The sequence below is a fragment of the Bufo bufo genome, chromosome 1 (genome assembly GCF_905171765.1).
Source record: "Bufo bufo chromosome 1, aBufBuf1.1, whole genome shotgun sequence".
Classification (NCBI taxonomy): Eukaryota; Metazoa; Chordata; class Amphibia; order Anura; family Bufonidae; genus Bufo; species Bufo bufo.
Window position 1 is genome coordinate 69,232,321 of NC_053389.1, and position 72,089 is coordinate 69,304,409.

Here is a 72,089-nt window from a genome sequence, read left to right on the forward strand (position 1 = left end):
ATCATGTGCACTGATTTCTGCTCCTGACACAGACCTCTCCATGTTGTAGCATTCGGCTCTTGTTTGCTGTTTATCCTGATTTATGAGCATCTTTGCTGGGTACCTTGCTGATCTCATGCTGCTCTCCAGAGGACGTAGATGCTCTTCCTTTTCAGAATTCGGTTGTGCATTAACCCCTTCTTCCCCATGCAGACCCTTGACGTCACCCAATCTCTGCATACTTTAAGGTATTTCATAACCAGAACTCCAGTGTGACTGGCCATCTTCTATTAATGTAATACAGTGAGGTTCATAATTGCACTGCTTGCGGACTGACTTTTTAAAGTGAGACTCGATAATGTCCCTTTAAACCTTTTGTTTAAAGGGCATCTGTCAGCAGATTTGTACCTATGACACCGTCTGACCTGTTACATGTGCACTTGGCAGCTGAAGACATCTGTGTTGGTCCCATGTTCATATGTGCCCTCATCATTCATGGGGTGCGGATAATTTATAATTCATTATAATCACAACATCCAGTTTATGGGTGAAGGGTCAAAGGTTTATAGCAGTTATAGAGTGATTATATGGCAAATAATAATAATTTATATCTGAATTAATATATCATGATTAATCAGTTGAGAGATGATAATTTATATTAACCATGATAAGAATTTATGGCATATATATAGCAGAAGGACCCGGCTTTGCACGGGTATATTTCATCTATTTCATTTTATGTTTCCGTGTGTCATAAAAAGATATTGAGTTTCCCCCATAACAGTGACCTCTACAGTACCCGCCCCTTTAACAATGACCTCCACAGTGCCCACCCCTTTAACATTGACTTCCACAGTGGCCGCCCCTTTAACATTGACCTCCACAGTGCCTTCCCTTTTAACAATGAACTTCACAGTGCCCGCCTCTTTAATAGTGCCTGCCCCTTTAACAGTGACTTCCACAGTGCCTGCCCCTTTAACAGAGACCTCCACAGTGCCCGCCCCTTTAAAAATGACTTTCACAGTGACCGCCCCTTTAACAGTGACTTTCCCAGTGACTGCCCCTTTACCAGTGACTTTCACTGTTACCGCTCCTTTAACAGTGACTTTCACAGTAACCGCTTCTTTAACAGTGACTTTAACAGTGACCGTCCCTTTAACAGTGACCGCCTCTTTAACAGTGACTTTCACAGTGACCGCCCCTTTAATAGTGACTTTCACTGTTACCGCTCCTTTAACAGTGACTTTCACAGTGACCACCCCTTTAACAGTGACTTTAACAGTGACCGCCCCTTTAACAGAGACTTTCACAGTGACCGCCCCATTAAGAGTGACTTTAACAGTGACTTTCACTGTTACCGCACCTTTAACAGTTACTTTCACAGTGACCGCCCCTTTAACCGCCCCTTTAACAGTGACGGCCCCTTTAACAGTGACGGCCCCTTTAACAGTGTCGGCCCCTTTAACAGTGACGGCCCCTTCAACAGTGACCGCCCCTTCAACAGTGACTTTCACAGTGGCTGCCCCTTTAACAGTGCCTTTCACAGTGACCGCCCCTTTAACAGTGACTTTCATAGTGACCGCCCCTTTAACAGTGACTTTCACAGTCACTGCCCCTTTAGCAGTGACTTTCAGTGACCGCCCCTTTAACAGTGACTTTCACAGTGGCCGCCCCTTTAACAGTGATTTTCACAGTGACCGTCCCTTTAACAGTGACTTTCGCATTGACCGCCCCTTTAACAGTGACTTTCACAGTGGCCGCCCCTTTAACAGTGACTTTCACAGTGACCGTCCCTTTAACAGTGACTTTCACAGTGACCGCCCCTTTAACAGGGACCTTCATAGAGCTCGCCCCTTTAATAACAGTGACCTTCACAGTGCCCGCCCATTTAATAATTTAATAACAGTGACCTCCAGTGTGCCGCCCCTTTAATAACCGTGACCTCCACTGTGCCCGCCCCTTTAAAAACAGTGACCCTCACTGCGCCCGCCCCTTTAAAAACAGTGACCTCCACAGTACCCTCCCCTTTAAGCAGTAAAGAAAAATGGCTGGGTTGTTATGGAAACCTGGAATAAAACTGTGTTTATGGCAGTTGGGATTTGAAGAGAAAGACTTGCAGGCTTGTATTTGGGGGGGGGGGGGGGGGGGGCTCATTTTTTGGGAATATCTCAGGAACGGTGCGTCCTAGAGAGCTGAGACCCGGTCTAAAAACTTCCCGGACACCTGATGTGCCTGTGTGCCAAATTTGGTGAAGATCGGTCCAGTCATTTGGTCGCGCATAAAGAACATCCAGACAGACGTCTAGCCAGACAGAAACTCATTTTTATATATATATGTCTCAATTAATTATAATACTGGCTTAATTGATTAACCAGTATATTAATTAGAGATGAGTGAAGTTTTCAAAAATTTGATTTGGGTACTTCACCTAATTAAAAAAAAAATATTTGCTTAGTTACGAATTAATTCATCACGAAGCGTGTTAAATCAGCTATATCTCAGCCTGCAAGGAGATTGTATCTCGGTGTACATCACTGTGCATCGCAGCAACATGTATAGCTAGTTCTTTCTGGTAGTGAAACGGTTACTGTCAGTAGGACAGGCAGGTCTCATACAGTATAAGGACGTGCGCATCGTCGGCCTAATAGAATTGCTTATGTATTGAACAAGGTGGATACCCCAATAAATTTAGAAGTTAGTCACCCCAATTTGAGAATCAAGGCGTAATAGAATTGCTTATCTATTTAACAAAGAGGACACTAATTAGATAGCTCTGTGCCCTCCACAGGGATTGATGCAAACTGCACTGTCTACTGTGGATCCCTTCAGCTTCAGATTACTGTCCTTGCGCTGTCCCTGCAGTCTCCCTATGCTCACCCTATAATCTCCCTACACTGTCCCTGCAGTCTCCCTATCCAATATTCCAAAATGAAAAACTTTTATCAACACTGTCCCTAGCGCTTGTCACGTCTCTCCCTATGCTCAGCTCACAGTGAAATAGCGGAGACCGCACGGGATGAGGCTTGACATCACAGGGGCTGGATAGATGCTAATTGGCTGTCTGCACGGCATTATGGGTGATCTTGCGTTCCCAGGCTTCTTACTTTCAATTTGTAACATGTGTAGCCGCCATTTTAGGAAAAACTGATTCGTTACCAAAAAGTGCGAGGAAATTCGGATTCACTGCCAATCGAATTTTTCCTAAACTCCGGAACGAATTCCACTTCGGATGCTTCGATTCGCTCAACACTAAGAACAGTAAATAAATAATGAATTATAATTAGTATTTATAGTGCAAAAATCTCTTAAATAATAAATTATAATTGATATCTATAGTAAAAAATCTTTTTGCATTAGAAATAATTACCGGCAATATCCATAGAGCAATAAAATCTCTGGGAGCAATTAATATGTTTGAAATACTCAAATTGGACACAGATTTTTTTTTGTTCAGAATAATAATAATAATAATAGATTTCCTATTTGAGTGATATGTATACACTGCGTGCAGAATTATTAGGCAAATAAGTATTTTGACCACATCATCCTCTTTATGCATGTTGTCTTATTCCAAGCTGTATAGGCTTGAAAGCCTACTACCAATTAAGCATATTAGGTGATGTGCATCTCTGTAATGAGAAGGGGTGTGGTCTAATGACATCAACACCCTATAATAGGTGTGCATAATTATTAGGCAACTTCCTTTCCTTTGGCAAAATTGGTCAAAAGAAGGACTTGACAGGCTCAGAAAAGTCAAAAATAGTGAGATATCTTGCAGAGGGATGCAGCACTCTTAAAATTGCAAAGCTTCTGAAGCGTGATCATCGAACAATCAAGCGTTTCATTCAAAATAGTCAACAGGGTCGCAAGAAGCGTGTGGAAAAACCAAGGCGCAAAATAACCGCCCATGAACTGAGAAAAGTCAAGCGTGCAGCTGCCAAGATGCCACTTGCCACCAGTTTGGCCATATTTCAGAGCTGCAACATCACTGGAGTGCCCAAAAGCACAAGGTGTGCAATACTCAGAGACATGGCCAAGGTAAGAAAGGCTGAAAGACGACCACCACTGAACAAGACACACAAGCTGAAACGTCAAGACTGGGCCAATAAATATCTCAAGACTGATTTTTCTAAGGTTTTATGGACTGATGAAATGAGAGTGAGTCTTGATGGGCCAGATGGATGGGCCCGTGGCTGGATTGGTAAAGGGCAGAGAGCTCCAGTCCGACTCAGATGCCAGCAAGGTGGAGGTGGAGTACTGGTTTGGACTGGTATCATCAAAGATGAGCTTGTGGGGCCTTTTCGGGTTGAGGATGGAGACAAGCTCAACTCCTAGTCCTACTGCCAGTTTCTGGAAGACACCTTCTTCAAGCAGTGGTACAGGAAGAAGTCTGCATCCTTCAAGAAAAACATGATTTTCATGCAGGACAATGCTCCATCACACGCGTCTAAGTACTCCACAGCGTGGCTGGCAAGAAAGGGTATAAAAGAAGAAAATCTAATGACATGGCCTCCTTGTTCACCTGATCTGAACCACATTGAGATTCTGTGGTCCATCATCAAATGTGAGATTTACAAGGAGGGAAAACAGTACACCTCTCTGAACAGTGTCTGGGAGGCTGTGGTTGCTGCTGCACGTAATGTTGATGGTGAACAGATCAAAACACTGACAGAATCCATGGATGGCAGGCTTTTGAGTGTCCTTGCAAAGAAAAGTGGCTATATTGGTCACTGATTTGTTTTTGTTTTGTTTTTGAATGTCAGAAATGTATATTTGTGAATGTTGAGATGTTATATCGGTTTCACTGGTAAAAATAAATAATTGAAATGGGTATATATTTGTTTTTTGTTAAGTTGCCTAATAATTATGCACAGTAATAGTCACCTGCACACACAGATATCCCCCTAAAATAGCTAAAACTAAAAACAAACTAAAAACTACTTCCAAAAATATTCAGCTTTGATATTAATGAGTTTTTTGGGTTCATTGAGAACATGGTTGTTGTTCAATAATAAAATTAATCCTCAAAAATACAACTTGCCTAATAATTCTGCACTCCCTGTAATTATCTCATTATTCATTTAATGGGATACTGGTGGGATATCAATGAAATGCAGAGTCTATTCATTTATTTTTTGCTTTAGGCAGCATTCACATTGCCATGGTGCCGCCGTGCCAGTGTCGCAAACCTTCTGTGGCCTTCCGGGTTCCAGTTGGAGACCCCTGAGGAATCTGGTTATTCCAGCGATACCAGTGGGGCTAGACTTGTCTGCTCAGTAGGACCTGGACGCCTATTTTTCACATCATGGGTATTGTTGTTTTATCATTTTGCATTGGCTGTCATGTTTTAGTATAGTTTGCATCTGTTTATTGGGCATTCAGGATTGTCCTTATTTGTGGACCGGTTTGCACACATTTATGTAAGGACATATCTAGTCCTACATAAGGTTTCTATTATATACAATATTTTAGTGTTGTGGTGCTAAATAAAGATTGATATATTTTAGATTTTATATATTGGATGTGTGGTCTTTTGTATAGTCCTTCTGGCTGCAGTCCTCCAGTACGCCAGTCCGAGTCGGTAAAGAATACAACTGACAGCAGTCAGTGGAATTAATTGAACAGCATGGACATATGTGACACTTGTACTTTTAATGCACTTTTTCATTTCACACCCAGATATATTTTAAAGGAGATATGAAATAAAGCAATATTCTTAATTCATAGTATGATTTGTCCTTCCCCCATCCCACTGAAAAGTAATATAATACATTTAGCTGCATTTCCCCCTGGGAGACGTAGCTTCCTATATATTGATTTATTCTCATTGCAATTACTCCTAGAGTCTCTGCTCTTTCTGCAACTGCCGAGCCCTCTCCACTTTGATTGACAGGGCCAGGCATTATCACATTTTTCACTGTCTGGCCCTGTCAATCAAAGTGGAGAGGGCGTGGCAGTTGCAGAAAGAGCAGAGCCTCTAGGTGTAACGGCAACGCCCCCGTTGCTCCTAGAGGCTCATTTGCATATATTACAACATCATTTTTCTCCGTAATGCGGGCACATATGGACATGGGACCAGCACAGATGTCTTCAGCTGCCAAGTGCACATGCAGCAACCACCATGGGGTGGTTTTATGATATGTTATTTTTAACTGTCCTTCTGTAAGTATAATAAAAGCGTGTGAGAAGCCTGTTGCCACTGCCGTGCTTCACTATTTTGGATGCCTCGCCGTTTTTCCTAATATAGCGATAGTGGACCAGAAGGAAGGAGAAGCAGATGAGTCAACCGTGGATGGATTTAGCAGTGGAGAGTCTTGTTCACATTGAGAGTATACCAATGGAGGTTAATTCAATCAGAAAGTGAGACATTTTATCCATTTCCAGTGTGGTTTAAATGCATTTTTATGGAGTTGTATGGTCCTACTTATATATATGAAGTACTGGACATACCTTCCACATTAGGGACAGGGATGCAAATTCAAATTGCTCCTATCCTGATTACAACCAGTGGCGTAGCGTGGGGGTGGGGGGCGCGTTGCCCCAGGCGAAAAACTGCAGCGGGCGCCAGCAGGGGCAAGGTGAGGTGAGGTGCGGAGCGGTCCTGGTGACAAGTGGAGGGTGGCAGCAGGGCACAGGGAGATGAGTGCTTCATCTCCATAGTCATCTGTATCACCGTCCTCAGGACAGCGATACAGATGGAAGTTCTGCGGCGGGGCAGGGGAGGGAGAGGCGTCTCCCCTTCCCGTTCCTCTGATAGGCTGCACGCACTAGGCCTGCAGCCTATCAGAGGCCGGTGCAGGTGGCGCGATTTGCGCCGCCTGAGCCGTACAGTGCAGGACACAGGCCGGAAGAGGCCTGCATCGAATCGCTGCCATCCTGATGGAGGTAAGTATATGTGTTTATTTTTTTATATGGTACAATACAGAGAGGGGCGCTATGGGGGCACTTTTTACTGGCACATGATTGGGGGGCATCTATGGGGGGCACTTCTTACTGGCACATGATTGGGGGGAGCATCTATGGGGGGCACTTCTTACTGGCACATTATTGGGGGGCACTGTGGAGGCATCTATGGGGGCACATTTTACTGGCACATTATTGGGGGCACTGTTGGGGCATCTATGGGGCAATTCTTACTGGCACATTATTGGTGGCGCTTTTTACTGGCACATTATTGGGTGGCATCTATGAGGGGTCTTATTGGCACATTACTGGGGGCACTGTGGGGGCATCTATGGGGCACTTCTTACTGGCACATTATTGGAGGGAACTTTTTATGGGCACATTATTGGGTGGCACTATGGGGGCACTTCTTACTGGCACATTATTGGGTGGCACTATGGGGGCATCTACTGAGGCCACAAAGAAGGGGTATTTTATATGGGGGCACTATGGGGGAAGGGCGGAGAGGGACACTATGGGGGCCACAAAAGTATATGGGAGGCTCTGTATAGGGGCATTTTATACTGGGACACATTATGGTGGGTACTATGGGGAAGGGGGGAGAGGAGTACTATGCGGTCATCTACGAGAGCACTAAGAAGGGGTATTTTATACTTGTGGGGGACACTGAGGGCATCTACTGGGGCACTATATATGGGGCATTTTATACTGGTACATTATGGGGCACTAGGAGGAAGGGGGGAATGGAGAACTATGGGGGCATTTACTGGGGCCACTATATAGGGGTATTTTATACTGGCACATGATGTGGGCACTATGGGGACATTAGCTCAAGTGGGGGCATTAAAAGGGGGTATTTTTTGCACTAGCACACATTATAAGGAAGCATTTTTTGTACTGTCACATTATAGGGAGAGTTATTACTACTGGGGGGGACATTATGGTGGGCTTTATTATTACTGGGGGTCTATGGGGAACATGATTACTAGTATGGGCACTATGGGAGCATTATTACTTCTGGGGCACAGTGGGGACATGTTGGGTGCACTGTAGGAGCACTATTACTACCATCTGTGCTCTAGCAGAGAATTATTACTATTGGTGGGACTTTTGGGAGCACTATTACTGTGGGGGCACCTTGGCACAGTATCAGCTTACCACAATTATTTTTGGGGGACGTTATGTTTACACTGTTAGTGTCAGGGGCACTATTTGCTGGGCGCAGTTATTTTAGGGCAGTGTGTGCCAATTATTATTGAAGAGGGCATTATCTGTGTGGTACTAATACTGTCAGGGGGTTTATCCGTTTCTGCAGTATACAGTAGTATTGGGGAGCACAGCGGCACAGTATTGGGGGTGGTAGGATGATTTGTCCAGAAAATGGGAGGATGATGGAAAAGTAGTAAACTAAGATTTTTTTTTGTCAAACTTCAGAGATGAGAAATGGCTGAAAAATGGTGGTCTGGTCTGAAGGTCTGAGAGGAGAAGATAAGGAAAGAGAACATCTACATCAAAGAGACGTCACTGGATGTAAGAGGTATGCGGCGCTGTATTACCCTATATGTTCTGTAGTGATGGGAGGGTGGATATAGAATTTGGCCCACCCTGCCTCAGCCTGGCCCCAGACTTCAGGTCACACTGTGCGTGTTCTGAATTCTGGGAGCTCACACCCATCTACTACATTATCTGTACGCGTTATCTGTGGTGTTACGTATGACTGCAAGTGATATCTACTACATTATCTGTAAAAAGGGGCGTGGTCACAGGGTGGGTGGGGGGGCGCAATACTTGGCTTGCCCCAGATGCTGCAACCCATGCTACGCCACTGGTTAAAACTTCCAACTTGGTGCCTTGCCATCCTCCATCCTGGCAAACATTGTATGTATTTACAGTACACACTAATCAAGCAAATATGTAAGCTCTTAGCTTCCAGATCTCAGACTCAGGGGAATACCATGCCATTGATAAGAAGCTTTAGAACTGGTCATTGCTGCCATGAGTAAGGATGCCGTCTGAAACCTACTTTTAATTCTTTAAATTTGTTTCAGGTCATATTCCACTGAATCAGTCAACAAAATTTGAATTGGGGCCGAATTGATCAGAATCACAAATGCTCCAATTGGCTTGAAATTTGGTATGTGACACTCTGAGATTTCTTAGGACTTGTTTTTTTCAATAAATTGTGAAATTATAAATGGTAGCAAAATTGCAACTGTTTTTTAGAAAGAAAAAAGGTGCAATTGCACAGTGTATGCTTTGAAGTTTATGCAGCTGGTGGTGCTGGAAATATGCCTGTAAACACTTAGGACCTATAGAAGCTATGTAACAGGTTTTTGGGAAAAAACGCTGTCTCATGCACAAAAAAGTACTGTCTCTTTAAATGATATTTGTGCAGGATATTTCTTAGTGCAAGACATGAACGGCTCTACCCAGTCACAGTACACTAACTGATCCTATGCTCTCCCTTGTGATAAAACCTGACTTTCTACCTAGTAATTCAAACTACCTACTAATTATATCTATAGACTGTCCCTGCAAGACCCTAAGGTGGCTGACTTGTTTCTGTAATTGGTGTCATGGCAGACTCGTCCTCTCACTCGTCCTCTCACATCACTGGCTGAGCTCACAATGGCGTCTGTGCTTCACAGCTAGCACAGAGTCTAATAGACCAGCCAATATCCCCCCTTCTGATTGGCTGTCAGGCTGTCTGCAAGGAATTGTGGGCAATCCAGTCTACTGGACCCCCACATGGTGTGATGTGATCACCATCTTCATCCTCCGTGCCCTGGTTCCCTCGCTATTGTACTGAATTTTAAAAGTAAAATGGCACCAAAACTTTGGATTGGTTTGGCAGAAGAATTTTTTTGTTAAATTTGTGACCAATAATTTGCTACGTACAAATCTCCAATAAGTCCATGAACGGTCGCATGACTTATGACCTCTGTATCCTCGCAGTTTAGGTGATGCCTGCAAAAGTCACATAATGTACGAAGTGGCTGTGCCACAATCTCCATAGATGGAAGTAGAAACCACCATACAGTGCTAAACTAATACCAACATACTTAACCAAATAACCACTCCACGCATAGTCTAGTTACAAGCCAAGGTCTCCAGGCCCCCTTTAGCAAAGACAGTCCCAGATCCAGCGCTGCCCGATCCAGTCACTGTTCACTGCTCTGGGTGGGTGGCTGCTAAGCACCCTGCGGAGCCTGCCACCACTCCTGTCCGGGAGCTCTTCCCGCTCTTAGAGGTATCAGGTTGCCATGGCATGCCGTGATTTCGTCATGGGTTTGTCCTACGAAACATATTCTACATTCTTCAAACCAGCACCTGAATACTTTTGTAATTGAATGTAATTAAACATTTTGTATAGCCACTGAGTTATTCAACAAAATGTATCTGTATAGCGCCACCTGCTGTTTGTTTTTTCTTATTTCTCTGTCCACCTCACTGAGGTGGACATACATGCTCAGTTCCATTCTTGAGCTTTGATAAGAAGAGAAGTGCAACAGAAATGACATGTCCCTGAGCTGTGGCAGGGATCGCGCTGCCGCAGAAAGGACATGTCCCCCTGAGCTCCCAGCTTGCTATAAGTCTAGAAGACGACTGGAGCAATGAATGGGGAGATCTCTGGACCCAGGTGAGGTACGGGGCTGGTTCTAGCTTTGTAAGACGGAGATGAATAACTCCTTCTAAATGCAGACTCTGCTACTTACTATTTTACCTTGATTCTGTCATCTGCTCTGGTTTCCGGCCTGGATTTGCCTCTGACTACCCGTCTTACCCCTTGGACTTCTGCCTGCTACATGCATTGCTATGGTTTTTTACTCCTGCTCGGTCTGGACTCTGCTTCTCTCATTGCACCTGGTTATCCTTCTGTCTACCTGTTGCTGACCTCTGCCTAGTTCTGGACAACGCCTCTGACTCTGCTACATTAGCCTGCTGCTAATCTGAAACTACTTCGGCGGAGCATAGGGGAAAGGCCATCCCTCCATGCCGGGGTGCTAGGGTGAAGAATGCACAATCCCTTAGACTCTGGTTCAACCCGTGTTAATCAGATAATGGCTTAGAGCGGGGGTTGGCCAGGTGTTGTGAAACTACAACTCCCAGCATGCATTCTTCCTCTGAATACTTCTCAGAACTTGCATAGAAATGAATGGAGCATGCTGGGAATTGTAGTTTCTCTGGCTTTGAGGACTCACTGCTGCCCCCCTAAGGCTCGGGACGGTATAGCGCCGTATCTTTCACATTTGACTTTATGCATCAGTGAAGTCCGCCCACGGCCTAAATCATTCTCAGCTATATTGGTGATGTTTCACTGCAAACGTATTTCATTCTTGCGACACGTGGGTCAAAGACCTCTTAATGAAATGTACCCGCTGAGCCGCCAAAAAACCTCTCGGCGCCTACCTCACCGTGAAAGAATTTACGATTTAACCCTTCATTGTTTGCCCAGAAATTCCTCTTCCCCAGATACGTGCATGGAACCTGCACAAAGGACTTCGACATAAATCAGCTGCCTTTGTAAGTACTTTCTTGGCCACGGACGAGGTGCTGTCTGTTGTCAGATCAGACGCTCACGTTGCGGCGCTTATTTCCACTGAACTATAATTCCTCCCGGCCGCTTTGTTCCGTGATTTACTCTCCCACAGGCTGCACCTGTTGAAATTCAGCACTAGAGGGTGGACAGCTCCCGGCTTTTCCTATTGGGAAAGCATTAAAGGCTCGGTAAATCTGACAATCCTGACGTGGAAGCTTTGTCAGAACAAATGCTTTTAAATATGTTTTCTAAAAATAGGGGATAGAGGATGGAGCGCGAGCGTATGTTTTACTACAGCATGGGTTTTATTGCCGTATATTACTTTCTGATATTTCGGGATTATACAGTGGATTTTTCTCTTTATTGCAGGATATCAAAAGTTGCTGGTTATTCGTGACCTAGTTTGGCTTTCAGGACTTTTCAGCAATTTCTTTTTGTTCATCCCTGCCGTAACTTTTTTTATTTTTCCTACCATGCAGTTTTTGGTTTTTTTGCAAGGTGGGTTGTATTTCTTTAAAGGGGGAAGAGAAAAATAGTTGTCAGTGGGGTTATTCATGCTACAAATGCCTATAAAGAGTTAAAGAGTTTTTTTTTTGGGGGGGGCTATAGCTATTCATCTGATACTTGATGGCCTACAATGAGGATAGGTCATCAATATCTGATGCTGGAAAATCCCTTTAATCCCTTAAAGGGATTCTGTCACCTAGTTTTATCCTATAGAGCTGCGGACATGCACGGAGAGATCTCCGCTAGCATGTCCGCAATATACCTGTCCCATAGCTCTGTGTGGTTTTATTTTGTAAAAAAAAAAGATTTTATAGATATGTAAATTATCCCAGTAAGGTACCCAAGGCGTGGTTACTTACGGTTAAGGAGCCCAGCACCGCCGGCATCCAGGAATCTCCTCCTTGCTCACAAAGTTACTGTGCCGTAATCTCGCAGTGTGCGAGCCAACGCATGCACAGTGCCGGCAAAGTGTTAGTTCCCTTTGCTGGCATCAGCCTCAGTGAACGAACTGCGCATGCGCTAGCTTGCGCATTGCGAGATTACGGCACTGTAATTAACCGAAATAAAACCACACAGAACTATGGGACAGGTATATTGCGGACATGCTAGCGGAGATCTATCCGTGCATGTCCGCAGCTCTATAGGGTAAAACTAGGTGACAGATTCCCTGAACCTGGACATATCCCCCTGTTCCCCTCTGAGATGAGCATCGGAGCATTGCGCGCTGTATCGCGCAGGACAAGGGCTTTTGTTCTTGACATTTTTACAGGCATATTACATGAACATCACAGTGTCAGAGCAATAATATGAAGGCCCAGTGATAAAGGACCGTGAATAAATACGCAGAGGACATACAGAAGCGGTAATATTACTCTGGGGTATCACACAATCGCCGCCTTCCCCGTCATCGCACCCTCTACTTACAAAGAAATGCGCTTCGTGACAAAGTCATTCATCACAAAGAGAATTGTTTTGTAAAATTCGGCGAAGCAGCGAAATCGAATTTTTCAAAACTTCACTTATCTCTAGTGATTAATATCAGATTGGTGGGGATCCGGTAATAGAACTGATCGGCGGTGGTGCCGGGCGTCGGACCCCCCACTGATCTGATATTGATGACATGTCCTGAGGAGAAACCATCGATGGCCGGAGCTCGGAATAACTCCTTTAACTCTTTAGGAATCTTTGCCGTCAGATGGTCCTTAATATAATAAACTGTGTCGTGGTAAGAAATGTCATGTTTCAGTCTGGCGCGTACACTTGCGCCTCATGCATGAAAGCACCTGGAAACATTTGGATATTGTTTCTGACATGGCTGGCATGTTGATCTGCTTTGGTTATTGCGTGACGTGTATAAAATACTCTCTAACATTTTCAAGCACGCAAGTGTCAGAAGTGTTGGACAGCAAATAGTGGCTGCACCTGCTCTCCACTGCTGAAGTGATAGGCTGCACAAATTACCAGAGGGGGGCGCTGCTGCACGTCTTCTCTAGGTTTCGATTGCCTTTCTGTCTAGTTGGTGGTTGATGGCTAAAAGCCAGGCTCTTATTTATTGTGTTTATTAGGAAGGCAACATCGAAAGACGATCCATTGTAGGAAAATGATAGTCTCTGCATACCGCTGTATTATTGGTCTGCGCATATCGCTGCCTTGTATTACTGTGTACGTGTCCGAATTATTTCTTTGGTACCGCAAACAAAGCTCGTTTGCAATTTTCTAATATGCTAAGTGTATACGTTTTAAGATCTCTGCTTGAAGTCATTGAATGGGAGGCTTTACTGTTTACTTTCAGAGGACACTCATGTGAAAGGTAAGGAAATGGACGTACAGATGTAGCAGGGTTAACACTCAAACTCTTAACTCAAATTTCTTAACTCATCGCGTTAGCTTGAGACAAAATTCATTGAAAAGCAATTGAAGGTGTTTGCTTGACGCATTTAGTTTAGATAACATGTCTCATAAAGCGTGAGTGTCAGCTCTACTACATCTGTATGTGGCTCTCATACAAGGACCGTGCGTACAGCCGTGCCACATTTAGGCTACTTTCATAACTGTGCTTTCCCTTTCCGTTATTGAGATCCCTCATAGGATCTTAAATAGCGGGGGAAACGCTTCCGTTTTATTTCCATTCATTGTCAATGGGGACAAAACTTAAAGGGGTTCTGCACTTTGTATAAAACGATGATCTTTCCTCTGGATAGAAAAAAAACTTCTGATCGGCGGGGGTCCGACACCCGGGATCGGCGCCGATCAGCTGTTTGAGAAGGCAGCGGCGCTCCAGCAGCGCCGCTGCCTTCTCACCGTTTACCGCCGGCCCAGTGACGTCACGACTAGTATCAATGGCCTGGGCGGGGCTAAGCTCTGTTCACTTGAATGGAGCTTAGCCCCGCCCAGGCCAGTTGATCCAAGTCGTGACGTCACTGGGCCGGCGGTAAACAGTGAGAAGGCCGCGGCGCTGCTGGAGCGCCGCTGCCTTCTCAAACAGCTGATCGGCGCCGGTCCCGGGTGTCGGACCCCCGCCGATCAGATGCTGATGATCTATCCAGAGGATAAACAAAGTGCAGAACCCCTTTAACTGAAAGTGAACAGAGTATACCAGAATGCATTCCGTTCCGTTTGGTTGCGTCCCCATCGCGGACAGAATAACGCTGCACGTAGCGTTTTTCTGTCCGCGATGTGGTGCGGAACAAGACGGATCCGTCCTGACTCACAATGTAAGTCAATGGTGACAGATCCGTTATCTCGGACACAAAACAAGGCGTATCCGTCCCCCATTGACTTACAATGGTTTTAGTGCCGGATTCTTCATGGCTATTTTAGAGATAATACAACCGGATCCGTTCATAACGGATGCAGAAAGTTGTATTATCCTGACGGAAGCGTTTTTGCTGATCCATGATCCAAAACATAGATGTGTAAATAGCCTTAGGGAGAGTTCATACCTCCATTTCATTTTCCATTCTTCAGATCTGTCAGAAGAAAAAAAAAAAAATGTATCCTGTAAAAAAACGGATCCTCAGTTGGCATCCTTTTGAGACATTTTCATCTGAGATCCGTTTTTATAGACGGAAATGGAGTGCTGCATTCAGTCTAAAAAAAACGGTTCTCAGACGGAAATGGCTCAAACGGATGCCAACTGAGGATCCGTTTTTTTTTTTACAGGATACTGTTTTTGATTTTCTTTTTTCACTTCTTCTCACAGATTAGAAGAACGGAAATCTAAACGGTGATGTGAACTCTGCGTTACCAACATTGTAATCAGTCAATTCGGGGAATGTAAGCCCCACTTTTGGAATGTCCCCAAAAGGAAGACGCACTGATGCACAGCGCTTGCTTACAACCCGATCCTTTTCGCCTCAGGAGAATTTGCAAATTTAGGGACAGCCCCTGCAAACTGGCAACGATGCCATACCACGTGTGTGAGATCCTACACCGCTAGGGTAACTTACTGTTGAAGTAGCTGAATAGCTGAAGAGGGGCACAATTCTTAAATGAGGTGGAAGAGTTAGAACAAGAAGTATTGGATAATATATTTCTGCGATTTGACTTAAAGGGCATCTGTCAGCAGGTTTGTCCCTATGACACTGGCTGACCTGTTACACATGCACTTGGCAACTGAAGACATCTGTGTTGGTCTCTAGGAGTAACAGTAACGCCCCCGTTGCTCCTAGAGACTCATTTGCATATAATAAAACATCATATTTCTCAGCAATGCGGGCACATATGTACATGGAACCAACACAGATGCCTTCAGCTGCCAAGTGCACATGTAACAGGTCAGCCAGTGTCATAGGTACAAAACTGCTGACAGATGCCCTTTAATGGGGCAGATTTACTAATTCTGTTTAATATATAGACTGCATAAATTTACACAGGAAGTCGAAAAATGTGCTAAATTTATCAGAGATTAAATTTGGTTTATGGCTAAAGACTTTTGTCCAACGTTACGTACATTTCTAAATTACTTCATTTAAAAATCTGCCTGCCTCTGAGATGTAAACTCTTGGCCACTAGGGGTCTCAATTCCACCTAAAAGTTGCAGTCCACTGCCTGTTGTCGGGCAAGATCCATCCCTAGTAGCAAAGACACAGAAGGAAATGGGAACGCGTCAGAGCTAGCTGAGATCCTGAGACTGAACTGTGATCAGTGGCTCTAACTCAACCTGAGCAGGGAATGGGAGCTCACTCCAAACAGACGTACCCACTGTCAGAGCAAAAATGTGATAATATAATATATAGTCACCACTGAAGAAGGAGAAGGTATCTCCGAAACGCGTTTAGTGTTTTGTAAGCATTAATCTAGCATCTAATGAGATTTCTGAAATTCCTTAATACGCTCAAATTCATGGACATTGTGGATCCACAAGGACTGTATCAGTCATGTTACTAAAGATTACAATCCTTGTATTAATCCTATACAGAGGGTGCTATCCTACCCGCTCTAGGACCCGGTGATACAGCACAGAGATTGCCTCCCGATCACGTGGGACACCATCGGACTAGGCCGGCAAACACAGCAGGGAATAGACTGCACCACAGCGCAGACATTAGGAGCAGTAACGTAACCTGAATATTCTATATATCACTCATATATAAATATACTAGTAGAAGGACCCGGCTTCGCATGGGTATATTTCATCTATTACGCTTTATGTTTCCGTGTGTCGTAAAAAGATATCGACAGTATCCCCCATAACAGTGACCTCTACAGTACCCGCCCCTTTAACAATGACCTCCACAGTGCCCACCCCTTTAACATTAACCTCCACAGTGGCCGCCCCTTTAACATTGACCTCCACAGTGCCTGCCCCTTTAACATGACCTTCACAGTGCCCGCCCCTTTAACAATGACCGCCCCTTTAGCATTGACCACCCCTTTAACAGTGACCTTTTAAAGGCCGCCGCTTTAACAGTGATCTTCACAGTGACCACCCCTTTAACAGTGACTTTCACAGTGACCGCCCCTTTAACAGTGACTTTCACAGTAACCGCCCCCATTAACAGTGACTTTCACAGTGACCGCCCCTTTAACAGTGACTTTCACAGTGACCGCCCCTTTAACAGTGACTTTCACAGTGACCGCCCCTTTAACAGTGACTTTCACAGTGACCGCCCCTTTAACAGTGACTTTCACAGTGACCACCCCTTTAACAGTGACTTTCACAGTGGCCACCCCTTTAACAGTGACTGCCCCTTTAACAGTGCACATCACCTGAATATACTGTATGATTTTATGGTATTTGAATGACATATAACAACTATTGCATTTTTATATACAATTGTTGCTTTTATTTGAGATACTTACCGATCAACAATCCTTATTCCATTTGTGATCAATCACAAGGCAGTATCTCAAATAACAGGATTTGGTTTTTATAGAGTTATATGTATATTAATAAATGTTGTAACTCATTGATTTATGGGCTTATGTCTGTTTTCATGCAGCACCAGATAGTGAATGCCAGCCATTATATTATCTGATTAAAAAAACAAAAACTGATTCTACACTGTTTCTGAAGATCATATGAGCTTCCTGCCTTTCTATAAGTGAGATGAGATCTCCCCCTCCTTATCTGTTCTTTGAGCTCCAGAGCTGAAAACAAACAAAGTAAGGGAAAGGATTTCACAGCAGTACAGTACAGGCAGATTCCACAGAAAGGGGATGCCCCTGCTGCTGAGAGAAATGCATCTACTTGTGCAGCTGATGAAGGGAATAATTAAGCTGATAAAGACATTAAGGAAGCCCCAAAAAAGACCTGCTTCTTCACAGTTATAGTTGTACAAAGAAGCAAAGCCATTATGCAAACTTTCATGTTAAACCACACAGGTTTATCAAGCCTAAGTGAAACCTTGTCTTTGTTGCCCATAGCAACCAATCAGAGCTCGGCTTTCATTTTTCCAGAGCTGTTTAAGAAATGAAAGCTGAGCTGCGATTGGTTGCTATGGGCAACTAAGACAATTTTCCTCTATCGAAAATGGCAGTGATGAGATGCTTGTTTAAGGCCAGAAAAAAAAAAAAAAAGATCTCCAAAAATCCGCCTACTGCAGGAAGAATGGATGGGGTTGATTAAGGACAAGAGCGTCAATTATGTAGTTTTCAGAAAGAAAGATACCGTATCTCTATAAATATGTGGAATAGAAGGGGGTGACTTTGAGAGGAAACCGATTTCTCTTTGACATTTATGGCTTTATGTATGGGAAGGGAGGACGGATAAAAAGGGTAGTCTGTGAAAAGATTTGCTAAAACCTCTTCTTCTATAGCTATGATGGATGGATATAGTATATATTGTCATTGCCATCACCGGCAGCTTCCAGCGCATGCTTAAAGGGGTATTCCCATCTTGGACATTGAGGGCATATAGCTAGGATATGCCCTCATTGTCTGATAGGTGCAGGTCTCACCTCTGGGATCTGAACCTATACTTAGAACGGATCCCATAATTGACACCGCGCATGCGCGGCCGCACTCCATTCATTTTTATGGGACTGCTGAAAATAGCCGGGCGCTGGCTTGACTATTTCCGTAAGCCCCATAGAAGTGAATCGAGTGGTGGCTCAGTGCGCTTCCCATTCGTTTGTACGGGACTTCCGAAAATAGGCGAGTGTGCTGCTTGGCTATTTTTGGCAGACCCATACAAATGAATAGAGGGCGGGTGTGCATGTGCAATGCACCTTCTGGCACTTTGCAGGCTCCTTTCTAAGTAAAGATGCAGGTCCCAGAGGTGGAGCCGCACCTATCAGACATTGGGGGTATATTCTAGTGATTTGTCCCCAATTTCCAAAATGGGAATACCCCTTTAAGGTTGTGCTGCTGACTACCTGGGCATGTGCGGTGCAGTGATGTGCCCTGCACCTGGCTTTTGTCTGGCACAGTACTACATACATGCCAATTTTAGAAACCTAGGCACTTCATGCAATAAGACATGTTGATGGCTTACATGGGCAAAATTAAAACTTATGGACCAAGTCCCCATCACAATCCCTCGGAGCGTTTCTGCAGAATTGCTTACACACCTCTATGTTACTAAGTCACCTTCTGATCATTTTAGACTACCTCAAATTTATTTTTACTCTACAGCTTTCAATTTTACTACACCTACAGACTATTGCTCTTTGCTTGACAGTAGGGGCCAGCTCAGACTGCTAGATATGTAGCCTTTATCTCTGGACTCCTGAAAGCTCATGATCACATCCACATGCTGTGCATTGATCTATTGCTTCCCAGCGTAATATATAACCTTTGCACTAGGCTCCTAGTATACGTTTTGATCAAACTGCATAGGCCCACTCACCACATCAAGGTGGCCTCTAGTGGGTCCTTTCTCTAAATTGGCACAGTGCCACATGGCGTCCACCGCTGTCACAACACAGCACTAGTGTTGATCACGAATATTCGAATTTCGAATTTTTAGCGCGAATATAGGTACTTCGAAAATTCGCGAATATTTCGAATATAGTTATATATATTCGTAATTTAGAATATTAGAATTTTTTTTCCCTTTTTTTTTTTTTTTTTAATCAGTACACATGATCCCTCCCTGCTTCTAGCTTGTGGGCCAATAAGAAGGCTGCAATATACTTGACTTTAGGAGTAGTAGTGTTTTGTGAAATTTGCTCTATATTCTTTTTTTTCGAATATTCGCTATATTGCTATATATTCTTGTTTTAGGATATTACGAATATTCAAATAAACTAAGTTATAGCAATATAGCGAATATTCGAAAAAAATCGAATATAGAGCAATTGAGCTAATATAGTGCTATAATCTTCTTTGTCTAATAGTTGTAAGTTGAAAAAATCGCAATAAAAAATTCGAATCCGAAAATTCGAATTACGAAAAATCGCATATTACACAATCATTACCTTGCCGATTTTTCGAGTAAAAAAAAATCTCGAATTTTCGAATTTGCGAATATTCTACAAAATATTCGCGAAATATCGCGAATTCGAATATGACCCCTGCCGCTCATCACTACACAGCACCTGCAGGCGGCGAGACGTAGCAGCTGTCAGACTAATCCCCCATGGCACAGGGCCCCACCAGCCCCCAAGTACAGCACCACAGCTATAACAGCTCCTATGCAGCGCTGCAAAATGTGAACAGATCTCAAAAGCTCGCCTCTCCATGTGGTCTCAGAAACCAGACTGAGACTAAGAGTTTATTAACCCTTAAGCAGTCTCCTGCTAATTAAAAAACAAGGGTGAGAAAGGGACGAGTGCTGATACCACAAAAAAATTAAAATGATGGGAAAGACTACAAAAATGCTATACTGTGGACAAAAATATATGGATCAGATATTTACACGCCATGCATAGATCTAAATATGATTTGTATCCCAAAATGAAATGATTAAGTGTGCCCCCAAAGGTGTTCATATCACAGACAAGTAGGTCGATTTTAAATCCCTAACGCATAACACCGTACATTTACGACATTATGCGCAGAGAATTGTATGGAGTAAGAATATAGAATATTTTTCGTGTGACAACACCTGATGAAAAAATCCCATTCTCTGTTTAACCCCAAAATGACTCACGCTGTTTCACCAGTGATACTCTGTTGCCACCCCATCGGGAGTTGAGCTACTTGTTCTAGTACTTGGAACCGCAATTGAGATATCTGTTGTTTGCCTTTGATAAAATATGCTGATCCCGGAAGTAACATGTAATCTCTTCTAATAGTGGATTTATGTGTAACAACTCCTGTATATGTTAGGTTGTGTTACCTGCATATACCAGACCCAGGGGTGCACCACCAATCAGGCCAGGTGAGGCGATCGCCCTAAGGCAGCACCAGGTAGGGGCAAGAGGGGGGCAGCGGAAGGGCCATGGTGAATGAGCGCTTTCATTGTGGCAAAGGGGTTAGGGTAAGAAATTGGCATAGGGGGGGGCGTTGCTTTAGTTTTCGCCTCAGGCAGCAGAAAGGCTAGGTTTTTAATTAGCAGGAGACTGCTTAAGGGTTAATAACTACCTGATCCTTCTAACCCACAACATCTGCTGTTAAGAGAAGTGGGAAGTCGGTAGGCTCCCTAAGCAGATTTGGCAGGTTGGCCTGTTCTGCCAAAATCAATGGATTCATCTAATATGGCCCAATCCAATGTTTATGGCCACCATAAAGGGGTTATCCCATGAATAATGTAAAAAAAGAAAATCAGATATTTAGAACATGACATGTCTTCTCTGCTGCAGCCTGAGGAGTGTGTCCTTTCTGCTGGAGCTCTCTCCCTATTACAGTTCCGGGGGCAGTTAAAGGATGAAACTGGGCATGTGCTGCCTTCTCAGTGAGCTGGACAAAGAAATAAGAATAAAAACCAAACAGCAGGTGGCGCTTTACAGATACATTTTATGGAATAACTCGGTGTCACGATGGTGAGTGGGGGAAACCCCCCACCGTACAATGTGGAGCAGGCGGGGAAGCATCTCACCTTTCACCCTCCCTCCAGAGGGCAAGCATGTGCACCGAAACATGCTGACACCCTCTTGGCAAAGGCCGCACAGAACATGGGGACAAACAGAGTGGTCTTAGTGGGACATAGTGTCACGGTATGGTGTGGGGGAACTCCACACCGATGAGAAACGGGGAATACAACTAGTCCTAGACAGTGCAGTTTCTAGGTAAAATTTCTCTCAAAGCGGGCGGTAACAGGCAGGCAGTGTGGCGCTCACTCACTCACTGTACGTCACGCGCCTGCGCCGCCTAGTGGGAGGAGCAGGTGCGTGACGTCAGTAAGTGCCGCCCGCACGTACCGGAGCTGAGTGACTGGACTCGGTAGTACGTACGGGCACTGTCTGAAGAGTGAGAGGACTCGGGCGCAGGTCGCAGGGCAGGTGAGATCTCAGAGGGAGGGAGCCAGGGCGCCCCCCTTCTGACAGCGCCCCGGCGGCCGCCCGCCCCTAGAAACGGCCCTGGTCCTAGACACCCGGGATAGGATGCAGGGCACCTCCTACTGCTACCCTATTCCTCGCCCTGCCTCCTAACCGTATGAGCGGACCTGGATGGTAGGAAGGCTCATACCCAGGAACTTCGGACCCTGAGTCCCCCTGATAATCCCTCAAACAGAGAAAGGGCTGAGACGACCTGTTCATCCCATACACGAATGAACAGGAGTCTCCACTGGCCTAGCTGCAAGGAAAGGGACAGGCAGTGAACAGCTACTGAATCGGCGGGTAAGAGCCCAGAACAACATGCACTTACCTGCCGCTGCAATAATGACGACCCGACCCCCAGGTGGACAGGATGCATGGCATCCCCCGGCAGAGCTGCACACTGACTAGTCGTTCCCCTCCAGGGAACCCTGAGACTCCCTTCCGGAGGTACACCACACAGGGAACAAGTCTAGCAAACATGCTGGACTACAGACACCAACAGACCAGACATGTAACAACCACCAGACAAGACAACAACCACCCATACATAAACATCACCTAACATATGCAAGGGTAGAGAAGGGAAGGTAGACAACGGGATGACATAGATGACATCGATGTCCCACTAGGTGGCCCTTAAGGACTGGGCAGATAAAACACCCAGGAAAGGAGCAAAGCTCCAGCACCAACATAGGCTGGAGTACAACTGACTCCAGCCTGGAAGCCACAGGTGATAAAACCCAAGTGGCCACACCCAGCCAGGAAGTTAACCCCTCCAGCACCACACAGGGGACAAACCAAGAAAAGGGGAACAATTACAAAGCCCATACATGCTGCGACAACAACGCGTTGCCCCTGGCAACCAGCATGTACAGCTAATGTGTCACGGCGCACAACAAAGTCCGTGACACTCAGTGGCTATGCAAAATTTTTAATTACAGGCAATTACAAAAGTATTCAGATCCAGGAGCTGGTTTGAAAATTGTAGAATATTTTTCTTGGGACATCCACTTATAATCACAGGGTGGAATTGGCTTTCACATTGGGTTCAAAGGGGAAATAGGAAGGGATAAGCTATGTACAGTGCTACTGATCAGGATGGTGCTATATAAATATACGAGAAATAGTTCATCCACACTGTGTACATTGCCATTTCTATTCTATCCCTCAGTCTTCATGTGCAATTAGCACTATGGGAATACTAATTCCAAGATCTTTGGGATCCTCACCTATAATTAGTAAGACTGTCATTACAGATGAAACCGTAGACACAAGTGGCTGGAGATGACATCTCTATTAGTACGAGCTGCACATTCATATTACAAGTGAATATATTTGTTTTATGTGAGCGTTGCAAAAACTTTTTACATTTAATTAATGTATGCTGTCGCGTTGCTATTATGAAGAAATTTTATAACTTTTTCTACAAATTCATAGTAACGTAGTAACATAGTTTATAAGGCTGAAAAAAGACATCTGTCCATCCAGTTTAGTCTGTTATCCTGCAAGTTGATCCAGAGGAAGGGAATAAAAAAAAAACTGCAATGGGGGGGGGGGGCATGGCCAGCAGCCAAGATGGCCAGACGCAAGTGATAGAGCTCTGCAGCTGGGATCACAGATCCGGACAAATCCTGGCAGATCCGTTACCATTCGAGCTTATTATAGGCCTAACATTCAGAGAACATAACGTTAGGGAACCCAGATTGTTCGCAATTTTCGTTTCTTTGGTTCTGCAATAATTATGTTTTATTCTTGTAGCAATGTTGCACGCTAATACATCCACTGCACTTGACTTCACTTCTGATCACATATATATGCCATTGAATCCATGGCTGAGCTAAAAATACTTTCTTGGAATGTTAGGGGTCTGGGGACACCACAAAAGAGATCTATGGTGCTTGCTTTAATCAGACACTCTAATCCACAGATTTTGTGTCTTTAAGAGACGCATCTTATCGCTAACACCTCTCGTGTATTAAAGAAACATTGGGTTCAATGGGCCGCGTACTCATACCATACCTCTTCTTCACGAGGAGTGTTCCTGTTAGTACACAAACAATTGCGCTAGGAGGTGAACAGTCATTGATTCAGAAGGCAGATATGTCTTTGTTCACTCTAATTGACAATGTACAATATACATTAATAGGGATTTATAACCCACCCCCCATGCAAGTTGTTCATCTAGCTGCTACATTCGCAGCCACCTATCCACAAGCTAGAGTAATCTGTATGGGAGATCTAAACATGACGTTAGACCCCTCTCTTGACCGCTTTCTGGGCAATGTGGACCCAATAAATACAGGGACTCCCTTAAGACTTAATAGGTTTCTGACTGAATTTAGATGGTTGGACCTCTGGAGAGCTAAATATCCCACAGACAAGGTATACTCCTGCCACAGTGGTGGACACAACTCCTTAACCCGAACAGATTATGTTAGGTAACATAATGACACTTAACAAAACACAGCCATACACAAAAAGACACTTAGAGGAGGTCGCACAAGAAAGAGACGTACAGAGACAATACCTCCAACGACTATAGAGGGTAACACTGTAGTTAATCTTAGCAACATTTCACTTTCACCAACACAGATTCATCTCCTAAATAAAGGATTGAAATTTTCACCAACCAACAAACTCTTGATACATTTTCCACCTATATTGGTATAGAGAAATTTGTGAGAAAAGTATGCCTAAATAAATACTATATGAAGAACCCAATATTATCAGGAAATACAAATCAATACGAATATAAGCACACAGACCTTAAAGAAAAATCCAAGCAATATCCTAAACAAGAGATAGGACCAGAAATAGCTACATTCCGACGAAATATTGAATCTGATATAAGAAAATTTAAGAGTAAAGTAATATTTGATAATTTAACAAGACAAGAGAGAGAGAGAATCCCTCAAACAGCTACAAGCTCAGAATAACATTGTCATTAGGCCGGCAGACAAGGGGGGTGCTATCGTGGAATTGAATTCTGATCAGTATGGCGGTGAATGTAAACGCCATTTGTCTGATCTAGACACATACAAAATATTAAAAGACAACCCCACCCTTCAATACCAAAATGAGTTAAAAAATTATTGTAGTAGGGGACTTGACGAGGGAATCCTCCTCGAACATGAATACAAATATATAATTGGAACACCAAAACGACTGCCTGTTTTTTATTGCATCCCCAAAATTCATAAAAACTATACTGAACTACCAGGGAGACCCATAATCTCTGGTATTGGCTCAATATCATCAAATATGTCAAAATACATAGATTATTGCAACCTACAGTGAAACAGATTCCGTCCTACATAAAAGATACCACAGACATCATATCCACTCTGGAAAAATTAGAGGTCCAAGATCATTGGATACTCGGAACTATGTAAATTCACTTTATACAATCATTGATCATAATCAAGGGATTCAGACGCTGAACAGTCAATTACAACTCAATAGCACTCTAAAACAGGGACAGATTGATTTTATAACAGAGGGTGTCAGATATATTTTAATGCATAATTTTTTTATATATGGGTCTGAAAATTACTTACAGGAATGCGGCACAGCCATGGGTACCAGATTCTCCCCCAGCTATGCCAATTTATTTATTGCTCAATGGGAGGGCGACACCATCGGTGTCTGGTACTATGGCGCCGCTACATTGATGACATCATATTTATCTGGCAGGATACAGAGGATCTCCTGAGCGAATTTTTGTCACAGATTAACAATAATGAGAAATGTGAAATTTACCACTAACACTAAGTAAATCACAAATACATTTTTTTGATTTATCCATAAAAAAACATAGATCATAGATTTATATGTGACACTTACCACAAACCTATAATGAAAAATAGCTATATTTTATTTTCAAGCTGTCATCTCCCTAGGTGGTTATTAAATATCCCCACAAGCCAATTTAAGTACAATAATGCCATAGTTATAAAAAATATTCAGGTGCTAATGCTACACTTATTTTATAAAGTGAGATGCTTGGCAAATAAATTTTGTTTGCCAAACGTCAAGGCGATCTCTGTAAGACGGGAACCTAGCACTAAATACTACCTGTTATCCATCTTACAGAGATCGCCTTGACGTTTGGCAGACGGGCCCAAATGGTTTTGAACAAAATGCATTTGCCAAGCATCTCACTTCATGTATTCAGCAGACAGCCATATGTATTCAGCGTGCACTTCTATATCCAGCAAAGATTGAGTTTTTTTAAATTGAACGTTCCATATTGATGTACCCAGCGGGCAGCTATATGTATCCAGCGTGAACTTTTATATTCAGCAAAGATTGAACTTTTCTATGCTGACGTATTCAACGGGCAGTTAGATGCATTCAGCTTGAATTTTTATACTCCTCTATTCAGCGGACAGCTACATGTCTTCAATGTGTACTCCTATACTCAGCATAGATTGTTATATTTCCGCAAAGATTGGATGTATTCAGCGTGTACCATTAATACATAGAATAACCCTTTTCTTTTTCTCCTGCAAAGCAATTTACAATTAGCGGGAAACATTCTGATCTTATAATATCATGTTCATATCTTTATTCCTATGCACATGTACCCAGCAGGATACTCTATCTTTGTATATGCAATAGTAATGCATACTGTCTACATCCTTGTTCTACAGATTCTTGCAAATTAAGAACAAGGATAGAGACAGATACATCCAGAAATTAGTTTTCCCAATTTCCGCTTTTTACATTTTATTTTAATAATATCTTTTAATTTGAATAAATTGATGTTTTTACTTGATAAAACACCAGATATAAGAGTGCCTTCCTTTTTATAATAACCCCTTTCATGTTAGGTAACGAGTTAGTGATGTTAAATCTTCGTGCGATAACGTACCTACCCAGTGGGATATCGGATCACTCACCGATACTGGGCACTCTGATGCTGGGCACGCCTTCAATAATGTACAGGATGAATATACATCCATTCTGGCTGTACCTCTTGGGATCAGCAGATGGCATCGCTTACCAGCTACAAGAGTTTCTGGAAATACACGCAAACGAACCTAACCTAGCACTGATGTAGGACACCTTAAAGGCATTTCTTCGAGGGTCCTTACACTCCAGCATATCCTTTATAAAAAAAAGACGCTAAACGTTCGGAGTCGGAGCTGGAAACCCGGTGTACTACACTGGAACAGCAATATATTAATTACCCGACAGACATCAACAGAAACGCATGGCTCCAAGTGGGAAGACAATATTTAGCGACACTTAAGGACAAGGCTGATAGGAAATTATTTTTCATGTAACAGACATCGTCCTAACTGGGAAATCAGTCAGCTAAACTACTGGCTCAATTAGTCCACCGTAATTCGCCCTCCTCAAAGATTTTAGCAGTTAGAGATCCCGCAGGACAATTACACGCAAGAGGCGATTCTCCGCACCTTTACACACTTCTATCAAGATTTATACAGATCTAGCATAACAGCAACTGAAGCTGAGATAGCTGCGTATTTAGTGGGCATATCCCTACCTAACCTTACTACAACACAACGTACCCAACTAGACCAACCAATTAGCTTCGAAGAAATAACACAAGCAATATCAGACCTTAATAATGGGAAATTCCCCGGCCCAGATGGGCTCCCCAAAGAAGTGTATGCTGTTATCCACCCTCCAATTCTCCTTGGAAAGGGGACACTTGCCTGAGACTTTTATGGAAGCCACTATTATACTATTACTCAAACCTGATAAGGATCCCTTAGAGTGTTGCTCATTTAGACCCATAGCATTATTAAATGTAGACTACAAAATACTGTCCACTCATTTAAATCAGGTAATCCTATCATTGGTTCATCCAGACCAGACAGGATTCATGCCAGGGAAATCCACCACTGAGAACATCAGGTAGGTCCAGGTAGTCACGCAGGTGGGGTTCTCCCTAAATGAGGATTGGGCCCTGGCTTCATTAGACGCTGCCAAGGTATTCGATTAAATAGAATGGGCCTATCTGATAACCTGCCTGAAAGGGTTTGGCCCACAATTTCTCAAATAGATTACCCTCCTGTACAGCAGCCCGGTCAGTAGACTATTGATAAATGGAGAGCTATCTGAAAACTTTCCTCTTCATAGAGGTACGAGACAAGGCTGCCCTCTGTTACCACTCTTGTTTGCACTGGCAGTTGAGTCTCTGGCAATTAGGGTGAGGAGCAGCAGCAATATAATCGGGGTGACATATGGGAGAAAGAGAAGTCCATATAGGACTATATGCAGATGACATGATTTTATATTTATCATCACCTGACACTTCCCCTAAAGGTGCACTGGCTTTGATAAACAAATTTGGGGAGTTTTCGGGCCTACAAATCAATTGGGAGAAATCGGTTTACATCCCTCTAGGCAAGAAAGGTTGTACAGGTCCCTCCCATGTGGAAAGTCTAAAGGTGGTAGACACCTTCAAGTATCTGGGGGTAAAATATTACTAAAAGATATACTCAGGCCCTGTCACTCAATATTTACCCCTTGAAGGACCATATATACGGAACAAGCTCCAAAATTGGAAAACATTACCCATCTCGGTGGTAAAATGATTATACTTCCTAAGGTGTTATATGCCCTCCAACACTCAGAGGTACCTATACCTAAATCAATATTTAGAAAAATAGACTCATTGACTAGAGTTTTTATATGGGGACGATCATGTGCTAAACGAAGTCTAGATACATTAAAACAACCAAAAACAGAAGGCGGTATGGCTTTACCAGATTACTATATATATTATTTAGCAGGTCAGCTGAGACTTATTAGAACTTGGTATACTGCGGAGGACCTACCCACTTCAGAGTACTTCTTAAAGCGTTTCCTATACTGTTATTCAATATGGTCAGTCTTGGAAATGCCTCCTAAATTCCAGAGACCGCTGCTGCTGCTGCATAGGCTGGTACAAACGGTCTGGAAAGAAGCGAAATTACTGACCCAGTTCACGGGGGTTGTCTCAGATATACCCCTATGGGCCAATCAATCGCTGCCACAGATACAAGTAGTCATGGGGCTGAAAAATGGCAGGTGGTAGAGGTTAAAACTCTTGGAGATACAGTATATACGATTAGAGATGGCCTTGCGGTTTGCCCGGCGTCGGTACGCGGCGAACTTTGCGCGTTCGCGATTCGCCGAACATGAGAACATATGCCGATATTTGCGCCTGCCATATTCTTTTACATTGTAAAGAACTTTGACCCATGACACATCCATCAGGTGGTACAGGACAGCGAATTGTGACATTTCAGCACATGGACACAACACCTACCTTATAAATAAACCTGATCTGGCTGCCATTATTATAACTGGTGTGATATACCAGTTGCCCCCCCAAAACGACAGATTGAAGTGGGGTGTTATATACCTTCTTCCACAAATACTGCTCTTCTATAGAGACTTTTGTCGAAGGGTCATTTAAAAAATGACAGGCAGAGGAAGAGGCAGGCCCTTCCGCAGGGGTGGTAGGGGTCGGGCAGGAGCACCAGGCCAGAGCCTAAGTGGGAAGTTGCAGAAGGTGCGTGGGATTACGTCAAAAGACGCACCAGACTTGGTTGAGTGGCTCACTCAGCCTTCCGCTTCTGTATCCTCCTCATCCTCTCTATCTGCACCCTCTTCACTCTCTGCTGTGTGCATCCCCAAAGACACCACCACCAACACCACCACCACCATAAACCCTCCGCTCGAGTCATAGGAATTATTTTCCAATCCATTCCAAGACATTTCCGATGTGCAGCCATTCTTGGCATCGGATCAGGAAGAGAAGGTAGCAACGGCCGCCACCCAGCAGTCTGACGACAGTACCCAGATCAGCCCAAGGAGGTTGGTCCCCACTGTTGCTGCCTACTCCGAGATCTCTAATGTTAGTGGTGGGGAAGGTGACGAGGATGACCTGTTGATGGACGTCACGTGGGTGCCCACAAGAGAGGAAGAGGAGGGGAGTTCAGAGGGAGAGATGGAGCAGCAGATAGGGAGGAGAAGCAGGCCGAACTTACATTGCACAAGAGGCAAAAAGCAGTTTGCAAATGTATCAGGAGCTAGCCATCTATCATGCACGGTCACATCTGGCGCTCCCAGGACGCCGGCACATGGCTCCGCAGTGTGGGCTTTTTTTTAATGTGTCCGCTGCTGACAATAGTGTTGCCATCTGCAGCCTTTGCTGTCAACACATAAGTTGCAGTAAGCCAAACACTCACCTAGGGACGACCGCCTTAAGAAGGCACCTGGCCTCCCATCACCGAGCCCAGTGGGAGCAACATGGTCATAACCCACAAAACACACTCCCTGTGCTCCACGTCCTGCCTCTTCTCCTTCTCCTCTCTCCTCCCATTTATCCTCCACTCCACCTTCCAGCGTGCCATCGTCGCGTTTATCTGGCAAAAGGCAGGCTTCCGCGGCCCAAATGTTTGAGCGTAAAAAGATGATGACGCCGGATGACCCTCTTGCCCAACGGCTGACCGCCGGCTTGTCGGAACTGTTAGCCCGCCAACTACTGCCATATAAACTGGTGGACTCGGAGGCCTTTAGAAAATTTGTGGCCATTGGAACACTGCAATGGAAGTTCCCCGGAAGGATATTTCTCCCAGAAGGGCATCCCAGAGCTATATGGCCACGTTCAGCGGCAAGTGAATGTATCTCTGGCACACAGTGTCGGTATCAAGATACATCTGACCACAGACACGTGGTCTAGCAAACACGGACAGGGAAGGTACATAACTTTTACTGCCCACTGGGTTAACCTTCTGACGGCCGTCAAGCATGCAACCCATGGCACCCGTGTAGATTTGGTGTTACCACCACGGATTGCATGCAGGCCTGCCTCTTCTTCTCCTCCTCCTTCTCCATCCTCCCTCTCCTCCTTGGCTGACTCCTTCTTTTCCACTGCTACCGTCTCTTCCGCTGCGCCCCCCAAGATCCCCAGAACTTATTAGACGTGCCAGGTGAGACGCTGCCATGCTGTTCTGCGTCTGTTGTGTCTAGAAGCCAAGAGCCACACCGGTCCTGCACTGCTGTCAGCTCTGCGGTCACAGGCCGATCAGTGGCTAACCTCTCTCAATTTAACAGTTGGTAAAGTGGTGTGCGACAATGGTGCCAATCTGCTGAGTGCGCTGAAACAGGGCAAAATGACACACTTGCCATGCATGGCACACGTCCTGAACTTAGTCGTGCAGAGATTCGTTGCCAAATACCCTGGGGTCCAGGACGTCTTGCGGAAGGGCAGGAAAATCTCTGGCCATTTTAGAAGATCTTACACGGCCATGGCTCGCCTTGCTGACATTCAGCGGCGACACCACCTGCCCGTCAGACGTCTGATTTGTGACTGCCCGACGCACTGGATCTCCACCTTGTATATGCTTGATAGGCTGCTCCAGCAGAAACGTGCAGTTAACGACTACCTGTACGAACTCTGCGGCAGGAGAGGTTCTGGGAGCTTGTTTTTTTTTCACCGTGCCAGTGGCTGCTCATGCACGACGCATGCAGACTTCTGCGGCCATTTGATAAGATCACCAAACTGGTCAGTTGCAGCCAGGGCCCCATCAGTGATATTGTACCTTACACCCTCTTTCTGGAGCGTACATTGCGTCATGTCATTGATCAAGCCGTCGAGGAGCAGGAGGATGAGAAAGTCGCAATGCTGAATGAATTCCCAGGGGGGCTACTCCATCTGAGACAAGTCAGCAGGAGTCTGAAGAGGAGTCAGAGGAGGATGGTGCTGGGGCGGAGGAGGAGCAAGAAGAGCAAGCTTTAAACGTTTCTGGGATCCCTGGATGGGAGGAGGAGAACGAGGACGAAATTATCCTGGATTATGAGCAGGAGCCAGGCCACTTCACTGCTTCCAGTTTAGTGCAAATGGGGGCCTTCATGCTCCAGTGTCTGCAGAGGGACTCCTGTATAAAAAGCATAAAGGGCAAGGACCTGTACTGGGTGGCAACGTACTTAGACCCCCGGTACAAACACAAAATGGCAGACATGTTACCAGCATCACAGAGGGCTGTCAGAATGCAGCACTTCCAGGCCTTGCTTCGAGAAATGCTGCATTCTGCTTGTGCGGGCGCTGGCAGAGGAATTTTTACTCACAGAGAAACAGTTGCGGGTACCAATCCAACAGTGCATGCAAGAAGAGGGCGATTTGAAGATGTGTTGGTCACTTCGGATATGAGATCATTCTTGCAGCCGACCCATCGACAGCCGTCCTCCGGATCCAGCATCAGGGACTGCCTAGACCGACAGGTGTCCGACTACATCGGGTTAACGGCCGATGTGGGCGCTCTGAGAAGCGATGAACCCCTGGACTACTGGGTGTACAGGCTTGACCTGTGGCCAGAGCTGGCACAATTTGCCATGGAACTGTTGGCTTGCCCCTCGTCCAGTGTCCTGTCCGAAAGGACGTTCAGCGCAGCAGGGGGGATCGTGACCAATAATCACACTCGCCTAGCTCACAACAGTGTGGACTACCTCACATTTCTAAAAATGAATGAGGCATGGATCTCGGAGGAATTCAACACATGTGACGAGTTGACCATGTTTGATTGAATTTCCTCATGACAGCCCACAAATATCCGCCACCACCCAGAACAAATCATGGTCCCTGTCTTAGGTAAATACAGCGGCATAAAAGGCCTTTGATGTCTGTTGAATGCCTAATATTTGGGGCCTGTACTGGCCGACAGTTAAATTTTTATCCTGTGACCACCTAATGTACCTCCAGTCACAGAATACAAAGTTCTTTGCTGGTGATGCCTATTGGCTAATTTTTGGGGCCTGTACTGGAGTGGCAAGTTCTCACAACAATACTTACTGCACCAATCACTAATATCTCATGAGACCTTAGAAAATGTGAAGTTGTGTGTACCGCGAAAAAATAAATCGCATCATCTTTATTTAAACACTCGATCTGCATATACAGCGATTGTTATAACATGCATGTGAAATGTAATCAAATGCACTGCTTTAATGTCAAATTACTTACAGTGATCAGAAATTCTTCCTCAACGTCGCGAAAATAGTTGCCAACCATCTTTTCAGATCGCATCCAACTTCGGTCTGGTGGAAACCCAGTTGCTGTAGTAGGCCGCTCCTATTTTGCGAAAATTACATTGCTGATATTTCGCATTGAAAAAAATAATGAATGGAGATCGCAAATTCGAATAATACATCTGGTATGTCACTGTCCATGTTGTGGGACTATTTGTGCACTTCTAGTAAGTATTTGGTGGCTGCAAATATGACCTGATGATATTCCAGGTTCGCCTGCCTTTAAAGTGAATGGGGCCCGCCGCAAACTTGCGGTTCGCGAACATTTGATTGCGTTCGCGCGATCGCATTCGCGAACCGTCCCGGCCGATGTTCGTCCATCACTATATACGATCAGGGAGTACTAATGACGTTTTAAGCACTGTCTCAGAAGTACAATATTCCTCGCACTCACTTCTTTTCATATTTACAACTTAGGTCAGCCATACAGACCATATTCCCAAGCACCAATACCACGATCTCGAAGTACCCACTAATAGGGGTTGTTAAAACCTAGGGTCCCAGAGGACTAGTGTCAGCAATTTATTCCCATTTAGTACAAGCAAAGGTCAAGAACAGCCCTCTCAAAGTAAACGATAAATGGAAAAGAATGATACCCACACTCACAGAAGAATCCATAACAGATTTATTGGAATCACGTTTACAGGTATCGGCAGCAGTTAATAATAAAATAATACAACTGTACATTATTCACCAAACATATTTAACGCCAACTAGGCTCTACCGAATGGGTAGAGTATCAACCACAGCATGCCCACGATGTGGAGAACTAGAAGCAGACTTCTGGCACATGATATGGAGTTGCAGTCCAATTGCCACATTCTGGAGGGAGGTGACTGCCTTTCTTTCCAATTTGTTGCCGGTTCAGATATATTGCACTCCTTAGATATGCTTTCTGGGACTTATGAACGAAGATAACTGGGATCACTACATGACAACATTTTTGAGAGAGTAAATGTATTGCCTTGAGATGGTATAACCCCAATACACCGACCCTATCCATGTGGAAATTACAGATAAATCAAATGATACCATATCTAGTGTTGGTGTTTAAACAACGTAACAAACCTTAAAAATTTGAAAAGGTCTGGGGCTTGTGGTGCAGCACCCCACACACGTACTCAGCCTCGAGACTGCGTCAGGCACTGTCGACAGCCCAGGGATCCTTGGATCGGTCGGTTTAGTGGAGTCCCAGGAATGTTTTGTACAAACTTCCAACAAAAGATAGGGAATGTTACAGCAGTGCAGTGGATGATTGGAATACTTACACAAAATGGAATTGTTATACTTGTTTGTATTGTGACATGCAACACGATTGTAAGCTGTTGGTGTTATTTCCTTTGTGTCAATAAAAGAGGTTAAAAAAAACAAAACTGAGAGGTAGAAGCCAATTTTCCTCACTTTAGGGCAGTGCTTCTCAAATAGTGGGGCACGCCCCCCAGGGGGGGCGCCAGGCTCCGTAAAGGGGGGCTCGTTCAGGGCCGGCCTTTGGGGTGTGCGAATAACTTCTGTATAATGCCGGCAGGCAGGCCGGGCGGCCGGCGCGTCCCTCAGTGATGTCACGTGCCTGCGCCGCCTGCTTTATGAATGAAGCAGGCGGCGCAGACAAGTGACGTCACTGAGGGACGCGCCGGCCGCCCGGCCCGCCTGCCGGCATTATACAGAAGAAATTCGGATATACGGTACTTTTAGGAGTGAGGGGGGCATGTTTAATAACTTTAAACGGCGGCAACGGGCACACGGAATCTGTGAATGGCACAGTTAAGGGTTGGGGGTCTGTGGATGGCACTGTTATGGGCTGGGGGGGCACTGTGGATGGCACTGTTATGGGGTGGGGGGTCTGTGGATGGCACATATATAACAGTGCCAGCCACAGATCCCCCTGTAACAGTGCCAGCCACAGATCCCCCCCATAAGTGTCCATCATCCACAGATCCCCCCATAAGTGTCCGTCATCCACAGATCCCCCCATAAGTGTCCGTAATCCACAGATCCCCCCATAAGTGTCCGTCATCCACAGATCCCCCCATAAGTGTCCGCCATCCACAGATCCCCCCATAAGTGTCCGTCATCCACAGATCCCCCATAAGTGTCCGTCATCCACAGATCCCCCCATAAGTGTCTGTCATCCACAGATCCACCCATAAGTGTCCGTCATCCACAGATCCCCCCATAAGTGTCCGTCATCCACAGATCCCCCATAAGTGTCCGTCATCCACAGATCCCCCCATAAGTGTCCGTCATCCACAGATCCCCCATAAGTGTCCGTCATCCACAGATCCCCCCATAAGTGTCCGTCATCCACAGATCCCCCCATAAGTGTCCATCATCCACAGATCCCCCCATAAGTGTCCGTCATCCACAGATCCCCCCATAAGTGTCCGTCATCCACAGATCCCCCCATAAGTGTCCGTCATCCACAGATCCCCCCATAAGTGTCCGTCATCCACAGATCCCCCCATAAGTGTCCGTCATCCACAGATCCCCCCATAAGTGTGTGTCCGATCCACATTTCTTTCTTTTTTTATTCTCTTATACGTTAATAAGGATACAGTGTTATGCAGAGGTGTACTTATAACAATTTTATAGACAAATGATACTATTTACAGTCGCGCGGGGGGCGCGAAATGTTTTCTTCTTCCTAGGGGGGGCATGACAGAAAATAATTGAGAAGCACTGCTTTAGGGGAATAAAAAATTCCTTCCCGACTTCATTCAGGCAATCAGAATAACTCCCTGGATCAACGACCCCTCTCTAGTAACTATAGCCTGTAATATTATTACACTCCAGAAATACATCCAGGCCCCTCTTGAATTCCTTTATTGTACTCACCATCACCACCTCCTCAGGCAGAGAGTTCCATAGTCTCACTGCTCTTACCGTAAAGAATCCTCTTCTATGTTTGTGTACAAATCTTCTATCCTCCAAACGCAGAGGATGTCCCCTCGTCACAGTCACAGTCCTGGGGATAAATAGATGATGGGATAGATCTCTGTACTGACCCCTGATATATTTATACATAGTAATTAGATCTCCCCTCAGTCATCTTTTTGCTATAGTGAATAACCCTAATTTTGATAATCTTTGTGGGTACTGTAGTCCACCCATGCCAGTTTAGTTGCCCTCCTCTGAACCCTCTCCAGCTCTGCTATGTCTGCCTTGTTCACAGGAGCCCAGAGCTGTACACAATACTCCATGTGTGGTCTGACTAGTGATTTGTAAAGTGGTAGGACTATGTTTTCATCACGGGCATCTATGCCCTTTTTAATGCAGCCCATTATCTTATTGGCCTTGGCAGCAGCTACCTGACACTGATTTTTACAGCTTAGTTTGCGGTTCACCAAAATTCCTAGGTCCTTTTCCATGTCAGTGTTACCCAGTGTTTTACCATTTAGTATGTACTGGTGACTTGCATTATTCCTTCCCATGTGCATAACCGTACATTTGTCAGTGTTAAACCTCATCTGCCACTTCTTTGCCCAAGCCTCTAATCTATCCAGATCCATCTGTAGCTGTATACTTTCCTCTGTAGTATATATACAGTATACTGTCCTCTGTAGTGTATATATACAGTATACTGTCCTCTGTAATATATACAGTTATACTGTCCTTTGTAGTAAATATACAGTACACTGTCGTCTGTAGTATATATACAGTATACTGTCCTCTGTAGTATATACATACAGTATACTGTCCTCTGTAGTATGTATACAGTATACTGTCCTCTGTAGTATATATATATATACAGTATACTGTCCTCTGTAGTATATACATACAGTATAACTGTCCTCTGTAGTATACACTGCGTGCAGAATTATTAGGCAAATGAGTATTTTGACCACATCCTCCTCTTTATGCATGTTGTCTTACTCCAAGCTGTATAGGCTCGAAAGCCTACTACCAATTAAGCATATTAGGTGATGTGCATCTCTGTAATGAGAAGGGGTGTGGTCTAATGACATCAACACCCTATATTAGGTGTGAATAATTATTAGGCAACTTCCTTTCCTTTGGCAAAATGGGTCAAAAGAAGGACTTGACAGGCTCAGAAAAGTCAAAAATAGTGAGATATCTTGCAGAGGGATGCAGCACTCTTAAAATTGCAAAGCTTCTGAAGCGTGATTATCGAACAATCAAGCGTTTCATTCAAAATAGTCAACAGGGTCGCAAGAAGCGTGTGGAAAAACCAAGGCGCAAAATAACTGCCCATGAACTGAGAAAAGTCAAGCGTACAGCTGCCAAGATGCCACTTGCCACCAGTTTGGCCAGATTTCAGAGCTGCAACATCACTGGAGTGCCCAAAAGCACAAGGTGTGCAATACTCAGAGACATGGCCAAGGTAAGAAAGGCTGAAAGACGACCACCACTGAACAAGACACACAAGCTGAAACGTCAAGACTGGGCCAAGAAATATCTCAAGACTGATTTTTCTAAGGTTTTATGGACTGATGAAATGAGAGTGAGTCTTGATGGGCCAGATGGATGGGCCCGTGGCTGGATTGGTAAAGGGCAGAGAGCTCCAGTCCGACTCAGACGCCAGCAAGGTGGAGGTGGAGTACTGGTTTGGGCTGGTATCATCAAAGATGAGCTTGTGGGGCCTTTTCGGGTTGAGGATGGAGTCAAGCTCAACTCCCAGTCCTACTGCCAGTTTCTGGAAGACACCTTCTTCAAGCAGTGGTACAGGAAGAAGTCTGCATCCTTCAAGAAAAACATGATTTTCATGCAGGACAATGCTCCATCACACGCGTCCAAGTACTCCACAGCGTGGCTGGCAAGAAAGGGTATAAAAGAAGAAAATCTAATGACATGGCCTCCTTGTTCACCTGATCTGAACCCCATTAAGAACCTGTGGTCCATCATCAAATGTGAGATTTACAAGGAGGGAAAACAGTACACCTCTCTGAACAGTGTCTGGGAGGCTGTGGTTGCTGCTGCACGCAATGTTGATGGTGAACAGATCAAAACACTGACAGAATCCATGGATGGCAGGCTTTTGAGTGTCCTTGCAAAGAAAGGTGGCTATATTGGTCACTGATTTGTTTTTGTTTTGTTTTTGAATGTCAGAAATGTATATTTGTGAATGTTGAGCTGTTATATTGGTTTCACTGGTAAAAATAAATAATTGAAATGGGTATATATTTGTTTTTTGTTAAGTTGCCTAATAATTATGCACAGTAATAGTCACCTGCACACACAGATATCCCCCTAAAATAGCTAAAACTAAAAACAAACTAAAAACTACTTCCAAAAATATTCAGCTTTGATATTAATGAGTTTTTTGGGTTCATTGAGAACATGGTTGTTGTTCAATAATAAAATTAATCCTCAAAAATACAACTTGCCTAATAATTCTGCACTCCCTGTATATATACAGTATGCTGTCCTCTGTAGTGTATATATATATATATATATATATATATATACAGTACAGACCAAAGGTTTGGACAAACCTTCTCATTTAAAGAGTTTTCTTTATTTTCATGACTATGAAGGCATCAAAACTATGAATTAACACATGTGGAATTATATACATAACAAACAAGTGTGAAACAACTGAGAATATGTCATATTCTAGGTTCTTCAAAGTAGCCACCTTTTGCTTTGATTACTGCTTTGCACACTCTTGGCATTCTCTTGATGAGCTTCAAGAGGCAGTCCCCTGAAATGGTCTTCCAACAGTCTTGAAGGAGTTCCCAGAGATGCTTAGCACTTGTTGGCCCTTTTGCCTTCACTCTGCGGTCCAGCTCACCCCAAACCATCTTGATTGGGTTCAGGTCCGGTGACTGTGGAGGCCAGGTCATCTGGCTCAGCACCCCATCACTCATCTTCATGGTCAAATAGCCCTTACTTTCAAAGTTTTCCCAATTTTTCGGCTGACTGACTGACCTTCATTTCTTAAAGTAATAATGGCCACTCGTTTTTCTTTACTTAGCTGCTTTTTTGCCATAATACAAATTCTAACAGTCTATTCAGTAGGACTATCAGCTGTGTATCCACCTGACTTCTCCTCAACGCAACTGATGGTCCCAACCCCATTTATAAGGCAAGAAATCCTACTTATTAAACCTGACAGGGCACACCTGTGAAGTGAAAACCTTTTCAGGGGACTACATCTTGAATCTCATCAAGAGAATGCCAAGAGTGTGCAAAGCAGTAATCAAAGCAAAAGGTGGCTACTTTGAAGAACCTAGAATATGACATATTTTAAGTTGTTTCACACTTGTTTGTTATGTATATAATTCCACATGTGTTAATTCATAGTTTTGATGCCTTCAGTGTATATACAGTATATATACAGTACACTGTCCTCTGAAGTGTATATATATATATACAGTATACTGTCCTCTTCACTGTTAATTACTTTACATAGTTTAGAGTCATCTGCAAAAAAAAATATTTTACTGTGCAAGCCTTCTACAAGATCATTAATAAATATATTGAAGAGAATAGGGCCCAATACTGACTCCTGAGGTACCCCACTAGTGACAGTGACCCAATCTGAGTGTGTACCGTTAATAACCACCCTCTGTTTTCTATCACTCAGCCAGTTATTTACCCACATACAGACGTTTTCTCCCAGTCCAAGCTTTCTCATTTTATATACTAACCTTTTATGTGGTACAATGTCAAATGCTTTGGAGAAGTCCAGACATACGACATCTATTGATTCGCCACGGTCAAGTCTAGAGCTTACCTCCTCATAGAAACTGATTAAATTAGTTTGACATGACCGATCCCTCATGAAGCCATGCTGATACGGTGTTATAAGCTTATTCTCATGCAGGTACTCCAAGATAGCATCCGTTAGAAAACATTCAAACAGTTTACCCACGACAGATGTTAAACTTACCGGCCTATAGTTTTCAGTAAGTTTCGGTAAGTTCCAGTAACAATATCGCAACATTCTAGCAAAACCCGGCTGCAGTTTACATTACAACCACTTGGTGGCCACACACAGAAAGATATAGCATATACATCTACCGACAGAGTATCACAAAATCATGAGATATACTGAGCTAAGAGGAAAGCTAAGGAAGAACATACTGTATCTGTATGTCTCCTATTTTATACAAAGGCATTGTCACGACCGCTATCCCAGCAGCAGTCGTGTCGCACCAGACGGAGGGGAAGGGGGACCCTTATCTACGGATGGGAATAGTATGGCCACCCCTGACTAACCCTAAGCTGGCACCTGTCTGCCCTGATACCCTAGACGGGGTGTGAACCCGTGCGGCGAGCAGGATGCCTAAACCCTCAGTCACCCTAACAAGCCTAGAGTGGGGAAAGGCCGATGGGAGCACTAGTCACCATCACTCATGTCTAGGAGAACAGCAGGGGAAGACAGCAACAAACAAACTATAGCAGAGATAGACTTATCCAGTCACGAGCAGAGAAGGCGATCCCAATCACGACAGTCCACGCCGGACAAGAGCTCCACGGCAACACAATCAAACGATCTCCTTCAAAGGTCAGAATAGAACTGGAAGTAAGGACTATATCTGGCAATGACTGCAAGTGAAACTGAAACTAATATAGTAGCTCGGAGTGGCAGACAGGACTCACCTGAGAAGGATGCCTACAAACTCCCAGTCAGGACAAAAAGGTTCACAAGGCAAAACCCGGATGACATACCCTGAACCATGGAGCAAACTCACAAGCTATCGCGAGTAGCAAGTCGCTGCGACCTTCTCCTCCCAGACCTGTCTGGATCAGTCACAGTCGTAACAGTACCCCCCTTTCTACGAGGGGCCCCCGGACCCTCAAGACCAGGCCTCTCCGGATGGGAGCTATGAAAAGCCCGAATGAGTCTGTCCGCTTTTATCTCTGAAGCTGGAACCCACATTCTCTCTTCGGAACCATAACCTCTCCAGTGCACCAGGTACTGAAGAGAGCGGCGAACATATCGTGAGTCAACAATCTTTTCTACCTGAAACTCAAGACTGCCATCAACAACCACCGGTGGAGGCGGTAGTGGCAATGGTTCAGGAGGTTCTACATATCTCTTAAGCAGAGATCTGTGGAAGACATTATGGATCCTTAGAGTCTGAGGTAGCTCCAGACGAAAAGCCACCGGGTTAATGATCTTAATTACCCTATAAGGACCAATAAATCTCGTACATAATTTCCATGAGGGAACCTTCAACTTGATATTTCTGGTAGACAACCACACCAAGTCATTCACCCCAAGGTCCGGACCTTCAGAGCGCCTCCTATCAGCCACACGTTTGTATCTACCACCCATTCTCTTCAAACTTTCTTGCACACTCTGCCACACTGAAGAAAGTGAAGACGCAAATCGTTCCTCCTCGGGAATCCCAGACGGCCCCCCCTCACTAAACGTACAAAACTGAGGATGGAAACCATACGCACCAAAAAATGGTGACTTATCGGTGGATTCTTGACGACGATTATTAATGGCAAACTCGGCTAACGGTAAATAAGATGACCATTCCTCCTGATTTTCGGAAACAAAGCATCTCAAATATGTCTCTAGGTTTTGATTGGTACGTTCAGTCTGACCGTTGGACTGTGGATGGAAAGATGAAGAAAACGACAGATGAACCCCTAAACGAGAACAAAAAGCTTTCCAAAATTTAGAAACGAATTGGGTACCACGATCCGAAACAATATCGGAAGGGACCCCGTGAAGCTTCACGATGTGGTCAATAAAAACCTGAGCCAGTGTGTTAGCATTAGGCAATGCGGCAAGAGCAATAAAGTGCACCATTTTACTGAATCTGTCAACAACTACAAGAATAACAGTTTTCCCCGCTGATACTGGTAGATCCGTAATGAAATCCATTGATAGGTGCGTCCAAGGCCTGTTGGGGATGGCTAGAGGTAAAAGACGCCCTGCCGGACGAGTATGATCTACCTTAGAACGAGCACAGGTAGCACATGCAGACACAAAATTCAACACCTCCTGGCGCCACTTAGGCCACCAGAACCGACGAGACACTAATTCAGAGGTTGCCCTACTACCTGGGTGTCCTGCCAGTGTGGAGTTATGGTGTTCTTTTTGTATCTCCAGGCGTAAATTTTCTGGCACAAACAGTTTACCCGAGGGGCAGGAGGCCGGGGCGTCCCCCTGAGCTTCCAACACCCTCCCCTCTAAACCTGAGTGTAATGCAGAGACCACCACCCCCTTTTGCAAAATGGGCTCTGGTACCTCAACATCACCCCCTCCAGGAAAACTTCGAGACAATGCATCCGCCTTAGTATTTTTTGCCCCCGGGCGATAGGTTATTACAAAATTAAACCTAGTAAAAAATAACGACCACCGAGCCTGTCTAGGGGTGAGACGTTTAGCAGACTCCAGATATAATAAGTTTTTGTGATCAGTAATCACTGTTACGGGATGAGTCGCCCCCTCCAAAAAATGACGCCACTCCTCAAAAGCCAACTTAATAGCAAAAAGTTCCCTTTTGCCAATATCATATTTCCTTTCTGCAGTAGACAATTTCTTCGAAAAGAAAGCACACGGACGCCATTCACCAGGGGACGGGCCCTGAGATAGTACCGCTCCCACCCCCACCTCTGATGCGTCAACCTCTACAATAAAAGGAAGCGAGACATCTGGCTGTACGAGAATAGGGGCCGAGGTGAATCTCTCCTTCAGAGATGCAAAGGCAGTTTTGGCTGCATGTGACCATTTGGAAAAATCGGATCCCTTTCGGGTCATGTCCGTCAGTGGTTTGACCTCCAAAGAATAGTTCTTTATAAATTTTCTATAAAAATTGGCAAACCCCAGGAAGCGTTGCAATGCCTTCAGGTTCTCAGGCAGATCCCAGTCTATAATCGCCCGGACTTTCTCTGGATCCATGCGGAAACCTGAATCTGACAACACATACCCCAGAAATGGCAGTTCTTTTACGGCGAACACACATTTTTCTAACTTAGCAAACAATTTGTTGGACCTTAATATCTGCAGCACTTGTCTCACATGGATCTTATGTGTATCCAGATCCGGGGAATAGACCAGGATGTCATCAAGATATATCACAACAAATCTCCCGATAAGGTGACTAAAAATATCGTTGACAAAATGTTGGAATACCGCAGGCGCATTAGTAAGACCAAATGGCATGACCAGATTTTTATAATGCCCTTCCGGAGTATTAAAAGCCGTCTTCCACTCATCCCCCTCTTTGATGCGAACCAGGTTATAGGCTCCTCTGAGATCCATTTTGGAGAACCATTTAGCACCAGCAACCTGATTAAAGAGGTCGGGAATGAGAGGAAGAGGATAGGGATCTCGGATAGTTATCCGGTTTAATTCCCGGAAATCCAGGCAAGGACGTAGGCCCCCATCTTTCTTTTTAACGAAAAAGAACCCTGCAGCCACAGGTGAAGAAGAGGGTCTGATGTGTCCCTTAGCCAAACTCTCCGAAATATAATCTTTCATAGCCTTCCTCTCTGGGCCGGAAAGATTGTATAACCGGGTTTTAGGTAGTTTTGCCCCAGGTAATAGATTAATCGGGCAATCATATGGACGATGAGGTGGTAACCCCTGACAACCCTTCTCAGAGAACACATCCATAAAATCTGACAGAAAGGCAGGTAAAGATGTTACAGAGAGTGTAGAGCACCTACTACTCAAGCAGTTGTCCTTACAATGTTCACTCCACTCCACAATCTCCCCGGCCTGCCAATCCACCACTGGATTGTGAGTCACCAGCCAGGGAAGCCCCAATACCATAGGAGCCGGAAGACCGTCCAAGACATAACAAGAGATATGCTCTTTATGGAGGTCCCCTACCTGCAGATGGATATTATGGATGATCTGAGTTAACTCTTTCTGAGTAAGAGGGGAGGAGTCGATGGCAAAAACAGGAATAGTTCTGCGTATCAGTTCCGGAGTAAAACCCAGAGCCTGAGCAAACCGTGAATCCACCAAGTTGACCCCCGCCCCACTGTCCAAAAAGACGGAACAGATCTCAGTCTTATTGCCCGCCTCAACGGTAGCGGACAACAAAAACTGAGACATGCGTATGGAGGAAACGAATACGCCAAGACTGTTATCCTCCGCACAATCTGGGGACTCTAGTTTTCCGGCGGCTCCTTTGTTTGTGGTCTCTTGGGTTCTGAGGGACAAACCTTTACAAAATGACCCCTCCCCCCACAACGAAAACAAACCTCTGACCTACGGCGGAACTTAGGAGGATTCACCCGTCTAGTGGCGCCCCCTATTTGCATTGGTTCGACTGGATCATAACAAACCGATCCCTGCCCTATAGAGGCCTCCGTAAAATTTAATAGTCTCTCCCTGAGTCGTCTGTCGATTCTTATGGACAGAGACATAGCAGCCTCCAGAGACCCAGGGACCTCGTATACCGCCAGCGCGTCTTTTAATTTTTCAGACAAGCCCTGGCAGAACTGACTCCTAAGGGCAGAGTCGTTCCATAACGTATCAGTAGCCCACCTACGGAATTCGGAACAATATAGTTCAGTAGACCGGTTCTCTTGCCGAAGTCTACGTAGCTTAGACTCAGCCAGTGAGACCCTGTCCGGGTCATCATATACGAGACCCAGGGCTTCAAAAAACTCCTCCACTGATCGTAAGGCCAGAGAGTCTGATGGTAGGGAGAAAGCCCAAGCCTGCGGATCTCCTTGCAGGAGAGAAATTACAATGCCCATCCGTTGTTCCTCACCGCCGGAGGATCTAGGGCGAAACCTGAAGAACAATTTGCAAGCTTCTCTGAAGGTTACAAATTGGTCTCTCCCTCCTGAGAACCTATCAGGTAAAGCCACTTTTGGCTCAGGAGTACCTTGGTTTCCCGTAGCAACGGTGGAACCTAAGGATGGCTGCTGCTGCTGCAGCACTGTTGCTTTTAATCCTGCCACTTCAAGGGATAATCCCTGTAATTGTTTCGCCAGAACCGTAACCGGATCCATAGTGGAACAGAAAAATACAAAGCAAAACAGCAAGCAAAAAAAAAAAGTCACTTTTTTTTTAATTTTTTTTTTTAAAGGCCAGATATACTGTCACGACCGCTATCCCAGCAGCAGTCGTGTCGCACCAGACGGAGGGAAAGGGGGACCCTTATCTACGGATGGGAATAGTATGGCCACCCCTGACTAACCCTAAGCTGGCACCTGTCTGCCCTGATACCCTAGACGGGGTGTGAACCCGTGCGGCGAGCAGGATGCCTAAACCCTCAGTCACCCTAACAAGCCTAGAGTGGGGAAAGGCCGATGGGAGCACTAGTCACCATCACTCATGTCTAGGAGAACAGCAGGGGAAGACAGCAACAAACAAACTATAGCAGAGATAGACTTATCCAGTCACGAGCAGAGAAGGCGATCCCAATCACGACAGTCCACGCCGGACAAGAGCTCCACAGCAACACAATCAAATGATCTCCTTCAAAGGTCAGAATAGAACTGGAAGTAAAGACTATATCTGGCAATGACTGCAAGTGAAACTGAAACTAATATAGTAGCTGGGAGTGGCAGACAGAACTCACCTGAGAAGGATGCCTACAAACTCCCAGTCAGGACAAAAAGGTTCACAAGGCAAAACCCGGATGACATACCCTGAACCATGGAGCAAACTCACAAGCTATCGCGAGTAGCAAGTCGCTGCGACCTTCTCCTCCCAGACCTGTCTGGATCAGTCACAGTCGTGACAGGCATCCTGGGATGTTGTCTATTACATTTTGTATGAATCCAGCAGAAAAATTGTAGTATGCCGCATGGGATGCCATAATACTGAGATATTAAGTCATAGAACCATGGTTTAACGTCTCCAAGTGCCATACAGTGAGTACCTCTAGCTCCTAATGTTCTAACAAGCATAAGACCTAACATTGTTTATAGTAAATACTGCAATCCAGTCTTCTACTTTTTATTAAAAATGGTCTCAGGTTGAGGTGGAATGTGGTCCATGTCTAAACATAACTTATTACTCCAAAAGAAGTGAAATTAATCCTCAAAACCATAATGATTTGAGGGTATTTTTAGTATAATGTGGTTGTGCAATAGAGCAGGATACGGGTATACGCTGACGCCAAACTTTGCAATGGCTGGGTCAGGTGTAGATGATAGTCTATGTTTTGTTCGTGACGCCAATTGCAGCGTGCACAGGGTACTATCACAGGGTCCTCCCAAGGTGTTATAACGCACGTCCCAGATTAGGAATGCCAGGGTGGTGTAATGGCCTATAATGTCTCTGTATGGTGGTGATAATGGTGTCAACGGTGTCTCCTACCTGGGTACGGCTGGACTCCTGGCTCACTTGCAATAAATTTGAGTGTAGTAATAGTAGGAGTAATAGAGGAATTTTGCAGCAGAAATTATGTCCAGACCTTAAGATGAAGTTCAAACTTTTCTTTACTGAAGATAACTTGTATCCAAGCGGTACACAGCTTTGGTCTTTGGCCCCAGCAGGTTTTGCCAATGGTTGGCAGGAATAAATCTTCTGCACTATAAATCTGGAGCTTGCAGGATAAGACGCCTGCTTAGTAGCTTTGTAACTGTGGCAGGAATTTAGCTTCTGCACTTCTCTTTATCTTCTGCTTTGTGGGGACTGACTAACTGAGGAGGAATATGGCTTCTCCTAGGTCTCTGGACTTTACTCACAGATAGGCTCTCAGGGAATGCTTTCGTCCTGGAATTCTGGAGGTTGTCGGCTTTCTTGTCATCCAGCTGAGGCTGCAGGGCTCAGTCTGGGAATATGATCAATGTCTCATCCGAGACAAGATCCTGGCTTTCTTCCCTATGCAGGGGGACTCCTGAACTCTATCACACAGCCTTCCCCAACAGGGGTGGCTGGCACACTGACTTAACTTCCTTCTCCTACCCTGCTGAAGGATGTGGGAACAGTTCACACCTCCACAGAGGGGGAGCTAAGCTGCAATAATCAATTCCAGCCTAGATAAACTAAACTGAAACTAATATCTTACCAACGCATTGCTGCCACCTGCTGGTCAACCTGGAAAATGACAAGGAAATTCACATTTAACATAGTTTTAAATGCACAGTTGTGAAGACATAAGCAAAATCATATCAGATGACAAGGTAAAGGCTCTTAGGAGACAGTAGCAGGGTAGAGGCGTGTAGTAACACAACTCTGGGGTGTTACAGTTGTAATTTATTTGCATTTTTTTTGCCAGTGTTATTATTTCCTGCATGTCTTCTGTGCTAATTTAGTCCCTTTAAATTTTCGATAAGGCCTCGTGCACACAGTTGTAGCCTTTTTTGTGGTCCGCAAATTGCGGATCCGCCAAACATAGATACCGGACGCATGTGTTCCACATTTTACGGAACCGTGCGTCCTGCCCTCTGTTAGAACTGCATATTCTTGTCTTTTTTGTGGGGCTGCGGAATGGACAAATGAATCCAGACAGCACATGGTGTGCTGTCTGCATCTTTTGCGGCCCCATTGAAATTAATGGGTCCGCATGCGATCCGTAAAAAATGTGGATCCAATGCGAATCATGAGCCCTAAATCAGTAGGAAAAGCGAATATAAAAAACTGCATGATATATCTTATTAAAGGAAAATGTCTCTTTCTCTACTTATCACGACCTGTCTCCTACACAGATGATTCACGCTCAATTGACAGCTAAAATACATATTGAGAGATGCGGCAGACTATAAGCTCTCTGAGGAATTAGGCTACATCCTGCCCATAGAAGTCTATGGAGAAGGGAAGGGGTGGAGTGAGCTTCTCGAGGGAGACAGCGACACAGACACACAGAGATGCGCTAGTAACATTTGTATCTCAGCCCAGTGCTGGATTCACAGCTACACTGCTCAGTATTGCTATATAATGTCTTCCATGCTGATGCTCCTGTAAAGTGAACTTACAACATTATGATGATTTATAATGTTGGGACTTCCAGTCTCACTGCCGAACTACTGAACTGTAGTTACCGCATGATGTGATAACAATTCGGTAGATCAGTGGTAAGACTTGAATTCACAACATCACAAATCATTATAATGTTGCAAGTTCACTTCACAGGAGCAGCGTTCAGGCCACCCTCTGAAACTAGCCTAAGAGTAAGAGCCCATTCACAGGGCCGTATGAACGGATCTGCACCCATTCCGCAATTTTGCAGAAGGTCTGCGGATCCATTCATTTCTATGAGTCCTCAAAAGATGCGGACAGCACACCGTGTGCTGTCCGCATCCGTTATTCCGTACCGCGGCTCAGCAGAAAAGATAGAACATGTCCTATTCTTGTCCGCGGACAAGAATAGGCATTTGCTATTATGGTTGCGGCCATGTGTGGTCCACAAATTGTGGAACGCACATGGTCGGTATCCGTGTTTTGCGGATCCACAAATTGCGGAGCCCAAAGAACTACGGCCGCCTGAATGGGCCCTAAGGCTACATGCACACGACCGTATGTGTTTTGCGGTTCGCAAATTGCGGATCTGCAAAAAAACGGATGACATCCGTATGCCATCCGTTTTTTTTTGTGGATCCATTGTAACAATTCCTAAAATGGACAAGAATAGGAAATGTTCTATTTTTTTTGTGGGGCTACGAAACGGACATACTGATGCAGACAGCACACAGTTTGCTGTCCGCATTTATTGTGGACTCATTGAAATGAATAGGTACGCATCCTATCTGCAAAAAAAAAGTATACATATTAGGTATCGCCGCGTTCGTATCGACGTCGGACGGTGCCGTCGGCCGGTGCATGCGCACTGCGATGCCCATTCCTTGTATGGCATCACAATAATTAATGCGCATGCGCCGGCTAACGGCGCGAAGCCGGCGCATGCGCAATAGTTACTGTGATGCCGTACAAGAAATGGGCAGCGCAGTGCGCATGCGCCGGCCGACGGACTGAGTGAGGACTGAGTGCGCAGGCGCGGGATCTCGGCGGAATAACAAGTTAGTAGAAAGGCGGTCAGAGGGAAAGGATGGGTGGGCGGAGGGTAGGAAGGGGCGGGGGGACGCCATGAAAAGGCTGAGCAAGCAGGGCACCTACGAGTGTAACGTCGCCCCTGGGCACTTGCGAGCCCTCATTTGCATAAGTTATAAAGATCGTTTTTGATGGTTCTATAAGTCCAGGATTGATGCCAGAGGTAACGTTTTTATTAAATGTAAGCATGCTAGGGAGCTATGGCAAGGGTTAAAAAAGTGAAATGCTGATGACAGACTCCCTTTAAGGGGTTAAAGGGATATTCCCATCTGAGACAATGGGGGCATATCACTAGGAAATGTAGAACTTGCCTGAATAGAATGTTTAAATAAAATCATAAAGCTTTATTGTGTCTCAATATTAAAAGGATCAGAAACTATCACTCTAAGGACTCTTTCACATGGGCGTCATGTTTTTGGCCCGGATAAGATGCGTGTGCGTCGTGGGAAAATGCGTGATTTTTCCGCATGAGTGCAAAACATTGTAATGCGTTTTGCACACGCGTGAGAAAAATCGTTATGTTTGGTACCCAGACCCGAATTTCTTCACAGAAGTTCGGGTTTGGGTTAGGTGTTGTGTAGATTGTATTATTTTCCCTTATAACATGGTTATAAGGGAAAATAATAGCATTCTTAATACAGACTGCTTAGTACAATAGGGCTGGAGGGGTTAAAAAAAAATAAAAATAAAAAGGTAACTCACCTTAATCCACTTGCTCGCGCAGCCCGGATTCTCTACTGTCTTCTTTTTTGAGGAATAGGACCTTTGATGACATCACTGTGCTCATCACATGGTCCATCACATGATCTTTTTTTACCATGGTGATGGATCATGTGACGGACCATGTGATGAGCGCAGTGACGTCACCACAGGTCCTTTTCCTGTGCACAGCAAAGATGAAGACAGAAGAGAAGCTGGGCTGCGCGAACAAGTGGATTAAGGTGAGTTTATTTATTTTTTTAACCCCTCCAGCCCCTTTGTACTAAGCATTCTGTATTAAGAATGCTATTATTTTCCCTTATAACCATGTTATAAGGGAAAATAATAAAGATCGGGTCCCCATCCCGATAGTCTCCTAGCAACCGTGCGTGAAAATCGCACCGCATCTGCATCCGCAGCCCCATTCACTTCTATGGGGCCTGCGTTGCGTGAAAAACGCACAAAATAGAGCATGCTGCGATTTTCACGCAACGCACAAGTGATGCGTGAAAATCACCGCTCATGTGCACAGCCCCATAGAAATGAATGGGTCGGGATTCAGTGCGGGTGCAGTGTGTTCACCTCACGCATTGCCCCTGCGCGGAAATCTCGCCCGTGTGAAAGGGGCCTAAGGGTCCATTCACACGTCCGTATGTGTTTTGCAAAACACGGACACTGGCAATGTGCGTTCCGCATTTTGCGGACCGCACATCGCCGACACTCTCATAGAAAGTGCCTTTTCTTGTCCGCAATTGCGGACAAGAATAGGACATGTTCTATTTATTTTGCGGAACGGAAGTGCTATATCACCACACAGGGTGTTGTGTGGGGTGGCAGACACACGCCGACATTAAATAGTTTCAGCTCCGCCCCTCAGCAGACAGCCAATCATGACAGGGGGAGGTGTCAAAAGACTCTCCCGCTGCAATGTGTCCGCCGCTCGTCTGGTGTAGCGGTGCTGAGGTATGCAGAAATATATTGGTGGCTCTGCTCATCATATATTTTATAAGGACACTGCAGTATTTGCCAAAAAGATAGAAATTACCCAATCAAGGGTCATATTATTTGTCATTTGAACAAAACACAGTGAGGGATACATTCGCAATAAGCAAATGAATCCCACTGGGAGGGAAGCCTTTGACTGAGGCTGTATATATAGTACAGCAACCGAATATCACCATAGTACTATACGGTGAATCGTCAGTGGACGGACATAAGGAATGGTAATGTAGAGGATACATAAGCCATCTGATAGATATAATCACTGGGGACAAATACCATTATTGTAAATATCTGGAAGCTGCCAGAGTATACAGTAGGCATATAAGGGTGTCAATATCTCCAAGGGATCTAAGCATTGCCTAGTCAAGCTCACTAAATAAAGCAAGTATATGAAATTACATCATTCAGGCCCAATGGCTTCACAGTTTGCATCCTGAAGATCCATTGGGCTTCTTTACGTAATAGAATGGTATCCACATTGCCTCCTCGTATAGCTCGTGCGACATGTTCGATGCCTTGAAATCTGACTACTTCACCCATTCCAGCATGACAATCACTCACGTGCCGTGCTATAGGTGTCTCTGCCTCATTTCTAATATCTGAAAGATCTGAAATCACTAGGATATGTCCCCATTGATAGGTGTGGGTCCCACCTTTGGGACCTGCACCTACAAGGAGAACGGAGCGGAGAAGGTGGTGGCTTGAGGACCACCACCAAGAGCTCTCCCTATAGTGGTAAATGGGAGTGCACCGAGCTTGCACGGCCACCGCTCCCATTCATGGGGCTATTTTTGGCGGCCCTATAGAAATGAATGGAGGGAGGCTGCGCATGCGCAGGGCGCCCTCCACAACTTTTGGGGCTTTGTACTCGAAATAAGTGCAGGTCCCAGAGGTGGGGCCCGTACCTATCAGAGAATAGGGGCATATCCTAGCGATATACCCCCATTGTCTGAGACGGGAAAACCCCTTTAAACTGCACTACACTGTATCACAGGTGGAACTATATGGATTTATGTTGTTTTTTAACCTTACTAGATACCTCCTCCTTTAAAATGAACTTACAGAAGTGGCCATATTTCTTTAGCAAAGATTTTCTTTAACATGGCACAAATCTGATTTAGGCTTGGCTGTACACAATGTACATTTTTCAAAGGTCAGTCCTAAAGGGGTGACAGGGACACGTCCAGCCCTGAGCTTCTGGTCCCTGCTGGATGGCCAGTCAATGGCCTCAAGCAATGATGGCACATGATGCTTCTGGTTCTGGTTCCGAAGTAGAGGACAGTGAAGCTTGGTGCTGGAACCAGAGCACCGGTGATAGACGTGTCCCTGTCACCCCTTTAGGACTGACCTTTGAAAAATGTACATTGTGTACAGCCAAGTCTAAATCAGATTTGTGCCATGTTAAAGTGTCACGAGGGTGTCAACACCACGCCTGACTCCGTTATACCCGAGGTCAGGAAGTCGCAGCGGTTGGCTGCACGCTCTATGTAAGATAGGGCTGTTTCCTTATGGTAGCTTTCTGGGTTTGCTTTGCAAACCCTTTTGGCTCACTCAGGGATCCGTAGCTCCTTCTCCTCAGCTGTTCCTTGTCCAGCACTCCCAACCTCCTTATATTCCCCTCTCACACTTCTCTGGTTGCCAGATATAGAGCTTCCTGCCTGGACATCTATTCTGACCTTCTGGAGCTGTGTTGCTGCGTTCGCTGGTAGTTGGTCCAGAACGCTACCCTCCGGATCCCTGTTGGACCTTTGTGGTCTATTGTGGTCGCCCACCTGGGTGTATGTGTTTGTCTGTTTTGTCTGTCCTCTCCCTGGTGTTTCCCTCTTAGTGACAGTGGTGCGGACTAGCGATCCCACCGGCCCGTTCACTATCTAGGGCTCATTTTAGGGAAAGCCAGGGTTTAGGCACGTGATCGCCGCACGGGTGAGGAACCCGTCTAGGGACGTCAGGGCAGTCAGGTGCCAGCCGCAAGGTGAGTTAGGGGTCACCACCTTTCCCTCTCCCTTGGGCAGGGCTTTCCCTTTTCCCTCCCTGTGTGTGACGCCGGTCATTACATAAAGAACATTTTTGCTAAAGAAATATGGCCACTTCTGTAAGTTCATTTTAAAGGAGGAGGTATCTAGTAAGGTTAAAAAACTACATAAACCCTGAACCCTGTCTGGCCATATAAAAAGGGTTCCCAGTGTCGGAGAACCCCTATATTACTTATAGCTAATGATTTACTTCTCTTTGAGCGGTCACTTTTTCCTCTTTTTCCGAGATGCTGGCCCCTGTACTACTACTCCTAACCTTTTCCCCTATGTCCAGTGTTCTTCTTACTAAGTGCTGAATCAGACCGGCGTATCCCATGTAACGATTAGAAAGCTGCTTGTCCCTGTTTGCCTGTTAATTGCATCCCATTATTTTCCTCTCTTCGTCCGTTTCCGTTTTGTGCTTTTGACAGCGGCGCGATTACTGCAATAATAGGCTTACATAGGGTAATAGGCTTATGGCAGACATTATTTATGTCAAGGACAAGCAATTAAGCTTGGCCTGGCACATAATAATTAGATTTGAGCTGATGAGCTCATCTGTAATGTGTTTAGTTCAGATTAGCAGCCTATTTCAGGACCCTCCCTTCAGTAAGATCCATTTAAGGGTGATAGTCATCACTCAGGTTTCATGCAGCTGTCCTGGTCCAACTTACTGGTGAAATTGACACTTTTTAACTCTTTAAGCCCATGTTACATTACACTTTTGGGAGCACAGGTGATGCATTGGTTTTGATTTTAGCCAAAATTGCTAAAAAACACATTTATTGATGGTGGTCGGTTAGTGCTATGGTTAAAAAAAATATGGGAATTTACCGTGAAAACAACAGGAGATTAAAGGCCATGGGACTGAAGGACCAGGAGGTTAAAGGCCAAGAACAACTAGAATGATCCATATACACTCCGGTACAGACTTGTCAGAAGTCAACATGATTAAATTTTACTCTTTGGGCAAGCCTTTCCTTGCAGTGCCCCCACAGGTAAAATTTAGTATTACACCATTCTCATTTGATGTTAAAAACGTTTGCGTTAAAAAAAAGACAAAAGTAAAATGCCAGTGATTGGTTAACAAAATTATAATTTTTTTGTTTGCAATCTTTTAGATCATTTTCTGAAAGCTTGCAAATGTTTTTGGTTAGCCAATAAAGGTATTACTGTAATAATACTTTTGTCTTTTTTTAACTCAAAAGTATTTAACATCACATGCATTTTTCTGGCTAACACGGTACCTCACTATTTTTGCTATACACCATTCTCCAAAAAATAATGAATGAATGTAATATATGAACATGAGAGGGAAACTGTTCATGGTCACTCTCTGCTCTGGCTAATAGATGAAGAGCCACATGGCTGTGTCAGGCCTCAGATTCTTCAGAGGGACCGAGCCTGCCACAAGGAATGAACGGCTTCCCTGATCACTGCTAGGGAGAGGCTCTCCACCCCCAGGAGCGCAGTGCTCGCGGGTTTTCTGCTCTCAGATGCCGCGGTCACATTTGACCGTGGCATCTGCGGGGTTGAATGTCTGCGATTGGAGTCATTGCCGATTGCAGGCTGTCTTCTGTTTAAAAGAGCAGTGCCATTTTAAAACCCTATCAGAGATTTAAGCACCCTCTTTCTGTGGCTGGCAAGATGGTCAATGTGTAAGTGCTGCCATTTGGGCTTCTGTAGTTTGGGTATAAGCATCATTGCAATGTGCTTTATTTATGTGGCTGAAGATGATCTGTAAGTAATGGTTGTAATAATGTGAACGATATGATCTGTACAATGACATTTTGCATAAAGTTTTGTGAAACCGGCCATGTAATATTTCCCTTCTACGATGGTGAAACAGTGATTTATGCAAATTGATTTGAACACTATGGGGGTCATTTATCAAACTGGTGTAAAGTAGAACTGACTTAGTTGCCCCTAGCAACCGTGCAGAATCCACCTTCCATTTCCCAAAGGAGCTGTCCAAAATGAAAGGTGGGATCTGATTATTTGCTATGGGCAACTAAGCCAGTTCTGCTTTACACCAGTTTGATAAATGACCCCCTATAAATGGTAATGGCAGTATTATCTTAAAGCTGGTAATATTAGTACCAGGCTATACCTGATAATTGACAACGTAATAGTAGCTGTGTCTTAATACAGCAATTTCATGTTGTTTGTACAGGGTAATAAGCATTTATAGTTAAAACAACTAATGGTGCTAAAATGTGTCGTCAATGGAACGTCTGCTCTTTTAAAGGAGCTGTGGTACCAATAAATGTTATAGTATAAATCAAAATAAAAAATTAATTGCTTTTGTATTTTACTTTCTGTTACAAAAATCTTGCAGTTGTGAGATAATCTTTTTATTACATTATAATAGCGCCCTCTGGTTGTTAACCCGTGTATTAATGTGCACACCCACCTACTGAACTGGATGAGTGTGGTCGCACGTGTTCAGTTCCTTCCTTCAACCGTCAACGGCCATCTCTACTGTTAGAAGCCACAACAGTTACAGGGAGAGAGCTGTAGCAGAAAAGTCACACCCCACCCTGAGCTGTCATAGGCAGAAAGCTACAGCAGAATGGACATGCTCCCTGAGCTGTAATAGGTAGAAAGCTACAGCAGACAGGACGTGCCCACTGAGCTGTGATAGGGAAAAAGCGACAGCAGAAAGAAACCCCCCGAGTTGTGATAGGAAGAGAGCTGCAGAGGAAATTACATACCCACTGAGCTGTGATAGAAAGAGAGCTGCAGCAGAAAGGACATGCTCCCTGAGCTGTAATAGGTAGAAAGCTACAGCAGAAAGGACATGCTCCCTAAGCTGTGATAGGTAGAAAGCTACAGCAGAAAGGAACACCCCCCCCCCCCCCGAGTTGTGATAGGAAGAGAGCTGCAGAAGAAATTACATACCCACTGAGCTGTGATAGAAAGAGAGCTGCAGCAGAAAGGACATGCTCCCTGAGCTGTAATAGGTAGAAAGCTACAGCAGATAGGACATGCTCCCTGAGCTGTAAATGGTAGAAAGCTACAGCAGAAAGGAACCCCCCCCCCCCCCCCCCGAGTTGTGATAGGAAGAGAGCTGCAGAAGAAATTACATACCCACTGAGCTGTGATAGAAAGAGAGCTGCAGCAGAAAGGACATGCTCCCTGAGCTGTAGTAGGTAGAAAGCTACAGCAGAAAGGACATGCTCCCTGAGCTGTGATAGGTAGAAAGCTACAGCAGAAAGGAACACTCCCCCCCCCTCCCCGAGTTGTGATAGGAAGAGAGCTGCAGAAGAAATTACATGACCACTGAGCTGTGATAGAAAGAGAACTGCAGCAGAAAGGACACATCCCCTGAGCTGCCAGCCTGAACAAAATCTAGCAGAGAAACTGGAGCAATTAATGAGGAGATCTTTGGATCCATGTGAGTTAGAGATTGTCATGTATGATGGTGTCTGATTTTTTACATCAATCATAACCATCAAACGTGTCCTTTTCTGCTACTACCCCCTTATGCCGTTTTAATGACATTCAGCAAGAGGTTTCAGCTACATCCCCCTCCTCTCCCTTTTTCCAAGTATCTGCTCTTTCAAGTCAGATTGATTTTTTTTGTTGGAAGCTGAACATTTACAGAGCGCTAGAACATTGGAGATATATAGCACAAGTATTACTAGACATCTGGCGATCTTTTTGTATAATCGAAAACATTCTCAGACTTCCCTATTCTGAACAAACAGACGGCGGCTGAGCAAATATTGACCCTGCCTCTCCTGACAACGGATAGCAAGGAGACGTGACCAAGTGCCCTGCTCTATGGTTCTTCTGACAATGACTTTGTGTAGGGCATTGTTCTTTTTTTTCTGGGTAACAATGTCTCCTGTTGTGTAATCCTCTCTAAAACCTGGTAATTACTCTTCACGTTTGCAGGATAAATGTTTGCTCTGGAAGTATTTATACAGGTTATAATAAATAATTCACAGTTCTGATGCAGCAGATTTCGTGTCTGGATTCTAAACCTAGTTTCTCAAGACTCCAACAATGAACCAAATTGCTTGCTGGGCTTTTCAATTAGCAGCTAGGTACCTGTAGAACAATTTCATCTTACTCTTCGGTTCCTTGCTCAGCAGCTACCAGATACAACATAGTGGCAATCACAACCAAGAAAAGGAGAATCACATTATAGTGTATCATTTCTTGGAATGTAGTAGGAGAGTAGAAGAAGAAATAATTGTATCCTCTACCACCTACATGTTGGAGGATGATGTTACTAGACCAGGAAATTATTATACTGTGCATTTTATATTCCAATTTTCTAAGGGTACTTTCACACTAGCGTTTTTCTTTTCCGGTATTGAGTTACGTCCTAGGGGCTCAATACCGGAAAAAAACTGATTAGTTTTATCCTAAAGCATTCTGAATGGAGAGCTATCCGTTCAGGATGCATCAGGATGTCTTCAGTTCAGTCACTGTACGGTTTTTGGACTGAGAAAATACCGCAGCATGCTGCAGTATTTTCTCCGTCCAAAATTCCGGAACACTTCCGGAACATGGCATTATTTTACATTGAAATGCATTAATGCCGGATCTGGCCCTAAGTGTTCTGAAAAAACAGATCCGGTTTTGCGGTCTGCGCATGCGCATACCTTTAAAAATGGGAAAAAGATAAATACCGGATCCGTTTTTCCGGATGACAACCGGGGAGACGGATACGGTATTGCAATACATTTGTGAGAAGGATCCGGATCCATCTACAAATGGTATGCGTTTGCATACAGATTGCCGGATTCGGCAGGCAGTTCCAGCAACGGAACTGCCTGCCGGAATCCAGCGACGCTAGTGTGAAAGTACCCTTAGCAAAGTGACAAAAAGGGATTAACTAGGGATTAAGTGGGTCTTAGACTTTGTGTCTATCTCTAAGATTACATTGAAATCCCCTCTCCCACCAGTATTTACTGAACCAACTGGTATTTTTTATCCCAAAAGCTGTCCATACACAAGAAATAACTGATATCTACCAAGAGCTTGCCTGATCGGCTAGGTGAGAGGGGAATAAATTGCTGTCAGTCTCCTCCCCTGAAACAAAAGACCTACGTCTGATATCTTGGAAAAGTTGGGTGTCCTCCAAACTCATACAATTGCTAGCCACACCACTGGAATCAGCATGTGCTGTTTATTCTCGAATGTGTATGGCCTGCCTAAGTTTAGAAAACGTTAACATCCTTGTACTCTGGTGTCTGTGATGTTGGCATATGGTGCCACCAACTCCTCACTTATACTCCAGAAGTAGCAAGACACTAAGGCACAAGAATTCTTCTTAATACAAATTTACTTAATTCAATCAAGGCTGTCTTTACAAAATTTTCTCATGTGGATGGGTCCCTTACAGAAATACTTGCTGGTTGCAAGGTCTGGTTGTCCAGGATGCTACTGTCTTCACTAGCTCTATTAAGCATAGCTTCATTCCTGGGTTGATTTATCTTTCTACAGCTCATGACAAATCTCCTCTACATGGGACTGACACACACTGATGTTCTCTGGACACTTATACAGAGATTATCTGATTCTCCCCCTTCTCCTCCTCTTACCTTGTGTGTACTTTCCTCATTATCTACCGCCTGTGTGAGCTGCCCTTCCTGATAACTTGGATGCTTTCCCCCCTCTCCACTCCTGTTATGCCATGTATGACTTCCTCTACCTCCATGCTGCTGCAGTATCTCTAAAACTGAGAGAACACAGAAAGAGCTGACAGATGCAGGAATAATGTACTGACAGATTTATGTCAGACTCGGAAGCACCAGCCACTAGGTGGAGGACTTACACACACTCTGCAGAATCAAAACTGCAGCAAATTTCCAAAGAAGACTATTTACAAATGTGCTTAATTTTACATTTAGGAAGCAAAAAGAACACAGTGTCAGTGGAAACCTGTCCATAACATTTAAGACACGTCCTGCTAACATGACATAGGTCATTTTGGTAGGAAACCTCTGTGTTATTTTGTAGATTACAGAGAAATAGCCCATGTTTGGAAATTCTTAATAAAAAATCTCACTACAAGACACATGGTGGTCAACCTGTATCAGCAAAGTCTTTACCAAACAGAATTTTTATGGTAGACCAACATTTCTGTTGTGGTTTCCAAGCTCCTATTAGGAAGCAAAAATACATTTGAAATTTTTTCAAAGCTCAATAGTCAGCAGATAGATAAAATGAACATCCATCCAGCATTGGAAGAAGTCCAGCAATGCTATCAGCTGTGAACACACTGAAACAACTGGTATGGAGAGAACTTCTTTATTCTTTATGGAAAAGATATATTACCAAAAAAGACAAGGACTGGTTTGCTCAACAGTGATGGGTAGTGCTTTGGACTGACACATTTTTGACTAAGATAGATTGTCTGCCTGTAGCGGAGCTGAAGAGGCGCCGACAGTAAAAGCTTCCTCCGGGATTTCAGGCTGCATTTTTGTACATGGACGTGATTTTATTTGGTCACAGGTAGTAAGTAGACTCTTGATTGATGAGCGGATTAGCTTACAGCCTTCGCATAAATTTACTGTGTATAGTTTGATTTCTACTTTTCCAAAGTATTTCTGCTATGATTCCCACAATAGGATTTTATTTTATACTGTAATATAGCACAATCTGTTATAATTTCTATAGTCCAGCATATACTTCAAGTAAATTAAATTAATCCTTTTTATTAAATATTTGTATTTTCTAAATGCACAAAGATACCTAAAGATCCAATGAACTGGGTGTTTTCTCAGTATGCAATATTTCATAAGAAATATAAATTAAAGAGGTTTGGGGGTCCGACCACTGGCACTCCCATCAATCCTGAGAATTGGGGTCCCATTCTCCTGATTCTGATGGAGCAGCAGGTTCAGTATTCGACCGACCGCTCCATTCATTCTCTATGGGAGCACTGGAGATAGCTGAGTACAGAGCCATAGAGAACAAATGGAGCAGCAGGGCACATGTTTGACCCGCTGCTTAATCAGAACAGGGGAACGGGACCCCCATTCTCAGGATCGCTGGGGGTGCCAGCAATTGGGCGTGCCAGCAATCAGCTAGTTGATGGATAGGGGATAACTTATGAACTTGGCACAACCTCTATAATATGCTATGAGGCAGAAACACAACAATAATTTTTCTCTTGTAATCTTCCATTTCAGGTAGTATGGCTGCAAATAGCGGGTCCACAAAACACGGGCACCAGCCATGTGAACGCCGCATCTTGAATGGGTGTCACGATGGGGAGTGAATGGGGGGGAAACTCCCCACAGTACAATGAGGAGGCAACTGGGAAGCAACAAGGCCAGGAGGAGGAATAAGGGAGCAGGTCACCTCCTACAGCGTCCCTATTTCTGACCCTGACTCCTAACCGTATGAGCCAACCCTGATGGTAGGTGGGCTCATACACCGTAAATTTGGGGCCCTACTAACCCTCAAAAATCCCTGGACTAGGAGCAGGGTAAAGACGACCCGTTTCTCCAAAAGACAGACGAACAGAAGTCTCCACCGGCCAAGCAGCAAAGAAAGAAGACCATATACAGCATATGGAATTGGCAGTTAAGTGACGAATACAACACACTTACCTGCCACAGGCACTACGACTGGAACCCGTGCACAAGTGCTGATGTCCACACACATTAAGGACACAGTACATACAAGATAGAATATATACGGAACTAAGAATGCCTTTATGTATTTAAATTAATATATAACTTTTATTTTGTCATATACAATAAGTGAGACAGTTAGGTGTAGTAGAACCTGCACTATAGAAGATAGGGGGCACACTAGGTCTGTAGTAGCAAATAAGGCCCAGTATCCTAGTCTATTGGGGGAATTATGGGGAGGAGCCTGACTAGTAGGCTCCTCCCCAACAATAAAATAGGAGGTCCACTAACTTTAGATCCCTATTACAAACATATGACAGTACATACAACAACCAGACATGTAACACCAAACTAGACATACAAACACCCTAAAAATATAACCACTCCAAACAAATAGGGATAGGAAGGGAAGGAGACACTGGGATGACATTGATGACAACTAGGATGGCCCTCAGATGACAATGAGCTAGGAGCAAGGCCCTACTCCAACAAAAGCAGGCATCCAACTGATCTCAGTCTCACAGCAACAAAATATAAAGAGACAAGAGACCACAACCAGCTCCCCCAAGCACACACCTTAACCCCGAGCACACCAGGAAGGAAGGAAAAACCTTGAAGGGAAAGCGCACACACATGCAACAAAAACAACACGTTGCCGCATGCTTGGCAACCGTGTCACGGCGCACACAACATAGGCAGGCTTTTATTATCCAAAATGGATGCATCCTGTACAAGCAAGTACTTGCTGTATTTCTATGTGCGGCTAACATTGCTTTTAGAGATGAGCGAATTTCATATTTTGAAATTCGTTCACGCTTTGTTTACTGGTAAAAGGTGAGTTACCACGGACCATAACGCAATTCAGAGTCCTCTCCTGAATAACGGAAACGGGACGGATCGGTTTTGCAGCCCATAGACTTCTATCATGACGGAATGAATAGCGGGATGCCTCTAAAGGCATTCCGTTATACATTCCGTCATAGAATTGCGTTATGGTCCGTGGTAACGGAATCCAATACGCAAATTCACCTTTTACCAGTAAACGAAGCGTGAACTAATTTCATAACTGGAAATTCGCTCATCTCTAATTGCCTCGAATATTACTTCGGAAAGTCTAATAGTATCTTATCTGCAACTTGCGGTAACTTACAGTTCGAAAGAATGAAAGCTGAAACTGTGTACAAACCTTTCCATTAGGCCGATAATGAGTTTGTATCCCCGTGCAGATCAGCAGGAACATTTCTAGATTCCGTTTTATGATCAGTGACGGTAGGGGCAGGAGCCACAGAGAGATCTGCGCATTCTTTATACGCACTTTATTGTATTGTTTACTTTGTATTAGAGTGTTTTTTTGTTTTTTTTTCCTTTATGAATTTTTGTGCTATTTATGTTTGGCTATAGGCAGACAACACTAGTACCGCATGTGCTCCAGGTTTTATTGTCCGCTCCATGTTATGTTTTATTTTACATATTTTTAACATTTTTCTATAAAAGCTGTAATTGGATTTTGTGTGGGACTTTTTTGTGTATTGTAGAGCTATTTTCAGGTAGGTGTTTGGTTTCTCTCTCTTTTATTTTGCAGTATTGGGTGAATTCTAGACCAGTGAGCAGATCTTAAAGGAGTTATCCAATGAGTAATGTAAAACATGAAAATCAGACATCATGTAGTACATGACAATCTCTTTCTAGCATACTCATAACCAGCCCTGTACCTCACATGAATCCAGAGATCCCCCCATTTTTTGCTGCAATTGCTCTGCTAGATTTATTTCAAGCTGTCAGCGTGCACTTTCTTAGGGAGGGTGTGCCCTTTCTGCTGCTGCTGGTGGCATTTGAAGGATGAGACTGAGCATGTATGTCGTGTTACCTCAGTCAAGTGAGCTGAACAGAGAATTAAAAAAACAGGGCAAACAGCAGGTGGCGCTATACAGATAGATTTCAGTGAATAACTTGGTGGCTATAATACATTTTGTATTAATTTTGATTACAAAAGTATTCAGATCAAGGTGCTGGTTTGAAAAATGTAGATTATATTTTGTAGGACAACCCCTTTAATTCTACCAGAATGTGGATATCTCCGAACTGAATACTGAAGGGATTTATCTGAAATAATACCTGAAAAGGAATTGTACATGTTATATGCATTAATTAGCAAAAATCTTGTTCTTTTTACTATTTTTCTAGTTTTATGAAGAAGAAAAAAAAAAAAAAGTGATTAATTCTGAATCCTAAAAGGTGTTAAACCCCTCCAGAAGGGATGCTCGCCGGACCCAATCCTCAGCAGGTTTAATTAAGTGATCCCAGTTGGAAGGCAAGTTTTACACTTGAGGGTAGACTTTGGGGTCTCGCACTTACTCCATGAGGAATGAGAGACGGAGAGCAGGCCCTGGCTGAAATGAATTAGCATCAAACAGAATAAATCAATTTTACATAGCAGGTGAGAATGTACTATGTTAGGCGGAGGAGTCGGTCACCTGAAGGGCAAACAAGTCTTATTGTTGAGGATTTGTGCTGGGTACGGTTAGTTACAATGGTGTGACAATTTCCCTGTCCTGATGCTCACGTTGTGGGAGTGATCCAGACACGGGCCTTTGTGTGCTGACATTTGCATTCATAATTATTGACAAGGAAAACAATCCTTAACAAGAAGAAGAGGCTTCTCGGCTGCGTGCTACAATAACACAATGTCATCGTCACCTGCACTGTTCTCATAAACGATTCCAGTCAGGTTGACAATAGATGACACCCACACTTATGCCTGAGACTTCAATAGGTGACTTATTGCACCAAATACATATGTGCATGTTAAATTCCATTAAGACGTAATATTTCTCATACATATAGAAAAAAGGGGAAGGCAGATTATGCCCAAGAGACCGGTTTTCAATCTTTTCTATGCAAAAAGGAAATGGAATGTGGATTAGTAAATTGCCTCTGAGCTGCAACATTGATTTGGGTCCTAAAGAGGATGTATATGCATTTAATTAGCGTTTCAATAATTAGATTTACACTAAAGAATTAATTATCTTTTTTGTTTATTATTTCTTTTAACACTGCATTATTTGCAGTGGCTCACTCCGTCTCAGTAGTGGGGTCCTGTATGTTTAAGGGTATTTGCAGAAAGTCATTCTATGCTGTGTATGTATATTGCTGTAATTCCTTCTAACAGGCTGGTGCTCTCTGTCATGTAATTACACCCAATCACCCCTAGGTGGTGTTGGCACAACATTATATATATATATATATATATAGAGAGAGAGAGAGAGAGCGAGCAGGGGGATAGAGAAGTTAGTGAGTGTGTGAAGTCAGTAAAAGGGGGATTCCCATCTGAGATATGCCCCCATTGTATGCTAGTTGCAGGTCCCACTTCTGGGACCCACACCTACACCGAGAACGGAGCAGGGACTGTGGTGGCCAGAGGATCCGGGTCCAGCCATCACCAAGTGCTCAACCCATAGTGGTGAATAGGAGCGCACCGCTCCCATACATTTCTATGGGGCCGACGGAAATAGCCGAGTCAGTGCTCGGCTATTTTCGGCGGTAAATAGAAATGAAAGGAGGGCGGCTACGTATGCACAGTGAGCCCTTCACAACTTTAAGGGCTCCCTTCTTGATGTAGGCGCAGGTTCCAGAGGTGAGACCCTCACCTATCAGACAATGGGGGCATATCCTAGCGTTATGCCGCCATTTTCTGGGATGGGAAAACCCCTTTAAGTGCAACAGTTAAGACACAGAGAAGTGAAGTGCAAGAAAGAAAGGAAGGGCAGCATAAGTTTAGTTCTCAGCCAAGGAAAACTACCTCCAGACCCCAAAAGAAGCCTCAGCCAGACTGAAGGGTCAGACTAAAGAAGTAGACGACCAAAGCCAGGGCTGGACCTGCTGTACCTGAAGTGAGCTGACATTTAGCTACACCTCTGAGTTGTGCGCAGACCAAGGGTAAGCCTGAACAGAAGAATAACACAATCCCAGTGTGTTGAGAGAGATTAGTGGAGGTGAGAGTGTTACCTCAGCCTATGGACTCCATTAGCGTCCTACGTGAGAAAGGAGTTAGCCTATGGTGCCTGTTTACGGTCTACAGGGAAGTACAAGCAGTATTTGAAGCCGCATTCCTCTATGCGCAGTGTGGACAATACTTATGGAAATTGTGAGTAAGCCAGGAAGGCGAGATATACAGTTGCAATAAAAAGTATGTGAACCCTTTGGAATGATATGGATTTCTGAACAAATTGGTCATAAAATGTCATCTGATCTTCATCTAAGTCACAACAATAGACAATCACAGTCTGCTTAAACTAATAACACACAAAGAATTAAATGTTACCATGTTTTTATTGAACATACCATGTAAAAATTCACAGTGCAGGTGGAAAAAGTATGTGAACCCCTAGACTAATGACATCTCCAAGAGCTAATTGGAGTGAGGTGTCAGCCAACTGGAGTCCAATCAATGAGATGAGATTGGAGGTGTTGGTTACAGCTGCCCTGCCCTATAAAAACACACACACACCAGTTCTGGGTTTGCTTTTTACAAGAAGCATTGCCTTATATGAATGATGCCTCGCACAAAAGAGCTCTCAGAAGACCTACGATTAAGAATTTTTGACTTGCATAAAGCTGGAAAGAGTTATAAAAGTATCTCCAAAAGCCTTGCTGTTCATCAGGCCACGGTAAGATAAATTGTCTTTAAATGGAGAAAGTTCAGCACTGCTGCTACTCTCCCTAGGAGTGGCCGTCCTGTAAAGATGACTGCAAGAGCACATCGCAGACTGCTGAATGAGGTGAAGAAGAATCCTAGAGTGTCAGCTAAAGACTTACAAAAGTCTCTGGTATATGCTAGCATCCCTGTTAGCAAATCTACGATATGTAAAACACTAAACAAGAATGGATTTCATGGGAGGATACCACAGAGGAAACCACTGCTGTCCAAAAAAAACATTGCTGCACGTTTACAGTTTGCACAAGAGCACCTGGATGTTCCACAGCAGTACTGGCAAAATATTCTGTGGACAGATGAAACCAAAGTTGAGTTGTTTGGAAGAAACAAACAACACTATGTGTGGAGAAAAAGAGGCACAGCACACCAACATCAAAACCTCATCCCAACTGTGAAGTATGGTGGTGGGGGCATCATGGTTTGGGGCTGGTTTGCTGCGTCAGGGCCTGGACGGATTGCTATCATCGAAGGAAAAATGAATTCCCAAGTTTATAAAGACATTTTGTAGGAGAACTTAAGGCCATCTGTCCACCAGCTGAAACTCAACAGAAGATGGGTGTTGCAACAGGACAACGACCCAAAGCATAGAAGTAAATCAACAACAGAATGGCTTAAACAGAAGAAAATACGCCTTCTGGAGTGGCTCAGTCAGAGCCGTGACCTCAACCCAAATGAGATGCTGTGGCATGACCTCAAGAAAGCGATTCACACCAGACATCCCAAGAATATTGCTGAACTGAAACAGTTCTGTAAAGAGGAATGGTCAAGAATTACTCCTGACCATTGTGCACGTCTGATCTGCAACTACAGGAAACGTTTGGTTGAAGTTATTGCTGCCAAAGGAGGTTCAACCAGTTATTAAATCCAAGGGTTCACATACTTTTTCCACCTGCACTGTGAATGTTTACAAGGTGTGTTCAATAAAAACATGGTAACATTAAATTATTTGTGTGTTATTAGTTTAAGCAGACTGTGATTGTCTATTGTTGTGACTTAGATGAAGATCAGATCACATTTTATAACCAATTTGTGCAGAAATCCATATCATTCCAAAGGGTTCACATACTTTTTCTTGCAACTGTATGTATAATGGCCATGTGAAGCAGTTTATTGAGGTCTACTCCCAGGGGTACACCACCAATGAGGCCAGGTGAGGCAATCGCCTCAAGCAGCACCAGGTAGGGGCAAGAGGGGGCAGCGGAAGGGTCATGAGCTGAAGGGAAGGGGTTAAGGTTAAGAAATTGCAATTGGGAAGGGGGGGCGGCGCTGTTTCAGTGTTCTCCTCAGGCAGCAGAACGGCTAGGTGCACCCCTGTATACTCCACCCCTGGAGGATAGTCAGCCAGAAGTTACCACAGCCTGAGTGTGACCAGAACCTATACCTCACCAAGAGCCTGTTAATAGGATTACAGATACAACTAACTTGTGATGTCCTTTGAATGGATTACAACTACCTCTATGCATTGCAATAATCTGTCTTCTTTTAAAGGGGATCACCGCATTGATTCTGTAGAGATTAGATTTGTTTTCCGTTTTTCTCTCTTTCAGATGTTAAAGTACTGTAGTACTCCTGCAAAATTGTTATTGTATTTTTTTCCAGGCAGTTTGTACGGTACACCACTATGCCCTCCCCGCACTGCGCTAACACCTTCAGATAATGTAATGATCATTAAGTGCGAGGCTAGTACAGTAGATAAATGTACATGCTGCCATTCCATTACATGTTTGTTCACTGATCAGCTGTCCTATCCTTTAATTTAGAAGTCCAGAAGTTCCCGCTGTCTGTATGATTTGTTTCATTCTTCCATTATTGGTTTCCACGTTTCATCACATCGATCCACTGATACCTGCACTGGGATGTCGTTTTCTGTAAACTGGTTTGTTTCTGGTCTTGTTAACGTCAGCGGTGAGAGCTCTAAATGCTTTTATTGTAAAACCCGTGTTTTCTTTGAAGTTGTATTTAATGTAGCTTTCATGAAGCCGCCCATCTCCCTTGTGGTGACCTACAAATGCAAAAATCATAATGGTAGTCAGTATCATTTTATGAGTAGTTTAGGCAATCAATGAGAATTTTAAAGGGGTATTACAATTCTAATTCTAATCTATTGTAAGATGAAAAGTTACTCTGTAATCACCTCCTCAAATGCCCGATGGTACGTTTTTGTCCTGGTTTTCCTGTGTTACAGCCTGCTGTATTTCTCAGGACAACCATAGCACTGATCTACCTCACTTTGCGCAGTGTGACTGTGCATGCAAACTTTGGCTTTCTTCACATGCATAGAGTGAGCATTGCTAGGCAGTTGCTAGATGTGGATTGGCTCCCCCTCCTTCTTCCAGAAGCTGTTAACAACCTAAGGCCCCTTGCAGACGAGCGTTCCTCCCGCAGCGAGTCCGTATTGCAGCACCCGGCATGACCTCCCAGCACTGATGGGAGTCACGTAGCATTATATTGATTTATGATGCTATGTAACCCTTACAGTTCTGGAATGTATTGGATATATTGCCAGAACTGTAATGGTTACATAGCATCATAAATCAATATAATGCTATGTGACCCCCGGCAGCGCTGGGAGGTCATGCCGGGTGCTGCAATACGGACTCGCTGCGGGAGGAACGCTCGTCTGCAATCGGCCTAGTTCACATCTCTGTTTAATTTTCTGTTCTTCTGATCCGTCAGAAAAACAGAAAAAAAAAAAAAAGGATCCTGTTGTACACTCAGTAAGTTTTTCCCACCTAAAAAAACGGGATCTCAGAAGGAAATGGCTCAAACAGTTGCCAAATTCGTTTTTTTTTTTTTTTTTTTACAGGTGTCGCGCCCCTTTCCAGGCTCTTAGTGTTTCATTGATAGAATTCGAGTGTCCAGCATTGAAGGAATTGGAAATTCTATCAATCAAACGCTAAGGGGCGGGAAAGGGGGTGCGGTGAGCTTGACTTCAGGGGAGAAAGCTGCTGCCCCCTTGACTTCACGACGATAATTTACGTAGTGCGGGCAGTTGAATAAAAGTAATTTTTCAGACTTTTGGTGCATTGTACAGCAAAGACACAGACAACTTTGGAATTAAGCTACAGACTGCAATAAGGTAATGCTGGCAGTTTGATATGCGTTTTCTAGATGACAGGTTCCCTTTAAAAGAGAGAATTTTCCAATTCCAATTCCACCACACTTAAACATTTTTCCCCGCTTCCCACTACATCCTATGCAATATTAAATGGTGGCATTAGAAAGTACAACTTGTTCCGCAAAAACAAAAGCCCCATATGGTCATGTGAATGGAAAAATAAAAAAGTTATGTCTCTGGAAAGGCAGGGGGCGGAAAACAAAAAACAGAAAATCGCAGCATCAGGAAAGTATTGCATAATGTTTAATACAGCTAACACCTAGCCACAATGATAAGGATCACAGATAACTCTTCACTTGGAAGCAATCCGTGTGCGAGTTTTTTTTTACAGTAAACAATTTCTGTTTATTTTATGAGCGTAAATATTTTTATTAAACATTATTCATGTCTATTATTCATGTCTATGAATTAACACATGTGAAATTATATACATAACAAACAAGTGTGAAACAACTGAAAATATGTCATATTCTAGGTTCTTCAAAGTAGCCATCTTTTGCTTTGATTACTGCTTTGCACACTCTTGGCATTCTCTTGATGAGCTTCAAGAGGTAGTCCCCTGAAATGGTTTTCACTTCACAGGTGTGCCCTGTCAGGTTTAACCCCTTAAGGACACAGCCTTTTTACACCTTAGGACCAGGCCATTTTTTGCAAATCTGACCAGAGTCCCTTTAAGTGCTGATAACTTTAAAACGCTTTGACTTATCCAGGCCGTTCTGAGACTGTTTTTTCGTTACATATTGTACTTCATGACACTGGTAAAATGAAGTCAAAAAAATTATTTTTTTTTGCACCAAAAAATACCTATTTTAACAAAAATTTTGAAAAATTTGCAAATTTCAAAGTTTCAGTTTCTCTACTTCTGTAATACATAGTAATACCCCCAAAAATTGTGATGACTTTACATTCCCCATATGTCTACTTCATGTTTGAATTGTTTTGGGAATGATATTTTATTTTTTGGGGATGTTATAAGGCTTAGAAGTTTAGAAGCAAATCTTGAAATTTTTCAGAAATTTACAAAAACTAAATTTTTAGGGACCAGTTCAGGTCTCAAGTCACTTTGCGAGGCTTACATAATAGAAACCACCCAAAAATGACCCCATCTAAGAAACTACACCCCTCAAGGTATTCAAAACTGATTTTGCATACGTTGTTAATCCTTTAGGTGTTGCACAAGAGTTATTGGCAAATGGGGAGGAAATTTTAGAATTTCATTTTTTTGTCTAATTTTTCATTTTAACCCATTTTTTCCACTAACAAATCAAGGGTTAACAGCCAAATAAGACTGTATCTTTATTTCCCTGACTCTGCCGTTTACAGAAACACCCAATATGTGGCCGTAAACTACTGTACGGCCACACAGCGGGGCGTAGAGTGAAAGGTGCGCCGTATGGTTTTTGGAAGGCTGATTTTTATGGACTGGTTTATTTACACCATGTCCCATTTGAAGCCCCCCTGATGCACCCCTAGAGGAGAAACTCCCTAAAAGTGACCCCATCTAAGAAACTACACCCCTAAAGGTATTCAAAACTGATTTTACATACATCGTTAACCCTTTAGGTGTTGCACAAGAGTTATTGGCAAATGGCGATGAAATTTGAGAATTTCATTTTTTTGCCTAATTTTCCATTTTAACCCATTTTTTCCACTAACAAAGCAAGGGTTAACAGCCAAACAAGACTGTATCTTTATTTCCCTGACTCTGCCGTTTACAGAAACACCCCATATGTGGCCGTAAACTACTGTACGGGCACACAGCGGGGCGTAGAGTGAAAGGTGCGCCGTTTGGTTTTTGGAAGCCAGATTTTGCTGGACTGTTTTTTTGGCACCATGTCCCATTTGAAGCCCCCCTGATGCACCCCTAGAGTAGAAACTCCATAAAAGTGACCCCATCTAAGAAACTACACCCCTCAAGGTATTCAAAACTGATTTTACAAACTTTGTTAACCCTTTAGGTGTTGCACAAGATTTAATGGAAAATAGAGATACAATTTCAAAATTTCACTTTTTTGGCAGATTTTCCATTTTAATATTTTTTTTCCAGTTACAAAGCAAGGGTTAACAGCCAAACAAAACTCATTATTTATGGCCCTGATTCTGTAGTTTACAGAAACACCCCATATGTGGTCGTAAACTGCTGTACGGACACACGGCAGGGCGCAGAAGGAAAGGAACGCCATACGGTTTTTGGAAGGCAGATTTTGCTGGACAGTTTTTTTTTACACCATGTCCCATTTGAAGCCCCACTGATGCACCCCTAGAGTAGAAACTCCAAAAAAGTGACCCCATTTTAGAAACTACGTTATAGGGTGGCAGTTTTGTTGGTACTAGTTTAGGGTACATATGATTTTTGGTTGCTCTATATTACACTTTTTGTGCGGCAAGGTAACAAGAAATAGATTTTTTGGCACGTTTTTATTTTTTGTTATTTACAACATTTATCTGACAGGTTAGATCATGTGGTAATTTTATAGAGCAGGTTGTCACGGACGCGGCGATACCTAATATGTATACAATTTTTTTTATTTATGTAAGTTTTACACAATGATTTCATTTTTAAAACAAAAAAAATGTTTTAGTGTCTCCATAGTCTAAGAGCCATAGTTTTTTCAGTTTTTGGGCGATTATCTTAAGTAGGGTCTCATTTTTTGCAGGATGAAATGACGGTTTGATTGGCATCTATTTTGGGGTGCATATGACTTTTTGATTGCTTGCTATTACACTTTTTGTGACGTAAGATGACAAAAAATGGCTTTTCTTACACCGTTTTTATTTTAATTTTTTTACGGTGGTCATCTGAGGGGTTAGATCATGTGATATTTTTATAGAGACGGTCGATACGGACGCGGCGATACCTAATATGTATACTTTTTTTTTATTTATGTAAGTTTTACACAATGATTTCATTTTTAAAACAAAAAAATCATGTTTTAGTGTTTCCATAGTCTAAGAGCCATAGTTTTTTCAGTTTTTGGGCGATTATCTTTGGTAGGGTATGATTTTTGTGGGATGAGATGACGGTTTGATTGGTACTATTTTGGCGTACATGCGACTTTTTTGATCACTTTTATTACCTTTTTTGGGAAGTAAGGTGGGCAAAATTTCAATTTCATCATAGTTTTTTATTTTTTATTTTTATGGCGTTCACCGTTCGGGTAAAGTAACATAACCATTTTATAGATCAGGTCGTTACGGAAGCGGCGATACCAAACATGTGTAGGGAATTTTATTTTTTTCATTTTTAATCAGTGATAAATGTGTTTTTTGATTTTTACTTTTTTTTCACATTTTTTCACTTTTTTTTTGACCCAGACCCACTTGGTTCTTGAAGATCTGTGGGTCTGATGTCTGTATAATACAGTACAGAACAATATATATTGTACTGTACTGTATTTTACTTACACTGAACAGATCTATGCTTTTAGCATAGATCTGTTCAGCACCATGGAGAGGCGTCCTGTTGCCATGGGAACCTTCTCCGTCTGCTCAGAACTGCGCAGACGGGGAAGGGTAAGCACAGGGCTGAAGGGGGCTCTCTGGGGGCTCTCTCCCTCTCCCATCGGGGGGCTGCAAAGGCACAGCAGCCCCCCGATGGGAGAGGGAGGGAGCTCCCTGCGCTGTTAACCTTTTCCATACAGCGGTCCGTACGGACCGCTGTATGGAAAGGGTTAACGGCTGACATCGCATCGCAGATGTCAGCCGTTTATACCAGGGTGCCAGCAATGTGCTGGCACCCTGGTATACCCACTAGAAACCAACGATTATAGAAGGGGAGGCGGGCGGGGGATCGCGATCCCGCCTGCCGCACCGCCCGCCTCCCGCACCACCCACACCGCCCGCAACCCTCCCCCTGCACCTCCCGCCACCATAAAATCATTCGGGGGTGCAGGGGGGGTTAATAAAACATTATTTTAGGCATATAAAGTTTCTGATCCCCGCGGTCAGGGACCGCGGGGACCAGAAACTGCAGAAATCGCAACAAACCGCAGGTCTGAATTGACCTGCGGTTTGCCGCGATCGCCGACATGGGGGGGTCACAGGACCCCCCCGCGCATTTAGCCTAGGTGCCTGCTCGATGATTTGAGCAGGCACCGGGTTCCGATCACTGCCGGCCGGGCGGCAGTGATCGGAACAACACATGACGTACCGGTACGTCATGTGTCCTTAAGTACCAGGACATCATGACGTACCGGTACGTCATGTGTCCTTAAGAGGT